Raw genomic sequence first — 69,675 nt, forward strand, 5'->3', positions numbered from 1 at the left:
CACCGGACCACGGCTCAGGCTGCAAGTTTGACTCTCACATCAGCCGGGCGAGAGCAGCGAAGAGGGACGAGGCGCGTGAGCAGCAAGGGGGGCTGCTGGAGCATCCCGAGGGAGGGAGGACGGGTGGCAGGGGGGAGCAGGATCCCGCCATCCGGATGCTCGGGCTGGGTACAGCTTGCGCGTGTGGCGCGGGAAGGGGGGCTCGCTGCAGAGCCCACCCACCCCATTGGCTTGTGAGCGGTGACAGGCAGGCTGCTCCCTCCCTGCCGAGCCGCTCGCCTGTGTGGATGCGAGCAATGTGCGCAAAGTGCCTTTGCATTAGCCGCTGAGCGCCGTAGCTCTGGGCGCTCGCTCGCAGAGGTGCTGGGACGACCGAGGTGGCCCCGTCCCACGCCTGGTGGCCCCGCCGGACCATGGCATGGGCACAGGGGGATCTGACATCCTCACTCTCCATCGTCATCGCTTTGGCTGCCTGCCTCTCCGCCACCACCAGCGAAGGTAGGAACCGGGGTGGCCCTGGAGCGACAGGGCAGTGTTGGGGGGACACGCAGGATCGCTGTGGCTGTTTGGATGTGTCCGCTTGGGCTTCCTTGCTCTGCTGGGCTTAGCTTCTCCCTGCTCCCGGCAGAGCGCAGCTCCAGGTTCCTGCCTGCCTGAGTTTGCTGATCCTGGAGCTTTTGCACCAGAGGCTAAACTTCGGAGCTGGGCAGGAGGACTCGATTTCTGCAGCAATGCCTGCCAGCTCTGCCCGGCCTCCCTGCAAGGGCTCTGCTGCAGCACGCAGGGTGGCTGCAGAGGGGACAGGGACACAGGCACCGGCTCAGCCGTGGTGATCCCCATCCCCGGGGCTGGCGGCAGTGCGGGGCTGTGCTCTCCGGCCGGGCGGTGTGGGCTGCGATGGAGCGAGTAGGTGGGCATGGGAAGGTGTGCAGAGGATGCGGGGAGCTGGAGGGGCACTCAGGTGGGAAACTTGTCATGAGGGAAAGGGCTGGAAACTTCTGAAGTGGAGAGAAGGGCTGCATCTCGGTGTCAGCCACCTCAGGCCTGCTCCCTCCAGCCGGCCACTCTACCCTGCTGCCGGCGGCACTCATCCCCAGCCCTTGTCGGCAGTGCAACCCTACTCCGGCGTCCCAGGCCCCCCTCGGCTTCGGCAGCGCTGCTCCCACTGCCTGCCATCCACCCGCTCGCCTGCCTCCGTCCCCGCTGGCAGCGGTGGCACGGCTGCTTCCCAGGTCTGCTGATCTTCATCACCCGGAGATCTGCCGTTCCCGCTCCCGAGCGTGTCCTTGGCACCGGCGGCAGCATCCTTCCTCCCTTCTGCTATGCCTGAGAGCCGCGGCCAGCACGGCACAGCCGTCTGCAGCGAGCCCCGGTGCCGATGTCCCTACCCGCTGGCGAGTGGCATCCCTCCCTTCTCCTGCCCCTGCATCCCTGCCATCCTTCCGGCATGCCAAGGCCCATGGGCTGGCACTGCAATGCCTCGTGCACTTTGCAGCACCCTGCTGGGCCAGGTCCTTGTGCCTACTGCCATCTTCCAACACCCACCCGCACCTCCCCTCCCACCCAGCCTGTCTTCCTCACCTGTATTACCTTTTCCAGCTATTTACTGGTCCTAGCCCTGGTTTCTGCCAGCTGCCCACTTCCCAGCACTCCCCCTGCTCTTCTCCCCACCAGCTTTCCTTCCCTTGCTGGGGGATGCATTGGGCTCTCGCTGCTGGGGGTGGGTTCAGTGGGTGCAGGGTGGGACCCCGGCACCCCAACACCCCCAGCCCTTGCTCGCCGTCCGCTCCACAGTGCACCAGCTGCTCCGTGTCCCGTGCCCCGGGCAGAGCGCAGTGCATGGCGCTGCCCGTGCTGCCCCGGGCTCTCGGCGTTGCAGCCCCGCAAAGCCCAGCCTGAACTCGGCTAACCCTGGGCACGGACAGGCGAGGCTGGGACCCCTCTGCTTTCCCCTGCAGAGGAGATTGCTGGCTGCTGGGGTGGGTTTTATGGACTCCGTATGGACAGCCAGGCCCTGGACTGCTGTCTGCCTGTCCCTGGCTGGGAAAGACCTGAGTTTCCCGCAAGATCTTTTGGAAAGGAAAGTTAGTTTCAATAAGAGCCTTTGCCAGGGGGTTGCGTGGGGCTGGAGATGAGCCGGACTCTGGGGAAGACCAAGCGGGCTAGGTCTGGGTTAGACTGGGCAGAAGGTGCTGGGTGGCATCAGACAAAGCGTGGGAACCCGTAGAAAGCTGGCGGTGCTCCGTCCGCCGCCCCCAGGGATGCTCGTACCTCGGTGGGTGCTGGGGGACTGCTGCGGCATGGGGCAGCTGGGTGCCAGCCGGGCCCCGCAGTGTGGGCGGTGGAGCTGGGGATGTGGTTGCAGGATCCTGCCGGCGCCCGGCATCCGGGGCTGCTGGGACGGGCTGGTGGCAGCATCCCTGCCGGGGCGGTTGCGGCGCCGGTCGTTGAGCGCCCTGGCATGGGGATGGGACTGGAGATGTGGAGAGATCCTGCAAAACACAGCCCGGCCCTGGAGTCTCCTGCGCTCCGGTTGTGCTGGGCTTTGCTACCCCCGTTTCCACAGCGCGTGGCACGTGCGGGCACGGTGTGAGGGTGTAGCCATGGTGCACAAAGGTGCCCCGCTGCCGCCGACCGTGACCTCTGCCGGCTGCTGCAGCCACGCTCTGCTTCTTGCCGTGCATCTCCGGCCACGCTCCCCAGCAAACCCAGTGCTCGTTTGAGAGCTGCGGGGTAGACAATTCCAGCTGCAAAGCAAATTTAAGGCCGGTGTGCGCCGCACTCTGTGTGTGCGTATCGGGAGGCAATCGGTATATAAAGACATGTATTAAACTGAATACAAGCTTCAGTCTGATTTTCTTCCCCTTCCAAGAGCTCCCAGTGCCTTTCTCTTTCCTGAAAAATTTGTTCCAGGAAGTTTTGAGCTTATAATTTTTATTCCTTTCAGTCTTGCGTGCAGTGGGTGCCCTGGAAATGGGAGGAAAAGGGAATCGCCGTTCTGTGGGAAATCCCCACATTTCAGTGCGGCAGCCATTGCAAAATGCATTGAAAGCCAAAACTCAAAATATTTTCTAGGTGGGTGAAAATTTGCAGGGTGGGAAAAATTTTCGTTTGGAGCACCGAAAAAATTTTGTCTGGAATTGTTAAATTGCTTTAGAGCAGGGAGACAGAAAAGTTATTTTCAATAATACGGAGATAGTGTGATAGACTAAAATATTAGTGATAGTGATAGACTAAAAAAATAGGAAAAAACCCCTCTGGCAGGGGGGTTGGACTAGATGATCTCTAGAGTTCCCTTCCAACCCTATGATTCTATGATTTACACTATTACACACCGAGTTGCATAGGCAAAAATATTAAAACAGATATTTTATATGACACCACAAATAGAAGTTAAATAATAAAACATGAATTATTTTTGTTGCATTGAAAGAAAATCAGATGAGCAGAAATTACCACACTTGGGGCCTGGGTGGGGGGTGACAAAGTCGTATTTTCTGCCAGAAAATGGCACTTCGGATGCTGCCGCTGTGGTCTGCGTCTTCCCAGGTGGTGCTCGGCTCTGCCCTCCATCCGCGAGGTGGGCGACCCTCCTGCCCGTCACAACACAGACCCCGTGGCCTGCGGGTGAGCTTGGGTGGTACCTTGGTGGGGAACATGGCGCGGCAGGGAATGGGGATGGGGGACATCTCCCCCAGCATTTCAGGGCACGTAGGGACGGCTGAGGGAAACAGCCGGTGACGGGGAGAGGGTGATGTACGGGAAGCACACCGGGGAGGACGCAGGGCCGACGACACAGGGATGCTCGCCTTTTCCCCGCACGACGGGCTTGGTGATGGAGACATTTTGTTCCTCCCCGCGAGAGGGATGGGGCGCGGGAGAGCAGCGGGGTCCTTGGGAAAAGCCAGCAGCTTGCTGCGCTGCCGAAACGGGGGCCAGAGGAAGGGTTTGTGGCAACCTCCCCCTGCTAATCTCTCGATTGTAATCTCATTAATTGCCCCTCTGCTCAAACAGAAAAAGAGGTAAAAACTCGTCTGCGCGTCTGTTCAGCACTACTTTTCTACCCCTTCCGCAGCGATGCCGAAGTCGGGGCTGTGGGAGAAGGAAAGCTCTGAAAGGGAGAGGAAATAGCTTTTTCGGTTGTAAAAAGGCTGTGAGGATGGTGTGCTGCTCCGTAAGAACAGGAAACAAGAGGCTTTAGGTACACGGAGTTTTGGTGAAGGGGGGATGGAGAAATATTAGTTTAAAACAAGGAACTGATTTGGGCTACCTTTGCAGAAAAAAAAAAAAAAATTTGGAGTGTGTAATTTTTTGATTGCTCCCAAAACGCTGATATAAAGCAAATACTTGCACGATTTTGGGTAGGCTCGTGAGAATATGTTTCTGGTCTCATATTAATTTCCATCCTTCTTGTATTAGTAGCTTATAAAACTTCTGAAAAATCAAACCCCCAAATTTTCAGAAAAATAACACAACTGCACACAAAATGTACCTACTCCGTGAGCTTTTTTTCCTTCTCCTTGAATCCTTGTTTCCTGAAATCATGATGGGTTTATTTACAGTGAAAATAAATGGGGACCCATTTTGGTGACGGTGGAAATAGATCTGATGAGTCCAAATTTAAGTACAACTGAAAACCCCATGAATTACTACAGGGGCGAAGGAATTCCCTATTTTTTCGATTGCCGAGGAATACTTAGAAAAATATTTTTCCCAAAAGAAAGAAAAAAACCAAAACAAAACAAGCCAAAACAACGAATCCCAGCCCCAAAAGACGCTCTGCCAGGGAGGGAGGGAGAGCGGCTCGTCCCACGCATCCCGCTGGGATCGGCGCACGCGGGTCCCGGTGGGCAAGACCCCGGGGAGCGCCAGTTTCATCAAGGCGTCCTGACACCTCTGCTCTTTGTTTCGGTCGGGTCCCGTGTTTCGTACGTCTCTGCTGGCCTAGCTGCCAGCCTTCGGTGCTGCCTTTATCTCCGGGGGCAAATCCATTCATATGATAACTCTATTCATCCCCTGACGGTTTTTGATAGTTCATTCTCCTAGCCCCAGCGTGCTTGCATGACCAACACTCAAAATTATTCCTCTGTCACAGAGAAGCGATTAACCCCTTCGGCCCTGGTAGTTCAAAAGTGAGCAGCGGGATCGTGCAGTCCCATTTTGCTTCCAAAAGGAGCAAAAAAACCCCCATGTCCTACCCGTGTAGATGTGCAGCGCTTAGGGTCATAAATAACCACACGAAGTATATAACTCCTTTATGAATCAGGTCCAGCCACGCCAATAAAGACTAATGAACCGTGTTTGGCCCAAGGATACCGTCCAGAAAGGTATTCAGCATTTATCTGAAGACGTCGGCAAAGGCAGACCCATCCCTGCCTTTAATGACTCGTTCCAATGGCTCATCAGCCTCAGCCTTAAAAAAATTGGACCCCTTTTTTCTCTAACACAAATTTGCCTGGCTTCACCTTTCAGCCATTTGTTCTTGTTAGGCTTTTCTTGCTAGATTAAAAAGCCCGTATTTTTCTGCCGTGAAAGTACGCCGAGTGCAATTGGGTGCCTTGCACCCCTCCTGGGCACAGGCAGATTGGGCTCTGCAGGTCCCCCTCGCTCCTATTTTTTTTTTCCTCCAGCCCTAGTGTCGTGGTTGTGCCTGTGGCGTCTTCTTCTCCATCTCCGGTTTCTCATATTTAAAATGCTTTAACCACATACATGAGTGACAACAGTGCTGGCTGCAGGTGGATGGAGCCAGCTCCATCCCAGCATCAAGGGCGCGCACAAGTCACTGGATCCTTCCTTCGGTGCGATACCTTCTGTGTTAGCAAATCCTCCCATGCAATTTTTAAGGACCCACCATATTTCATTACTGGTCGCTTGGGATACTCAGCCCATCCCTTCAAATGTTTTTAGTACTGGTATTTTTGTCCGTGAAAATGTTCTGTTTTAGGAGGCTATTTTTAACAAGGCAAAGAAATTGCCTTTAAAAAGAAATTAACTTGCTTTAAAAATGTCACTGGGGTGCAAACAGATAAGCATGGTGTAGGGTGGCCAACTGGTGTGAGAGTAAAAGACGTTCTCAGAGAAATTAGGGAAAAATCATCCGACAGCCTGAAAAACTGCCATCCAAAGCCCCGTCAGATAATCCAGGTGATTATAAGCAAGCACATTTATGAAAATCCACGTTTTCCTGGTGAATCCTCCAGAGAGGATAAAATTCAAACCTTTGCCAGGACTGCTGGGATGCGGAGTCAGTGGGAAGGGCAGGGTGTCTTTCTCAGAGTGCTGTGGGGTTTGTCCTGCTGATGGACTCATGGGTTCTGGTTTCCAGCCGAGTCCGTTGTGGCTGGCATTGGAAGAGGCTGGGAGCGATACCAGGGAGTCCCGATCTTGGGTAAGAAACCTGCAAAATCCCAGGCAGGCGGGAGATGGCCGAGCAGGCTTGTGGTGTTCAGATAGGATATGGAAGCCCTGAGATGTTCTGGGATTAAGGACCTGGGGTGGCATTAGGGGCTTGCCTAGGCTGAGCTTCAACTCCCAAAAAATGCAGCAGAAGTCTGAAACCTCAGCGGCTAATGCCGAAAACACATTCCTGTCTGTTTTGCTAAACCCAACGTGTCTGAGAAAAGAGAAGAGGGAGTCAGGACGGGTGTAAGGACCAGCACAGAGAACACCAAAGGAGCCACCGGCACAAGCTCCTCTGGAGACGGCTCCCATATCCCCGAGTCTGTACCACGCAGGTTTCTCTTACTGCAAGGAGAAGAGGCTTATTTTGTAGTTAGAAAACTCTCCGGTATAATTTTTAAAGAATACCACAATATTGCATGAGATATTCAGCCCGTGCCTGAGCCTGGGACTGCAGCTTGGTGGTCAGAGGGAAGTCCTGGTCCGGGTGCCGTTCTTCGAGCTTCTGGGTTTGGGGACACTGGTCAGGGATGCAAGAATCTGTCCTTTGACGGTGTGTGGGTTGAACGCAGGGCTTTAGATGCCAAGGGGTGGCTGTGCACGGTGCAAGCTCCTCTCTGCCAGTGGATGGGTCCGTGTCGTCTCGCTGTCCCTCAGGCTGGGGCCATTGCAAAGGAAAGGACTGGCGTGACTCCTAGATGGCCAAACCCAGGCCTGGGGACACCAGGTCAGCAGAGCCCTCCTCGGGGGCTGCAGGGACCCTCCAGCTGTCCTCGGTGCTCCCCAGCTCCTGCCCCCTCCCCTGCCTTGCCGCAGTCCTGCTCGCATCGGATGTTTCCATGGAATTTCTTGCCTCCCTGACTTTTCCCTCCCTCACACCATCCCCAGAGCCTTCCCACCTCCTCCTCTGGCTTCTGCCCTGAATTACAACGAGCCCAGACACCCCTTGAGCCCAAAACAGCTCCTTCCCCACCGACACAAGCTCCTGGACTGGGGACATGGAAACGTGTGCTCGACCTTTTCCTGAGCCTGGGGTCTGGCCCCGCACACCCTGCCCTCGAGCCCTGGGGCAGCCCGTGTGTTTTTAACATGTCCAGTTGGTTATTTATGTCCAGCTGGCCATGCACCATTGGCACGGAAGCCTGCGGGTGCCACGGTGTGGAGATGCACACCGGTGCTGCGGCACCCTGCCCGGCGGCGGGTAGTTTGTGCTTTAATTCGGGTCACCAAACCGGCGCGTCCAATTCGCCCTGGCTGTCCCACCGCACATGAGCATCAGGAGTCTCAAACAAAGTAGGAAACACGAGCACTTTTACATCTGTATTTTCTCATCTATATTTCTGAGAGGGAACATTTTTTTGTTGTTCAGCTTTTGATGTGTGGTGTTTTTTTTCTGCCCTGTAATTTCAAGGTTTTTAGCTTTGGAAATACCTTGTTCGGGCTGTTTTGTTTTGTTTTCTTCATTTTTTACATTATTTCACGACATCTCAGTCTTACCACAGGTTATGCTCTTGCGCTTGCACATTATCTTACATGATATCATGCAGGGCCTGGAAGGATCAGGTTGATAATTTTATTTCTAAAACCCGAACTACGGCTTTTTGTTAGCACTGATTGAACAAACAATCTTTCTTCCTACTTCAAAGTATTTCCTGCTCTTGGTATACTGAAAAGGGGTGACCCTCTGGGCCGGTCCTTACAGGTATTACCACTCCTGATGCATTACAAAGCGATATAAAATTAAATACAGAAAGTTCACGGCAACAATCCAGAGGTCTGAGAAAAAATCCTGAAACAGGAATTCGGGCATATCTGAAAAGCAGCGCTGCTTTTTCATGGCAGTTGTTTGAAAAATGTTGCTTTTTAATTCTTATATTTTTTCTTCAGCCTGATTTTGGCAGTTCCAGAAATGTGGAAATCCCGCATTCCTGCTGGATTTTGTGACATCTTTTGTATTTACCCGCAACACTTTCCGATATTTCCTTTATGGGCGGCTGAGGCCGGCGGGCGCCAACGCGAGCACCATCCCCGCTGTGCCCTTCGTACGCGCAGCCCCCAGGACCAGCAGCTGCTGGGCACAGCCTGCCTGGATACGGCGGCGGCGCGGCAGAGCGCTGGTGTGCGTCACCCCACTGCCGCGGCCCCAACCCGCATCCGTGGGGCGCATCCCCTGCGCACAGCTCCTGACAGGGGAGAGCTGACCCGCCCTCCAGGCTTGCTGCTTTTACCTCGAAGCCGCAACGGTTGGCCCTGTGTGTTGGTCAATAAATGACTATTTTTCTTTCTTTTTAAAGATAAATACTGCCCCAGAGAGGGGGGAAGCTGAAAGCAAAGCATCCCGTCCCATCCCCTCGTGATGCTCCGAGGCCAGTAGGATACAGCTTTCTTGCTCGGCTTTGCTTCCCGAGTTGGAAAGGTTGCGGCTGGCTATTCAGCACGCCCCTGGATTAAATGGTGGGACACAAATAGCTGACCCACCCCGGCCCCACCTGCCCCTTCAAAGTCCTGCCTGGGCTTATAGGAAATGAATGCCGCTGGCCCTTGTTCCCTCCTCTCAGGGAGCCTCTCCCTGCCCCTTTCCCGTACTCAACTCTCTTTTCCGGCTGCGGATAACCCTCTCCATGTCGTGCCCCCACCGAGTGGGGCTGGGGCTGTGGGGCCAGCACAGGGTGTGCAGACCCGTGTGGGGCTGCGGGGACTGAGCCTGCCGGTCTTTGGGTAGCAGGGAGCAGGAGCTCCTAAGCGTGCTGATAAGAGTTTAATTATCGATGCAAAAGGCGTTGTTGGACAGGGGGGAGCCTTGCTGTGAATCTTGGGAGGCCTTTGAAGTTGTGATGGAGAGGAGCTGGAGCCCAAGGGAACAGGGCTGCTCCCACTGACCCTTCCTCCCCACGCCTCAGCTACAAAGCCCCTGCCTGGGAGGGAGATGGCGGAGTAATTAGAGTGAGGACTGCAGTGGGTTAACAATTAGTGAGGGAGCTCAGACCCCTCTTTTGTCCCCCACTGCTCTTCTAGACGATGGGGCTCAGGGCATCCCCCACCTCACACCCCAGGGTGGGCTGGGGGAGTCCACAGCCTCCCCTGGGCTGGGCAGCCGTGGCTCCCACAGCACCATTCCTGAGCCCAGGATGCCTGGATGTGGGACCCCATGGTGCCGTCACCTCCGTTTGTAGGGATGTTATACACCTCTGCAGGAGACGCAGCCACCAGCTCAAGTTTTGGGAAGGGTTTCTGACCGCTCACTCTTTATAGATATAGATATCGATATAGATATCGATATCGATATCAATGTAGATATAGATATAGATATAGTAGATATAGTAAATATAGATATGGATATAGATATAGATATAGATATAGTAGATCTAGTAGATAGAGATAGAGATAGAGATAGAGATAGAGATAGAGATAGAGATATATGGCAAGAGACATATGGACCCAGGCAAAATGCACATCCTCTGGATTAGCATCCCTGCCTCGTCTTCCTCACTCATCCTGAGCGGTGCTTAGAATTTGGTAGATATGGGTACGGATACGGTTATGGATACGGATATAGATACAGATATATAGACATAAAAATAAAGACGTAGATATAAATAAATTAAACATATACACATACATACACTTAGTCTTTGACGCCTGCATAATCTGCATCTATGAGATTGCAATGTGCACTACTCACGCAAGATTACGTGATGCAACTTTATAAAGGAGCAAGCGGGTCCGCCTTGTGCGAGACTCCGTCTCAAGAGCCCAGCTGGCGCTGGGGAAGCGACCTGCTTGCTCCTAGGTGCTTCCATTTGAACGGGCAATCAGGCTTGACAGCTTTTCCACCAGTGCAAGTATTTCCCCTGACACCTCCTGGTGTTTTGGCTCAATACGCCGAGCCAAGGCCAAGGCACAGAATAGGGGAAATACAAAATGGTGCTCAGGAAAACAAAATGGAGCTCGCAGTTTGAGACTGATACGTGCAGACAGTCCATAACATCAAACAGAATTGCCCAGCTGTAGGAGAGAGGTCTCCCAAACCGGCACGTTTTATGAGAAACGTTTCAGCTGAAAGGGGTTCTTTGTTGCGGTCTTGCCCACCCTCTGGCATCAAGGGCAGGCTCTTTCTGAGCATCGCCCCGGGAGGAGTTACGCAGCCGTGAGATCACCTGCAAGGGGTTGGACGGGGAAGCTGTCGCATGCAATACGGCAATTTCCCTTCGGTGTTGGTCCGTAGCCTTTCCCTGACATGGACGGTTCGGTTTCAGGAGAGTATTGGTCTCCCCATATCTGAGCACAGCATGACATTGTGCTTCTAGGTGGATACTCATCTCCACAGACGTGTGCTGTACCATGAATTAACGCAAGAGGTCTTGGACACGCAATGCCTTTATATTTGTGCAATGCCCACTGCAGTGGGCTTAATGCGTCGGACTCCTATGTGCTTGGCTAAGGAATAAAAGAAATAACTTAGCCCTCTTCCTACAAAGACGCACAAGCAACCTGCTCCACGGGCATGTTGCAGGGAATGCAAACTTGTCTACTTATTTGTACACCAAAGCACCCGCAAGGAGACTGCTCCTTTGTCTACATGCGGTTGGGTGACAACCATATGGTCCATACGATGGGATGGGGCGTAGCAAGCTGGTTGCAGGTCCCACACACCGCTGTGCAGGCAAGCCTGGAGTGCGTCCCACCGTGCCTGCTCCTATCTCAGCGTGGTTCCCCACAGCGTGGTGCTCCAGCTGGACCCCAGTCTGTGCAGCTTCTCGTGCTGCCTGGGGAGCAGCGAGAGGCAGCCGCATCCATCACTGAGCATCTCGGCGTGGGAAAGAAGGTGCAGAGACCGCGGCGGGGGGGAGAGAGGGTCTGCGAAAGTGGTCCCCTCCCCGCAGCCTGCCCGCTGAGGGTCACTGGGACCGCGCTCCTGCACTGTGAGCAGGGAAACTCCCGAGCCCAGGCTCCTGCTGGGTGAATTACCCGGGGAAAATAGGCAGAAAATCTTCAGATTAACAATAACAAATAAAAATGGATTTGAGATCTCCAAGGTAATTACTCCGTGCTGAGGGCAAGGGGCCTCTTTAGCAGTGGGAGCAGCATCGTGCAGGGAGTGGAGGGGCTTGGCCTGCTGTTGGGCCAATGGAGTCACACAAGAAACCCTGGAAATTCTTTCAAATTGTTCTGCTAACATTAATAAATGCCTCAAAAGCTCCTAATCTGCTCTGTCAGGAGCATGACGTCGGGGCGTTTCACAGCCAGCTCACGTCTCTGCTCCTCTCTCCCCCCGCTCTCCTTCCCTGCCTGGTAACGGTAAATGAAAGTGGCACCCGCTCCTGTGGCTGTGGGGACCAGCATCACGCCGAGCCCAGCCTCTGCCAGGGCTGGAGCCGCTGTCCCCATGTGCCCCGTCCGTGCCGTGCCCACCATCCCTCCAGAGCCCGGGGGCCAGCCGAGACCTGGAGCCGCAGCAGGGACGTTGGCCCCAGGTTGCCTCGAGGTCCAGTTTAACGCGCTGCTCGGGAGTGAGGAAAAGCAGACAGCGCAGACGCAGCATCCCGTGTGGGCTTGAGCTTACAGGGTGTCTGCAGGACGGAGTGCTGGGGAGCGCTGGGGACACTGGAAGTCCCTGGGGGAGCCCGGTGCTGACGAGAGGTGACGAGGCATGGGCGCGCTGGTGTCGGAGCCCACTGCGCTCACTCCCAAGGGTCAGGGCACCTTGCTGGCACCCTCTCCTGAGCCTTCATCCCTGTGGATCTGCGCTCTGGAGCTGGGGCTTGAGCTTCTTCCCCAGGTGCTGAGCAAGTTGGGGGTTATCAGGCAGACGCAAGGCTTTCCTCCGCCTGATGCTGCGGGCGCTGGCGGTGGGGCTCCTGGGCAGCAGATGACACTCAGGGGCAGCTCACCCTGTGCATGCAGCAATGCCGTGGCATCCTGCTTTCTCCTCCCTGCTGACACTGCACAGGTTTCCACGGGAAGCTCCTGAGCACGTTCAAAGGCATCCTCCCCTCTCCCCCCACAGAAGCCGTTCCCCTCTCCTTGCAGATTTGCCCGCGTCTCCTCGTTAAGCTGGGCTTCCAGTGGTGGCAGGGCTTTTGAATGGTTGGCTTTGATGGGCCTCCTCATGTAGCCTGTCCCCCATGCTCTGGCCTCTCCAGTGGGGTGTCAGCCAGGACCATGGGGGTGTCACTTTGTGCTGGAGTCAGGCACCGTGGTGCGTAATTAGAGCGGCTGCTGGAGTGCAGGCTTCAAACCAATGATGCTGGGAGGGATGTGAGCGTAAAAGGCTCAGAAGAGCCTCCGGAAGAGAAGTGTCCAAGCAAGGAATGATGCTCTGGTTGCCTCAGTGTTGGCCCAGGGTGGGACTGGTGGACAAGGTGATGCTTGCAGTTTGTTTCCCCAGCTCCCCCTTGCTTTACGTCCCCTCTGATCTGCTCTGCATCCCCTCCAGCCTGCTGTTTGCAGCCCCCTTGCCTCCAAAAGGAGACGTTGTTCCTATTCCTATGGCTGGTACTGATACAGCCCCACCTCAACTCTACCCTGACCCCACAGCTCTGGGGAGCATCGTTTGCTGCCATCCCCTCACTCCATATCTGCCTCAGCCGCAGGCAGGCAGGTCCCTGGCAGCAGCCCCATGGATCGATGGGCACAGGGGACAGTCAAGTAAGTGGGGTGAGAGGAGGGATTGCTGTTGGCGGTTCGGTTCCCCACCCCTCGGGGAGGGGGAGCAAGCTTTCTAATGCAGCGTTTTGCTCCTGTGTTTTTCAGTGAACTTGCTAGACACATCGACAATCCTGGGGGACTGGGGCTGGATGACTTATCCCTCGCACGGGGTAAGTATGAACTGTTGGTACATGGGGGACCCCAGTGGCACGGGTCACCACAGGTCCCCATGGGCAGGGTGGGTGGACATCTCAGGCCCAGGCTTGTGCCTTGATCAGTGCTGATGGGGCAAAGAGACCCTCTCTGTTTGGAAAATGACAGCCTGAAAGACTAGCAGTGGGATGCGGCTGGTTTGGAAATGCCATTTAACTGCTCCTTTCCCCTGGTAGGGACCAGGTTGTCACCAGGTCCTGAGCTTTGAGGGAACTCAAGAACTGTGTCACCCGTGGGCTGAGAAGCATTTTGTTCCTTGTTCCACCAGGGGACCATCTGGAGGAACATCCCAAAATGGCTGGAAAGCTCTCAACCTCCTGTGATCAGAGGAGTTTCTGTGGGAACTGGGCAAGGGGGGCAAGGGGGAATCCCTGCGGATGGTCTCTTACGAGGGATGGGGTTGTAAACGCACAGCCCTGCGGTGCGTGTGGGAGGGATGTAGGGGTGGTGACCCCCATGCGAGTTTGACATCTCTGCTGGCTGGATCCTCTTGGCACGCTCCCTTCACTTGCATTTCCAAGGCCAGTTTTTCCTGCTGCAGCAGCTTTCTGGAAATTGTCAGTTTCCGATAGCGGCGGTGACCTGGCTGTGAAGATTTTGCTCATTCGTTCAGCGAACAGAAACAATCCCATAAATACACACAGGACCAACTGCGGGGCACAGTGGGACTTGCTACACGCAGGAGATGTGCAAAATCGGGGTGCCCACCTGGCTTTTGCTGCTGTGTTGATTTTTCATGTCCACTCTTTTTCATCCCCTCTCTGAACTAAACGGTCCTAATCTTTTCAATTCTGCCTCGTACAGAAGTCTTCCCAGGCCGCTAATCGTTTTCATTGATCTGTTGCTTGAGACTTTTGGTCCCCGCGCTGTTTGAGCGGGAGTGATCAGAACTGTGAATTTGTAATAATAACAATGATCAGATTTATATCAGACATTATCATATATGTAAATATATTAAATCATTAACTCAGCTCTAATTTTAGCAGTTAGCTGTTGCAATGATGACTATCCTGGAATGTAATAGATTCAGGGGTACAAGGTCAGAGGGGGCTGCAGAGCTAATGTGATGTGATGTCCTGCATAAATAGAGGCCTTCAGACCTGTCAATTCACCTGCATCTCAGAAAAGCCCAGCTTTTGGAAAAAAAACATTCTTGACAACAAAATTGCCAGCGGTGGTAGATCCTCCAGGTCCCGTAGCGATGTTGTTAACAGGCGGCTGGTAAAAGCCCGTTGCTGCGTGGTTTTGCCTGGCTTCCGTTTCCAGCCACCGGACCCTCTTCTGCCATTGCCTGGGTGAGGGAGATGTCCTCCTCTTTGTGGTCGTGCGCAGGCTGCCCTTAGTTATGTGGATCCCTGTCCTGTCACCCTGCTGCTGCCACCTCATCCCGGCCCTGCTGCCAAGTCCTGGCATCCTGGAGGGGCCCGATGCATGTTCAGGGGGTCAGGGACCAGGGCTTCCTCTGCTCCCCCGGAAGGGAGGATGTTTCTGGGATGTTTCTGGGAGTGACGGCTGTTTTCCTTTGTCCACTTCCACTGCTCTGCTCCTCACCGCATCCTAAGCAATTCCTCCCCATAGTCAGACCCTGCACTGCTCATACGCTGCCCTTCCTCTGGATAACCCTCCTTCTTCTGGATTCTCCACCATGAGTCCAGCTCTCCCGACACCTGTGTGATCACATCCCCAGGCCCATTGCCTGGCTGTCAGACACACAGATGGGATCCATCACATCACCTAGATGGCTTGGATGAAGGTGAATCCACCTGAGCTGGCTGTTCTGGGGACACATGGGCATGGCTGGGCAGGACCTTGCACTCCCACAGCAGACAAGGGACTGAGCCTACAGGTGCCTCTTTCTCACCACATCAGGGGGTTCCATGACCAGCTAAGGCGCTGTATAGTACATCTGCAAATCCAGGGGAAGAATCCTGGGCCCTGACCCATTAGGGCTGTCAGGTGTAGTGCCTTAGGTGGCCACAGAGTGCTGGAGCTGGCTTGCAGGGCAGTCCCTGCTCTGCTGCTCTCTTGCACTGCAGCAGATGCCCAGCAGCCCTTCACCAAGAACCCAGCAGCTCCTGAATCCAAATATATGTCTGAAGTCTCCACTTTATTGGTGGTGTTTATTAAGAATAGTTAATACTGGATGACAAAAAAATAAAAATACTTCTATAATGCCTAACGCCAAAGCCACCTCTTGGACATCTTATGATGCTGTGTCCTCCTACAAGTCTTAGGTAAGTCATGGGGTAACACCACTCTTTGCTTACCCTGTGCTTTTGCCCAACTCATGGCCTTGTTACCAAGAGGACAACCGTGCAGCTGGGTGCAAACTGGCTTGGACACCTTCAAGGAGGGTGCCTGGGTTCTAACATGACTTCGTCGCACAAAGAGCTTTGCATATCTTTTTCCAGCTGGATGTTTCGATGACGCCTCTGAACAGTTTTCTGGACCGTGGTTCTTCCTCCGTGGGCCATTGCATTGCTTCATCCTGAAAAAGCATCTCATCCCTTTACCCTCCCACTAGTTCTTCAGCTGCCTTTGGGTAGTGAACTGGAGGTGTGATGGGGTGCTGGTGTCTCAGAGGAGCTGCTGTGAGACACTTACTCCAAGTGCCAATGATTTGGCTGCAGGGTTCAGATCCAGGTAGGAGAGAGGCTGGGTGACTCACAGGCTTCGTAGCTCGGGTCCACATGGCTCCAAGCCTTGTGTGATCTCTGCTCTGGGAAAGGGACTGCGTTTGCTGGTCGCCCTCTCAGGAGTACTGCTGGTGTCCTTGGGACTGTCCCTGCCCACTGCGGCACACTGCAACTCCGGTAGCCCCGGGCTGGGTAGAGCCCAGTTGCTGGTGTACTGTTAAGCCAGATTTCATTTGGGGTCCCTTATTTTTGCTGCCATTTCCTTGATTCAGATAATCCTGCTGGAAAAAAGGTGGCAGCACACCCTCTGTGCTGTCCTCCCTTGCTGCCTGCTGGCTGTCCTGCCTGAGCCGGAGGATGCAGGATTTCCCTGCGGTGTCTCTGCTCCATCCACGGACAGACACATCTGTCACAGCATCCTCCTGCCCAGGAATGGCGTTGCTGACCCTGGCTCCCCAGCTGAAGTCACACTTTGAAGCCCTGTGTGAGCCCAGGGCCACCACAGGTGTGACAGTGGGGAGGTGAGTAGCTGTGGCTGGGTCTTTGCATGGCACAGAGCCCCAGTCCCCAGCCTGAGGAGCCTAAGAAAGGGACTTGTGCCCACTAGCTCAGTCCTTAGTGCCCTACAGCTTGCTTTTCCAGCACCTGCAGGTCCTGTCCCACCTCTCGGGGGCTCCTGGGGGTGCCAGAGGAAAGGCGGCAGCCTCAGAGGTCTCCTCTTATGGACTGGGAAACCTAAGAGCTGCCCGCGCAGCCAGGGAAACAGTCCAAACCATCAGCAGTGCAAATCTGGAAGGGTACCACTTGCAAAGTCCCGACGTTTTCATCACAGCTGTGGGCAAGGTGAACTTGCCTCACAGGACAGTTTTTTGACTCTCTGGGTTTGCTGTGGCCAGCAAGAGCAGAGGCGCAGGAGGCCAGGAGCAAGGGGCACAGAGGGGGTCAGCAGCGCCATTGTCCCTGGGGAGTGTCAATCCGTCAGAGAGGCATGCATGGCCTGTTTTGACATTTCCTCTTGCCAGACAATTAACTGAGGGGTAATTGCCTGTAATTGCCGCTCAGGGGTTTAATTGCGTCCCCCCCTCACCTCCACCCCGGAGACACGTGCAGGAAGCGGAAGGGTCACCAGGAGCATCCCTGTCCCGCAGGCTGCGGCTCCTCTCAATTATAACATCAAAGGGCTCCCAGGAGCTTTGCAGCTCACTCCATCTCCAGAACAATTCCCTTTGCATTGAAAATTAAACTCTTATCAGTGCCGTCAAAGAGGCTGCCCGTTCCCCTTCTGTGCCTCCGGTTTCCCAGCTCTCCCCAGCACAACGCCCCAGTGCCCCAGTGCCCTTCTCTCCCCTCTCCTTGCCTGGCACATGACCTATTGGATCAGAGGGGGCCTGATCGGCCCCTTTGCAAATTGCTTTTCTACTGACTAATTAAAACGCTGATGAGATAAGTCAACATATTATTAATAATTATTGTATCGTCTACTTTGATTTACAAAGTCAAACAGGAAATGATTTTGTTCAGACACAGGGTATCTGAGGAGCTTGAATGATGCCTCGCAAAAGCTAATTATAATGGGAGCACCTTGAGTGCCGGAGAAAGGCCCCCCCCATGCTGCCCATGCCCTCCCTCCCTGCCCCCCACCAGCGCCTCCGCCGTCCGGCCCCACGGCATCCCCCACCCGGGGCTGGGGTCAGCCCAGAGAGCTGGTGGGCGTCTGCCACCCAGGCAGCCGCCCCAATACCTGGCATGTTCCACGTTGCCTTTGCTGGTGGGAACACCAGGAAAGATCTTCAGAGGTGGTTTGCGCCTCCCCATCTCTGCCCTTCCACTCCTGGGGAAGGGACATACCCTGGGGGCCCTGGGCACGATTAGCCAAGAGTGCTCTCCCCTCATTCTGCAGCAGCTCAGAGAGAAAACTGGCAGAAAGGCACCAGATTTGCTTAAACCACCGGCTGAGAGCACAGACAACACATTTCTGCCCGTAGGGCGGTCTCCCAGCAGTGTTTGCCCGTCAGAGGTGGGGGTTTCATGCCGGTGTGCAGTCCTGCCATAAACATCTCGGGACTGAACTGTTTGCGGAGCAAAGCCCACGCAGGAGGGGACTTGTTTTGCCTGGCTCTGGTCCTGCGGCCAACAGCCAGCTCATGGCTTGGGTGAAGCCTGTCTGACACACCAGCGCTGTTACAGGGCTGGGTCTCTCTTTGCCCCAACCCTAGTCTGCAAAAAACCTCTCGCCGGTCCGAGCCGTGCTGCGGGTTTGCCGTTTCAACCCCCTTCAGGGTCACGTCTTTCTCCTCGGAGCACCAACAGGTATTGGGGCTCTCCCACCTGCCCAGGCCATGTCTTCTGCCCTCTGTCTCTTGTGCCATTCCTTGGGTTTCTCTTCCAATCCGATCCTCTGCCTGGATACAGAAATACCAGCAACTTACAGGGCAAGCTGCGTTGAAACTCATTTTCTTTGAAAAAAAAAAAAAAGATGAGTAGGAATGGAGCATTGGAAAATAAAGATTTAGACTAGTAATTGAGATAAAAGCTCATCTCCCAGTGCTTGTTCAGTAAATGCTGGGTTATTGCTAATTCCCCAGATGCTGGTCACTACCAGGAGTTAATCACCTGCAGTGAAGCTCATGGTAGTTAACTGCCTGACAAATCCCTCCTTAGCCACAGCAGTGACTGATTTCATGGGGATTATCTCCATTAACGCCTCCCATCTAATGATTTATAGCTGCAATAACGTCCTTCTCTTCCCCCCCCACCTCACCCAGTGACAGTGGTGTGAGGGACCTGGCAGCTCCTCGGGAGGTGCTTAGTGCTTGCTCTCGGGAGGAAGGAAAGTGCTGGATGTCCCAGTGGCAGCAAAAGCTTTGCTGTACCGGGCGGACCTGGCATCCCTCCTGGAAGCTGTTCCAGGGCTGGCGTGACCCCATCCCTTGGCTCCCTCCACGGCCATGGCAAGGGTGGTGGGAGGCTGAGCTGCTGCTGCAGGAGGACGTGGTCTCTCCTTGCGTGTTCACCCCCTCTGCTCCTCCTCCTCCTCCCCACTCTGCTGCGCCGCACAGGCCCTGGGAGACTTCTAAGACCTCGTTCAGCTGCCCAGATATCTGGCATTCGCATCTTTCGCCTCTCGTAATCTGGCAAATTTTTTTATAACTGGTGTTGACTTTAATTTAAACTATTAGGCAAGCCCCTGAATACAGATGTAATCATGTTCCCCCCCCCACAGTGTGTGCTCACCACGTTAATTATGATGTCCTCATTTCCGTCTCGCTGGGGGATCTTATCACAGTGACGGGGGCTGGGCTGAGCTTCGTTTAATAAAAGCCACTTCGAGCCGTCAGCCGAGAGCGGGCGATGCTGGGAGGCGGGGTGCGTGCGCCCTGCCTGCGCTCTTGAACTGATGGTACCCAGCGTCGGAGACTCCTCTCCCTGGCCGTAAAAGCCTGCAATTAAAGCGAAACAGAAAAACCCTTCGGGTCATGGGGATTCCTGAAGCAGGTCCCTCCATCCCAACTGCCCGGTAGGTCCTGGGATCTGGCAGAGCTCGTGGGACCCGTGTTGCCTTGTGACACGCTGGGAAGATGCACCTGTGGCATCTGAGCCATGTGGCCTGCCTTCCCTCCCTGCATTTCCAGTGATGGCGGAGCACTTGCCCTGTAGGCGAGTGGTGCGGGTGTGGTGTTTTGGGCTAGTCTCAGACTGGGATCCCAGGGCACTGCGTACGACCTGACAGTCCAGCCGCTGCGCAAAAAAAAGCACCGAGTCTGAAAGTGTGACGCTGCAAATGCAAGCCCTCCAAGTTCTCCCCTGTGGCTGACGGTGACCATTGCCAGTGTTCGGAGATGGGCATTTAGCTCTCTGCCAGCGGTGAGGACACTGCCAGCTCTGGCAGTGCCACAGGGGTGTGGGGACACCGTGAGCACTGTCTCCTCTGCCAGATTTGGGAGTGAAGGGAATGCCTGGAGACCCAAAGAAAGCATACTAGCTGGAGGCCGAGGCATTTTGGTGCACACAATAACCTCATGTTTCCCCTGCCAGACAGCCCTGCAGAGCCCCGAGCCCCACAGGCACAGGAGCATCCCTGCCCACCACCCGCAGCCCTGCCCCTGCCCCGCGTGTCTCCTCCTGCGCACGGCTCTGCCTCCCTCCCCCCCCAGGGAACTCAGCAGGGAAAAGACAGGGAACAGCTGTTGTGTTAATTTGTGCTCGATTAATTTCGACAACGGCTTCCACACCCTCCGCAGCACCGCGGCGCGTGCGCAGGTTGGCGCAGGAGTGGGGAGCTGGCTGGCTCCCACCCCGGTGCAGGGGTGTGCAGGGAGCTGTGCGCACACTTCGGGGCACCCCTGCACCCCTCGGCCGAGCGGCAGGAGTGTATCCTGGCTGTCACAGCGCTTCCTACGGGCTCCTCTCTGTGGTTGGGGAAGTTGAGGCAAAATAAGAGGGGTGCTGCCGCTCACCCCTCCATCAAAGCACACAGGTAACCTGGCACCTTTCCATGCCATCTACCAGAGTGCTGGGGTGAAGAGCAGGTCTTCAGGGATCCTAGGACAAACCTGGGCATTTCTGGAATTCAGAAGACTTTTTTATTTTTTTTTTAAAGGAACCAGAAATATTTTCTCTCCTGGCAGTGGCTTGACTTTCACACCCTTTGCTAATTCCCCTCTGAATGAGCTTTCGTTGAAGTTTGCACCCGGAGCTGATGCCTTCTCCAGGTTGCTTTAAGCTCTTTAGGAGTGAGAAGCAGAGTTTTCACCTAAATGCAAGATGCTGGGGGAGTTTTGAAGATGTACATCATTGAAATGACTGCTCTGATCACCCTAGCACTAGCAGAAGGCACAGCAAAACCTCCTCCCCAGGAGCTGCAGGTCAAGGAGGTTAAATGAGGAAGGACTTTCCCATCTGAGAGGGGAGAAGGGAGCCGGCTGTCCTGTCACTGATAATATCTTTCCAATATCTCTTACACTCTGGAGATGTGATGCCATCCCCTAGCCACGTCCTGTCCCTGCAGTGCTGGCAGCCACATAGTGAGGCTGTTGGGTGCCTGTCCCGGCAGATCTGCATCCTTGCCAGCTCCCACAGTCACGGGGGTGATGTCTTCAGGCTCATCCCCTCTGAGCTGAGCATCAGGCTCCTTCTCTCTGGGCTGCTGTTGGTTTTGGGTCCGCAATGAACCCTGGGTCACCACTTGCATAAGAAAACACCATTTTTGGCAACCCGAGGAAGGTGCAGGCGGGGGGTGCTTTGGTAGGCAGAGCAGCAAGTGGTGCAGGGGTGCCAGTACCTTCCCCAGCTTCTGCATGGCTGCATCTGGGGCTGCCCCTCACAGCTGGACAAGGGCATGGTGGTGGGACTCAGGCATCTTCAAAGCCTGTTGCTAAGTCCAGGGAGAAGTCAGAAGGTTTTAAGTCCTCCTCTGCTCCTCTTCCTCCTCCTCCTTCTCCCATACGAAGAATTCAGGGGTCCCAGACCCGTGCATGGGAGATGTGATCGGGGTGCCTGGTTTGGACAGGAATGTGAGATGAAGAGGTGGTGGGAAGCCCCCAGAGAAGGAAAGGTTCATGTGTCCTGGTGAGGTGGGTCTGGAGAGGGAGATGTGTGAGGCAAGAGTGAGCCCCCAAGAAGCGTCCTGTAGCCCCCACCAACTAAGGTCAACTTGTCCCTCAGCTATGGAGCTCACTTGTATCCGAAATCTCACTACTTCTCACTTCCAATCAGTCAAAACTACTTAACATCCATCCCTTGGATGATCCAAATGTCCCTGTTCCTCTGAACTCACCCAGACCACCCCTCCATTGCAATCCTGCTTGCTGCAACCTGCTTTTGCCCAATATCTCCTCCCCAGGCTCACCCTGCTGCCACTGAATTTTAACCCCAGACCTGTCAACCTGTAAGAGGGGCTTACCCAGGCGGGGTTCCCAGAGCCAGCCCCCAGCCCAGCCTCTCAGCTGGGCTGAGCACAGTGGGCTCACACCGAGGAATCACACTGACCTCACCTTGCCTGGGAAGAAGGGGGCTCTGAGCCCTCGCGGACCCCTGTTTCTTGCTGGAAGTTCTCTGTTCACTGCATGCTTCCCCTTCACCCCGTGGTATGCACTCTGAAGCTCATTGTCCAGCTGGAAAGCAGCCTCTTCGGCTTGTGCATGGAGATTGCATGAGCCAGAAGAGACCCAGGGGAGCACTGTGCAGGTGCCTTCCCGCTGCGGCCGCGAATGGCAGGTTGAGCACCAAGAGAAGGGACTTGCAGACACGGTCTGGAGCATTTGGAGCCCTCCCAAACACACACTGCCATCAGTTTCTGCTGTCAGATCCGACTTGTGCAAGCATTCCCGCCTGCGAACACGGGGGCACTTCACCCAGCTCTGCATCAGGGTGGGCTGTGACAGTTACTGCCCATATTAGTGCCGGGTTAAGTCTGTTCATCCTCATTTTCCTTTGGCCTGGGGCAGCAGTGATCTCTCATCCAGACGCAGCTGCAGGAGCAGAGGGAATTCATCCCAGGGTGGGTGATGGCACAGACTCCTGCCTGCCCTGTGCTCACCCGGTGTTTGGGGACATCTGGAATGACCTGTTCTCTCTCTGTCCCACAGTGGGATTCAATCAATGAAATGGATGAGTTTTTCAGCCCCATCCACACCTACCAGGTCTGTAATGTCATGACCCCCAACCAGAACAACTGGCTACGGACCAACTGGGTTCAAAGGGACGGCGCGCGGCGGGTCTATGCAGAGATTAAATTCACACTGCGGGACTGTAACAGCATGCCGGGCGTGCTGGGCACCTGCAAAGAGACTTTCAACCTCTACTACCTGGAGTCCGACCGGGACCTGGGCACGAGCACGCGGGAGAGCCAGTTTATGAAGATCGACACCATCGCAGCTGATGAGAGCTTCACCAACGTGGACCTGGGGGTGAGGCGCCTGAAGCTGAACACAGAGGTACGGGGCGTAGGGCCGCTGAGCAAGAGGGGTTTCTACTTGGCCTTCCAGGACATAGGCGCTTGCATCGCCATCGTTTCGGTGCGGGTGTACTACAAGAAGTGCCCGGCAATGGTGAGGAACTTGGCATCCTTCTCCGAGGCTGTGACTGGGGCGGACTCGTCCTCCCTGGTGGAAGTGCGGGGAGAGTGCGTGGGCCACTCGGAGGAGAGGGACACCCCCAAAATGTACTGCAGTGCCGAGGGAGAATGGTTGGTGCCCATCGGGAAGTGCGTGTGCAGTGCTGGCTATGAAGAGCAGCGGGATTCCTGCATGGGTGAGTCCCTGCTTCTTCCTGGTGGTGCCTGCAAGGGAGGGGTGGCTGCAAGGGTCTCCTGCCTCTTTGGGGAAGGGCTGAGGACAGAAGCCTGCTTGCAAAAACTTGGACAGCCTCTGTGGAGGCCAGGGGCTGCTCAAGCCTTTGCTGGGCTGGCTTCATGCTTCCAAAATGTGTCGCTGGTACCACCGGCAAGCTCCTTGGGAGCTCCTGTGAGCCTGGCTGTGACAGATCCTGGTGCACAGGGCATGGCTTTGGGATGGGGACTGGCTTTGCGACGGGGACTGGCATCAGGGCAGGGGCTGCCCTGGCTCCATCTTTCCTTACCATGGAGCGCATGTCCCAGACATCCCAGCCCAGTGCCCCCAGCAGCTCTGGTTGGTGGCTCTGGTTGAGATCTCTGCTGGTGTGCTCCAGCAAAGCACAACTTGGCCTCTCCAACATGCCCCACCGCTCGCTTCCCTTTGGCGGAGCGTTTGAAAGTGAGGAAAGCACAAAGTAAAACACCGAGCTTTTATGAAACAGGGTTATTGCGTCCATCCATCGCCCCTCCCCGGGGCTGCTGCAGAGCCCTGCCATCCCGGGGCGCAGAGAGACTTCCCCGGGGTCCTCTGTGCCGCTGGGCAGACTTCAAGCTGTCGACTGTACAAACTGTGATAAGGAAGCGGGGTGACCAGCAGCAGCCGCGCAGCAGGCACGGGGATGTGTGTGTACAGAGCACGGCGCTCGGGGCTCCCCGTGAGAGCCCTCTGCACAGGTTTGTTTGCTCTCGGTTTCTTTATGGGACGTGTTCAGGGGAGCAGCACAAATAAGAGTGCGGGGCCTTTGTTTGACTTTCGTGGAAACGTCAAGTGGAGCATTTATCTTAGGGAGACTTGACACAAGGTTAGGGCGTCCGACGCCGGACTGGAATGGATACAGGTGCTGCTGGGACCTGTGCCGGCCCCAGTGGGTTCCCAGCTACGCAGAGTGGGAAGGATAGGCAGGATAAATGCTTCTATCAGAAACTCCTCCTGTCTGCGACCATTGATTTGAAAGTCATCCTGAGATAGATCTGGTAATTCAGAAAGTGTCTTCTCCTTCCATGCTAAAAAGTGGGTGCAAAGTGTGCTTGGGGCAAGGCACGTGCTACCGTGGGAGGGGGCACTGGCATGGGCCACCTGGACGGCTGGGTCCCAGCCCCATCACTGCAGGGAGCGGCGAGTGGGAGGTTTGGTTCAGAAGGGCCAAACATCTCTTCCCTGTATTTGCCTCCTGCAGTCCTGTACAGCAGACTCTGCCCCAGGATATCACCACCCCAAAGCCTGGAGGCAGAGGGACGCCCCGGGGTCCACGTTGTGCTAAACCTGCTTCATTTAGGAAAATGTCTTTGCTTGGACACGTTTCTCTCTCCTGGGAGCGAAGCTGTAGGAGAGATCCTTCTCTGCCCTCCTGCCCTTTCCTGGTGGCATTGCCCCAGCCGTAGGTGCTGTGCAGGAGGCAGCGTGGTCCAACCTGCCTCCCTGGATGGGGTGGACACGGGCAGAAGCTGGCCCTTCTGCATGCACGCAGACTCAAGCCCCCGCTGCCCAACCAGCAATGCTCTCGGGTGAAGCTTTCCAGGGCTTGTGGCGTCAGAACAGAAATGTCACTGGATTTTCTCTGACCTCAGTGTCATTTCGCCCCCCTGCCTTCCCTGTCCCATTTATCCCTAGCAGCTCCTAGCACAGGGAGTTCAATAGCCCAGCATCAAGCAAGCAGGGGCAGCACCTCCTTCCTGGCGTCTCCTTTGGTGGGTGGACGTGGAGCCAGAGTACATATATTTACACAGGAAAGCAAACAGATGCAAATCTCTGATCTAAGCCTCTCGTGCTTGATTGGGGCAGAGTTCATTTTTCACAGTGAAAAGTGCCTTTCCGGAATGATTTATAACCCCAGCGGATCCGTCGGAGTTGGAAATTAGCCGTTTTAATTGTCAGGCGGACAAAAGCAGGATTCCAGTGGCTGTCGCCCCAGCAATTTTTCATTCTCCGTCAGAGGGATGAGATGATATAAATCACTCCTTGTGGCCCTAATAATCTTTCTATAAATATCAGGGAAATTCATTTTTTGCTTGGGGGGAAAAAAATTAAAGAGAAGATACTTTGCCTCTATGGCAGTGTTTAAAATGTGATTCCAAATTAATTTCCTTTCGCCTTTCACAGCCGGACGCCTTATTTGTCAAAGCTAAAGATGTTTGAACAGTGGAGGTTTCTCTCCCTCCTCTTTAACGTTCATTTTTCTAAGGACCTGCCAGAGTGATGGAAGACAGCTCAGGAAACCAGATCATGGCCAGAGCTGTTCTCAGCCCTTCGGAGGAGAAGGCAGGCTGTGCCACAGAGCTGGGAAGGACGGGGAGAGGTGGGACGTGCTGGAGGATGTGTAGGGATCCAGGGAACTTTGCTGCCTCTCATCCCCCGTACTCTCCGCTATCACCTTGGATGTCCCTTTGTTTGGGAAGAGGGGTGTTGGCTGGGATCTCTGGCCCCTTGTGCTTACCTGGGCGGGATCCACACGTTTCATCTTGTTGGGATGTACTGGTGATTGCCATAAGGATGTGAGGGGCACTTCCCATGGAAACGAGGGGGCCAGACATCAGCCCACGGGCGTTGGGGGTCAGGACCACGCTAAGCCTGGCATCAGATGTGTCACAGCCCTGCATCGCACAAGACATTTGTCCCTTGCATCTGTGCCTCATCCTCAGAGGCACAGGACCCCCTTTTCCAGCTGCCCCCTTGCTGGGCAGAAACTGGGATCGAGCATGAATTGCCACAGCTACTGGTGGGGTCCTGAGGTCTGCTGGCTCCGAACATTCCCAGCTTCTGGTCCCATGGCATGTTCTGCCACAGCCACCCCAAGGATGAAACCCCTCGGGGTCCCCCTCCCCGGGCAGCGCAGTCCTGCTGCCCCACTCGCTTTTCCCCTCTGGTTTCAAGGCTCTGAAGGACTTTGATTCCCTCATCCCCTGTCACCCGCATCCAGCCTTGGATGTGCTGCGCTTTCCTCCTTGAAACCTATCAGCCCGCAGCAAGACACGTTAGTATCTCTCATGCACAGCAAATAGCGACTGCTCTGCCTGAATAGCAGAATAAGCAATAGCGTGGGTGAAAAGGATCTGTCCCAGCAATTTATCAGATAAGAAGACAATCAGTATAATTCACCTTGTTTACATGCAGCTGCTGTACAGGACAAACAAGAGACCCATTTCAATAAGGTCAGTGCAATTAGAGAGATGGGAAAGGGGAGCACTTTGACCCTGAGGCTGCTTCTGTGGGAAGGGAAGAAACCCACAAGCCACCCCCTCACACAGGGCTGGGACACGTGCACCACGTCCCCTGGGTGGATGCAGAGGTGTACCGTCCCCTGGGTGGATGCAGAGATGTACCGGGAGGATCAGGTGGCGACAGCGGCTCTTCGCCCACCCCACTCCTGCCTCTCTGGGGAGGGCTGCTGGGGTCCTGAGCCACCGAGGCTTTGGGGCTGTGGCCCTGGCGTCGGCGTGAGCCTTTTGGGATGGATCTGAATTCCTTTTTGGGCAGATCTGAATTCTTCCTTGGGCTGCGCCTGTCACCAGCTACCAGTGAGCAAAACTGGAAAGCTGGGCTAAAATCTGTTTAGCTGATTGCGAGTTGCACACGCGCAGAGAGTTGGTTTGGGCCGTCGGTAGCGGAGTCACGGCTATGGATCATGGTGCTGCTCTCTGGGAGCTGACACAATCCAGCCAGCCAGCCACCAGCCATGGAGACCTCCAGGAGTGCAGAATCTCCCAGGAAGATTTTTCTTTAATGAACAAGTGAAAAAGAGTAAAACAGAAGGGACAGGCCCCCTTCCCAGCCGTCAGAGCAGGTGGATGAGCCTTTGGCAGCAATGCAGTTCCCAAAGAGCACCTTTGCAGTATATCCATGGGTTTCAGGAGCGGGACTCGCTGTTCAAAAGTTTGGGACCAGGCATCTTAGCCTCTGGGTGTCCTGAATGCTCTGGCCGCTTTCCCACTGCGGTGCTCAGAGGCTGCAGCTTGGCTGGTGCCTTTGGCTGGAAAACAGGGATGAGGGAGCAACAATTAAGCAACTGCTGCTCCGTCAGCCCGCCATTTGCACATGAGGATGGGTGTTTGTAGCCTGCCAGGCCCGAGCGAGAACAGCTACCAAACAGGCATCTGATGCATGTGGAGCAGACTTTACCCAGCTCTGCTTAAGCTGAAAAAAGGCCCGTGTCCTCTGGAGAAGGAGAAGAGAGGGAGGCTGTCGCTGCCGGGACCCTTTCCCCTCTAGCTCCCAAATGGGGAGAAGGGCTGCTGGCCCTTTGTGGACAATCCCCTCTGCTGCTGGGCTCTCTCCTGCCTCCTGTGGCACACGGCTGGTGGAAGTCGATCTGGAGAGTCTGGATAGCAATCTGGAAGCCAGTTAATTTTTTCCAGTTGGTGGGATTCATGCTGATGAACCAATCAGCAAATTTAATGTACCTTAAACCTTCCTTGTGGGCAACTTTAATCGAGCAATTAAAGCACCACAGCATTGCTAATTAAGAGGAGAAAATACCCAGCTTGGCAATTATGTGCTTGTGAATACAGTTTTGCATCCATGGACATTTATGAAGAAAGTCAGTGGAGACTGACTTTCCAGCTGGTGGGGAAGTGGGGAGCAGAGCTACGTGGCATGAGAGGAGGGGAAACCCCACCTAGCTTCACCCCATCACCCATGTACTGTGCTGGTGAGCACAGCCCTGGCCAGACAGGGTCAGGGCAAGCCCTAGAAGCACCAGGGGACACAACGACACAGGGGAAGCCATTGGCAGGGGAAGCCAGGTCAGAGACTCGGACTCCAGCTGTGCTGGGCTGGGCAATCACCTGCAGCCACGGCAGCAAACCTTTGCAGCCGTGTGAGCAGATGTGGTCCAGATGCCGGCGTTGGAAGGGGAGGAAAGCACGTGAGCTGCGCTCCTTGGGCTTGGGTGCGACCGTGAGCTTGTGTTGTGTTTTCATGGGAAACTGCCAATACAGGCTGCTCAGCTGGGAACAGGACACTGGTCTGGCTGGGCTGACTGCAAGAACACTCCATCTTCTTGTCTCTGGGCTACACCGGGCCCCCAAAAATGTGTGTGTGTGGGTGTTACACATGCCTCTGTCAACCAGCAAATCTGGGATTTCGGGCACCCATTGCCAGGCTGGGCTCCACCTGCCTTAGGTCCTGTCTGGAAGCACGCGTACCACGTACCAAGCTGACAGATAAATGTGTGTCAAAAGAACCTGTCACTGTGTCTCCAAGCAAGCACGTTGGAGTGTTTCACGCTCCTTTACAAATTGGTGTGGGTCTCAAGGAGACTCCCCACGCGAGTCCCGGCGTGCACGAGCCAGCTCCAAGCCGCAGGTTTGGTGGCTGTGCTGCACCTCGGGGACGCCTGCTCGGAGCACCCCCGTGCCTGCCGGCAGGGGTCCAGGCTGTCACACCCCGCGCTAGGCTGCACCAATGCCCCGGGAGCCCACCGCCGACGGCTTCTGCCGTGGGTCAACCGAAATCAACCGTTCAAGGGCAGGAGCAGGGATAGTTTTCAATAATGCGCTATGGGAGTTACGCAAACGTCCTTTCAGCGTTGCCAGGCAAGAAAATCAAAGACACTTAGCGACTCACAAGATTTTCGCTGCTGGTTTGCCAGCCAGTCAGCTGCTTTTTAAAATACAGGCAATACGGACTGGTAAGATTATATCGCCTTCTGTTTATCCCATGCAAAGCCCCGCGTCATACACACAAAAACCAAAACCAGTTTGTTTTCCAAACCACATAAGCTCAGACTGTTCGGGATCCAGGTGTCAGACTTCAGATGGGAACAGACTGCAAAGAAGATGTGTCAGAGCCACAAATTGCTTGCAATTAGGAAATTGTCCAAATTACTTGGACATTAGGAAAAACCTCTTCCCCGGGAAGATTATCCAGCCCTGGGATGGGATCCCGGGATTCACACTTGCCTCATACCAGGGCTTCCAGCTTACAGTCCCAGACCCGGCTGCTAATCGGTCCGTTTGGATCCCCGGTCTGCTGCGCTGTGTGTACGTGGATAATTCAGCACAGTGAGCATGCTGGAGAAGGCAGGGCGCAGGACATGGTGTTTTCAGTATCTCCAGCACCTTCAATCCCTCCTCTAAAATTCAAGCAAATGACCAATTGCATTTACTAGGAAAACAAAACCAAGCAGTGTCCCCCACCCCCACCAACACCTAAACCCATTTATTTTTATTTCTGGTTTGGAAGAAACAAAAAGAACAAAGATGACTGCAGAGCCGCCCTTTCCCCACCAACAGAACAAGATGGGGTTTATCCCTGGCTGAATATTTTATTGTTTGCCACTTTTCCCTGAGTTTGCTGCGTTCAGTCACTGACACAGATGAAGGGTGAGAATGATGCTAGACTGGAGTGCAGGGTATTGATGGGGATGAAACAAATTTCGTTTGTGCTTGGTAGGTCTCTGTAGCCCCTACAAGGAGCGCCGAAGAGCAGCTGGACTGTGATAGATGGATCTGGCAGCATTCAAAGACCTTCAGCAGTTTTGGAATGTGGGTTGTTTGGTTTTTTTGTTTGAACTCTTCCACAGAATTTGGCCAGGTTCAGGTCATGAGCACAGGTTGTTGCTCTGGATTCAGAGTGTGCAGGTGCCTGGGAAACTGCTGTTGGGGAGTTTAGAAATAAAGTCTGCGGGAAAGACCCGGCGTTTTGCACCAGTACTTACACGGGGGATGGTGCAGTGCAATGGGAGGCTGGGGACCTTCAATTCTCTGCCAACACGTTCAGAGGTTTGGTGTCGCCGCCTTGCATGGGGAAGATGCTCCTCATTCCCACAGAGCATCAAGACTATGCCAAAAATTTGTTCTGTGCTTGGCATGAGAACCAGATCCCAGCTGTGTCCCTGCTCCTTGGGTGCCGACTTCTCCCCCCTTCCCGAAAACAACATGCTGCTGCTGACACTTCCCTATGAAGGAGAAAGGGATCCAAAAGCTGGTGGCGCTCAGCTGTGCAGGGCGAGGGCTGCGCTGGCCCCTGCGATGCTCTTCACTTGCTTCTGCCCCAGAGCTGGGCACCCTTGTTACAAAGCTCAGCCCCTGTATATATCCACAGCGATAAGCATGCGGTGAGAGGGCTCACAAACCCTCCAGAGCTGCATACTGGTTCCTGCAGGGGCTGGGATCAAGTTCTTGGTGTTTAGTATGTCCTTTCTACATGTATGCGTCTTTGCTCCCAGAAGCCTTGCAGCAGGGATGCAGGGTTACCTCCAGCACCGTCATCTGCAGGGGGGGCTCCCATTCAGCCCCGCTCCTTCCCGAACACAGCGTTTTCTGGGTTTGTTTTTGGTCTGCTGAAAACTGTTTTTTTTTTTTTTGTTTTTTTTTTTTCCAGAAGCCTTGGATAGTTCTGTCTAAAATCCTTCAACAAGTCTGAGATTTGGAAACAGCTTTTTTTCTAATTCTAGCGTTAGGCCGTCTGTTTCCATCCGACTCCTGCAAGCTGTAGCATTTCCCCAGATAAGCTTTATAAAAAAGCCTTTGCTCCGAGAGCATGCCAGGCTGTCTCACCTACATAAGCCTGCACAGTGTCACCTCGACTTTGCTCCTGCAGAAGGATGTCTGCACCGGGCAGCCAAGCAGCACTCGCAGCAAACTGGGATTTGGATGTTTCCTGCTTTTTTTTTCTTTTTTTTCTTTTTTTTTTTTTTTAAAGATGTAGGGAAGAAGAATCACAGAATCACAGAATGGCAGGGGTTGGAAGGGACCTCTGGAGATCACCTAGTCCAGCCCCCAAGAGCAGGGCAGAGTCAACAGTGCTGATTTCAAGGCAAGAAGTGAGACTGGCTGATTTTTCTTGTGCACCATGCTCAAGTCCAGTTTGGGATGCAGCTGGTCTGGACCACCATGCTACCAGTTTGCCCAGAACCACAAATGGAATTACTCCACTGGGAAGTGCAGGGCCCTCCTTATACAACTTGTCCTGGCAGGCCTGAAAGCTGGGCGTTGAGCAAGAAGCTGTGCAGAGTGCCCTTTGCTGCATGTGCCATCTGCTTGCAGCCTGATGTGTAGGATTTTGCGAGCTTTGCAAAACCTTGGTGGGTGAAAATTCCCCCTGTTTCCCACTCTGCAACATTTAGGGGTGTGAAGGAGGGTGAGATGGGTTGAATTGTGGGAAAGAAGGGCCAGGGACAGCCCTGAGGAGAAGGACTTGGGGATGCTGGTGGACGAGAAGCTCAACATGAGCCATCAATGTGCACTTGCAGCCCAGAAAGCCAACTGCATCCTGGCCTGCATCAAAAGAAACATGGCCAGCAGATCCAGAGAGGTGGTTCTGCCCCTCTGCTCTGGTGAGACCCCACCTGGAGTACTGTGTCCAGCTCTGGAGCCCTCAGCACAAGAAGGACATGGACCTGTTGGAGCGGGGCCAGAGGAGGCCACAAAGATGATCCAAGGGCTGGAGCCCCTCTGCTGGGAGGACAGGCTGAGGGAGTTGGGGGTGTTCAGCCTGGAGAAGAGAAAGCTCCGGGGAGACCTTAGAGCCCCTTCCAGTCCCTGAAGGGGGCCTACAAGAAAGCTGGGGAGGGACCCTTGATCAGGGAGTGTAGTGATAGGATGAGTGGTTATGGTTTCAAACTGAAAGAGGGGAGATTTAGATGAGATCTGAGGAAGAAATTGTTTGCTGTGAGTGTGGTGAGCCCCTGGCCCAGGTTGCCCAGAGAAGCTGTGGCTGCCCCATCCCTGGAGGGGTTCAAGGCCAGGTTGGATGGGGCTTGGAGCAGCCTGGGCTGGTGTGAGGTGTCCCTGCCCAGGGCAGGGGGTGGCACTGGGTGGGCTTTGAGGTCCCTTCCAACCGAAACCATTCTGTGATTCTATGATTTTATGAGGTGGAGCCTGGGGTGATATGAGACGACTTCAGGTGTGCGGAGTGGTGTGACGGGCTGTACGTCAGTAAGTGTTGGAGGTGGGAAGGGTTGTGAGCTATACAATGGGGCTGCAAGGTAGGAAGTGGGCTGTGTGACGGGCTGTAAGGCGGTGCTCAGGCATGGGAGGTAGGACAGTGGTCGGGGGTGTGAGACAGTGTAGGGGCAAGCAGCACCCAAAGGATGTACAGAGCATCAGCCATGGGAAACAAGACTTTGCCCGAGAGAACCAGCCCAGCCAGCCCCCAGAACCCCCTCCAGACCGGCCAACCTGGGGACAAAGCCTGGGCTGACCTGGGATTGCAGGGAAAGGGGAACACGGCATTGCAAAAACATGAGGTTTGGGGCAATCGGGTGGATACCTCTTTTTCAGACATAACTGTGAATAACGTGCTTCTGTTTCAGTGCCTGTGTCATGTGGGAGCTGAGAGTGGAGGCATCACGCTGAAACTGGATCGAAAGGAGCTGGGATTTTGTGTGTTAGCTTCTCTCGCAGCCTGGAGGGCTCTGGGACCGGTGCCTGTCTCTGGCTGTCACAGTGGCTATGACGCCCTTATTTCCATCTCTATCTCATCCCAGCACTGCCAAAGGGAGGTACATGGCTGCTCTTCTGGTGCTTGCTGATGCCCAGCTTTATTTCAGGGTCAGGGAAGGGGGCAATTGGTGGCACCACTGCCACAGAACTGCCCCACGGCACCCTCCCAACTGTGCACTTGCCCTGCCCAAACCTCCTGGGCTGAGGATGGAGCCCAGAGGGAGTGACACGGCGTCAATGCTTGCATTTGCAGCCCCACTGAAGTAGCCCTTGGTGGTCCCGCCAGGGCCACCTGCAGAGCACTTGTCCCAGACGGTGACTTCAGCCTGAGGAGAGTGGCTTGTTCCCGGCTAGTGTATCCTCGACAGGTTCATCTATCATCTCCCGAGCTCTGCCAGCTTATTAGCAGATGTTGTCCTGTCCCCAGAGGACGGAGAGGGAGGGAAACAAATGGACCGAACTACAGATGGCTGGCAGAGCTCGCTGTTTCTGAGACAAGCCTGCTGCTCCAGGGTCCCTTGGGCAGGCGACGCATGAGAGAGTGGGGCTGGTGGGCTGGGAAAAACAGGTAAGGTGTGCTGTGCAGGGTGGGGGGATCAGTGGAAGCCCCCTGGTATTGACCCCAACAGGCTGGGGTGACAATTGGGAACCCACCTATGCGACAGAGGGCTGGAGATGTGCTGTGCCAAGCACAAGGTTTAGTGTTGGTTTTTGTAGGCTCTGCTTGTGATACCGGGACCAGCCAGGTGTCTGGGCAGCAAGCCCAGTGTAGATGTGCAAGTCTTGAGCTGGGGCTGTGGGTGAAGGTCTGCTGCCATCCCTTGTGCGCTGCAGAACCACACCGTGAGAGGAGACTACAAGGACAGGCAGCCTCGGCTGGGTTTTGCAGGGGGAACGGCACTGGGGACAGAAGGAGAACACCAGGAGCAGGACTGCTGGTGGTCCACAAGGAGGCAGGACCCGAGATCCTCAGACAGAGAGCAAGGGGATCAATTGCATAAAATAATTTAAAAAAAGAAATCACCACCTTCCGCAGGGCTCCTGGGAGGGCACTTCTGGCGGGTGGCAGTAGCTGGTTGCAGTGAAGACAGCAGGACAACTGTTCTGCGCCTCCCTGATGGGTGGCTTCAGATATTGGCAGCTTCAGTGTGTGCTACAACCATAGTTGTGGAGCCCTGTAGATTTTAGACCTGGTGCGTTTCATTGAATTTTTCTCGCTGGCCACTTCTCTGACAATTTGCTCCTACCAGAGCTAACGAGGGAGGTCCTTGTCTTCTACATGCCATTGGCCTGGCACGACAGAGCTCAATCCAGAGTGGGACATGCCTGTCATCCTGTACTGTAGGGTTTTCCTATCTTGCGCAGGCTCCTAGCTGGTGCCCTCTCCCATGCCTGTGAAAGGCTTTGCACATGTGTCCTGCGTCTAAAGCAAGCACCGAGATGCACAGAGGTGCGTGACCCCATCCAGGGCAGCGTCTGCCCCGGCCCCAGCGGCTCTCCAGGCCTCCTCGCGTGCTTCTGCTGTCCAGGTGCCGGGACGTGGCTCCCGACGGCTCTGCCCCGGTGCACAAATTCACCTGCAATTTGTCGTTTAGGGTAATTTTCCCCCTGAGTGCATCTAAAATAATTGTGAATCATTGCTACAGGTAATTAACAGGGATTTTTTTACAGCATTAAATGCTAAGTGATTACAGTTGCTTGGTGCAAATCTGCTGAGCTTTGTGTTCCTGTCCTTCCTGCTGGCCTGTCTCGCCATACCTGATGTGGTACTGATTTCTCTGCCCTTAATTAAATACTGGTGGGGGGAACCACTCCAGTGCCTCTTGAATCAAGAGCTGCTGGTTGCTGCACGGGTAGAGGTGGCGGTGGCGCGCAGGTCCAAGGGGGATTCACGTGAGTTGAAGGCAGCAAAGCCTGCCATGCACGCTGCCCAGCGCAGGCAGCGGGGCTGTCTCACTGCTCGGTTCCCACCTGGGGGGCTGTGCTCGTGCCGTGTCTTCATCCTTTCCCACACAGTAAAACTGGGAACTTTTCTCTCTGAGATATTTTTTGGTGGTTTTTTTTTTTTGTTGTTTTTCCCCTCCCCCTGCAGCTGGCTACCTCCCAAATTTGTCCCCACCTGAGAAGAGGGTGTAACAGGACTCGTCTCAGTCTTACACCCAAAAAGAAGGCGTTGCAGACTAACGAGTGTTGCGGCATCAGGCAGAGGGCATTCGGTAAAGGCAGAGAGTCCCTGGCTCCTCTTCTGATGCCATCGATGGGGTGAAAGGTGTTGAGAGAGCTGCGCAGCAAAGCAAACCCCGAGCTGCTGTAATTTCCCTGTGCATCACAGCCTCCTTCCCTTCCACCCCCAAGTTTGGGCATTTCTGCTCCTTGCTCTGATGCCCTTTGGGGAGTGGAGAATGACGAATTTAGGAATGAACTCCAGAGCTGCTGGCCTTGGCTTTTTCCAGCCTGCTGTACCAAGATGTGATGATACCAACCTGCGATACCAACATCTCTGGCGTGTGCGGCACGTGTACGTCCTGCTGGGGGTATTGCTGCCCTGTCTTTAAGGTAGCGTTAGGTGCAAAACTGCCACAGAAGCTGGTGACAGAGTCTGCAGAGGGACCAGCAAGCCACCAGGGACGTGTGTGGCTGCAGCACTGCCTTCAGCTGCCATTGCTGGAAGTAGCTTGGCCATAAAGAGGCCGTTGTATTACTGTGCAGTGTGTGATATGTGAAATATCTCGGTAGCAATCACGCCAAGGAGATCTGTGGCGAGGCAAGGAAAGGAGTGTTATTATATAAGAAAACAAATCGGCACCTAGAAGCAGAACAAACAGACAGCACAGAGGGACCCAGACCACCGGGGATGCTGGATCGCAAACAAAACCCTTCTACATGCTTGGAAGCAAAAATTGAGGCTGTATGCAGAGCTGGCCACTGGGGGTAAAGACGGGAAAATGAAGGTATTACTACCTCAGTAGGGGAAAACAGAAATGACTCAGAGTCAGGATTAATGCTTGAATCACTGGAACTGGTCCTAGAAGTGCTTGATAAATACGGGAACACAGACAGAGCCTGTTTTTCCTTACTTGGAATCAAAATCTGCAAGAGAGGACAGATCCTTCCACCCCCAGACAGATACCTGACATGCCACATGTCACTCTTGAGCTAATCAATTTTCCTAATGAGATACGAGTTGCTTGTTTGTGTGACAAATGGTTCACCCGAGGGGCTGCCGGGAGAGGTGGGGGTAGGATGGAGCAGACCGATGCCAGCCCCGGCGTGGGATGAGCGTGTGCTCCTGCCGCAGAGCCCCCAGCACCGGGAGGTGTCAGAGCAACCGAAGGCGGGTCGTGCTGTCAGAAAAAGCTCAGGCTGCCTCACTTGGCCTTGCTGTCCTCCGCAGAGAGCAGGCAGCGTGCGTGCACTGCCGGTTTGCCGAAACGTGAAACAAGAGAGGGTGTTCTCCCTTTGTTTTGTGCAAGGAAACTTGTTGCTTTGTACAGCACCGCGTCAGGGGCTTGCAGAGGGATGCGCACCACGTCCCAGACGTGGAGCTTTTAATTCTTGAAACCACCCACGCGGGTGCTCTGGGGCACCTGGGCGCAGCCAGCATGAATGGCGCAGCGAGCACTGTGAAGTGAGGACTGTGCCGTAAATTTGACCCATAAATGACGGTTCTTAGAATAATTAACGAGGTGATTTCCAGTACTGCCTGGTTGGATCTTTGCAGTGCCCCGGGGCCAGGCAGTGGCCCATCGGGGTGGCTGCAGTGGGGAGAGCTCTGGGCAGCCGGCACAGTGCAAGGAGGGCACCTCGAGCTCTGCAGCTCACGAAAACTGGAGGCACCCAAGTCCGCTTCTGAAACAGTGGGGAATGGGTACCAGGATGGCAGCAAGTACATCCTGGGGGAGACTAAAGCAGTTTTCACAGAGCCGCTTTTTCAGCCGGACCAGGCACTGGGGAGAAGGGCTGGTTTCTCATGCGCTGGGAAAGGGATGAGAGTGGGGTCCAGCTCTGTGCTGGTGGGATCCACTGAGTCGTGGGATGCTCCTCGTCCAGGCGCATCCCACTGATCTCTGCCCCTTCCCTCCCCTGCAGCCTGCCAGCTGGGATTTTACAAGTCGGCCCCCGGGGACCAGCTGTGTGCAAAGTGTCCCCTGCACAGCCATTCGGAGAGCCGGGCGGCCCGCGTGTGCCGCTGCGACAGCAGCTTCTACAGGGCGGTGCAGGACCCCCCCTCGGCTGCCTGCACGCGTGAGTACCCCGGCTGCCCAGGCACCCGTCTGCGCTGCAGCGGGGCAGGCGCCGCGTCCTCAGACACTCAGATGCTCCCTGGCTGAGGCCAGCGTGCCCCCTTCCCTCTCCGCATGCCCACCAAGGCGATGTGGCAGCATTTCAACCCCGTGTCTCCCTTTGGTGCAAGAGCTGAGACGCCCTTAGCTGCGCTCCCTCGCTGCCCTCCGTCTCGTCCTCATCCTGCTGCTCTCCAAGCAACCCTGGCCAGAGTCTGCTTCCCTCCTGGGGCTCTCTCCTGTGCTGGAGCAGAAGAGGGTGAGACCATGGCTCTGACGGCAAGCTTGCCTGCTCACGCACCAGCCAGTGTGCCGACCGCTTGCTGGCTGCTGTCCTTTGCAGAAATGCTACGGGTGGTCGGACCCCTGGGGGCCCACGGGGCAGTGCAAGTGTTGCTGTGCTCCCCTTCGCTGTGGGTGGACGGTGGCACTAGGGCTGGTCATGTGGCTCCAGTTCAGCTCTCTGCAAGAGGCTGCTTCGAGGGGCCTGGTGCTATTAAAAAGGGACAAGAACATCCCAGGAGGAGTCATCCTCTCTGTAGTTGTTCCAGGAGGGCAGAAAGGTGTGGGGCTGCTAGCTGAAGCCAGGGTGAAAGACAGGTCAGCAACATCTGACTTGTGCTTCCCTCGGGGATATCCACCCAAGATTGTTAATCTCCCCAGAGAATGTGAGTTTGCCGTCCCTTTAGGTGAGCAAGGTCCTGTTCTCTACCGTCCAGCCCATCAACGCCCTGTCTCTTCCCCCAAAAGCTTCATGCAGCCCCATGGCTTCCTGCTTCCCCCCCAGAACAAACATCAGCTCTTGCCTGCTTGGCATTTGGCATCCTGATGCAGAGCATCTTACCTCCCCGGCATTTCATCCTGAGACCTGTCTGGGTCTTTGCTGCCTTCTGTTTGGAGCACTCTCCCCTCCGGGCAGCTCTGTATTCCCTGTAGCACTGTTGTACGTGCAGGTACGTGCTGCCCAAGGTGCATCTGCCCGTTGGTCCCATGCCCCGCCAGTCCCAACACACTTCGGCAGCCGCGGCTCTGCCTGAACCTCTGCTTCTTTTCCAGGCCCCCCCTCTGCTCCTGTGAACCTGATCTCCAGTGTCAATGGCACCTCGGTGACACTGGAGTGGGGCCCGCCCCTGGACAAAGGCGGCCGCGCTGATGTCGTGTACAACGTGGTCTGCAGGCGCTGCGCGGGGGACGCCGGCCAGTGCGAGGCGTGTGGCAGCGGGATCCGCTTCGTGCCCCAGCAGATGAGCCTGGTGCAGGGAGCGCTGACGGTGACCAACCTCCTGGCCCACACCAACTACTCCTTTTGGGTGGAGGCGGTCAACGGCGTCTCTGACCTCAGCCTGGAGTCCAGGAGGGCTGCAGTCGCCAACATCACGACAAACCAGGCAGGTAGGAGGAGCAGACACCCCCCAGGCTTTGCCCGTGTGGGTGATGTTGATGTTGCTCCGACGTTGCCCCAGCCAGTATGTGCAGGAGGCAGAACCTCCATTAGCAGCCAAGGGCTGGTTTGGTGATGGGCATGGGACCCCCAGGAGATGGGACCCCTATCCTCTCTGCTGATGGAGGTGGAGACAAGCTGCTGCCCAAGGCAACTCTTACCCTTCTCTGGTTCATGGTATCCTTTTTCATTCTCCTTTCCCTCCACTCCAGCCTGCAGCCGCTGGTGGAGGCTCCTTTTCTGCAGGAGACAGGGGGCACGGAGAACACTTGTTTGTTGACAGGAACACTAAGTGGAGCATGAATCTTTCAGGCTGTTCCTCCAGCCTTCTGTCCCTTCCCAAAGGGCCAAGCAGCAGTTCATGGTCTGCTCTTAGCTCACACCAATGCCAGGACCTGGCAGGTGACAGCAACGTTTGCTGGGAAAAGCCTCTCTCATGCATGTCTCATCTTTGCAAATCCCTTGCTGTGAAATGCTCTTTCCCCGGGAAATACTTCTGAGCAATGCTCTACTCCCAGGTGGGCCAGGACCTTGCTCCAGGGTCACCTGGGCATCTCCCCGGAGCAGAGCCCAGCTAAGCCCCGTTCCATGGAGAATGCTGCAGGCAGAGGGGACAGGGCAGGGACTGACCCTTCTTGTTAATCCTCCCAGTTGGAAACGAGCCCACGGGAACTTGCTGTGATGCCGAGCCCCTTCTGCTCTCACGGCAGCAGTGCCAGCAGGAGAAACCCGGGGAGTCTCGCTGGGTTAGCTCATGGCTGGCACGAGAAGAAGGCCCTTTTGTTACCAATGCCTGCCTGTGGCACTTCTTCACCCCTCCACCGAGCCCATGTGGAAACGGTTCGGTCCTGCCGGCTCACTCCTGCGTGATCCCTCCAAGTGCTGACGAGCGGCATCAGCGTGATGCCTCGGAGTGGGATGCTCTTGGGAAGTGATGAATATTCCCATTTGAACCTCTCTTCTGGAAAGTGGATACTGAGCAGGTGCTATGAAACCAGGAGGGTTGGGAATTTGGTAGTGATTGAAGTTTAGCTGCCGTGCCTACGTGGTGCTCCAGCTGCTGCACATCACAGAGCATCCCTGCCCGCCAGGAGGGGCTGAGGGACCCCTGCTGCACTGCACTGTCACTTGCCCATGTTGGGTGCTGGTCACTCTTGTCCCCCCAGCCACAGGTGGCCGAGCAGGGCAGGCGCAGGTGCAGCAGAGGTGCCCTGGGGCTGTTTGGAGAGATGGTTTGCAGGTTCCTGCAGGGTTTAGCTGATTCCCTCCATCCCACCCAGTCCCAGCTCCCCCGGGGTTCTGTGTGCCAACAGTGATTTCTGCTTCTTAAAGGAGGCAGCCCAAAGATGAACTGAGCTAAAACTGCCACCTTTCAGTCCCTGGGTGCCCCACTGCTGCCGCAAACCCTGCGGCCCCTTTTGGTCTCCGTGCTGCTGCAGCCATGGCAGAGAGCAGCTCTGTCTTCCCCAGAGCTGCCACATCCCACTTTTCATCTGGCAGTTACGGTCGTAAAGGGTGCCTGACCCCTTCCCGTAAGTTGGACCCAATAGCTGGCACTCTTTGGGGTCCTTCCAGAGTGGATTTTCCCAGCGGGAAAAGAGGTTGGTGAGTTGGCTCTTCCAGCCCTGGCAGCTCCAATTCGGACATGGTAGGTACAAGGACTGATTCACGGGCTACCAACCCAGGCCCAAGCAAATGACAAGTATCTCAGGGCAGGAGAGCACCCCCAGGGCACCTTTAGACCTTTAGGCACCCTGACCACCCCACTGGGCCTTTGTCATCTCCCCTCTCCCTCTTCCCCTTTCCCTCTCCCCCTTCCCCAGCTCGGGCAGGAGGGGTGAGGGTCCTGCCAGGGAACTCCATGGCCTCCAGACCCATGGCCCCTTCTCCTTTCTGGCTTCAGATCACCACGAAGCACCGGTGTCCCCCTCCTGTGTGTGCTGGGACAGTGCTCTCCTCTTTCATGTCCTTGGAGACTGCTCACTCCATGGGAAAGAGATCCAGGCAATTGAAGTGAACAAGAGCCCGCTTGCAAGCCTCTTCTCCCGTCCTTCAAAGCACTCATGTCCACGCGGCTTTAATTAAAACAGAAACATGGTTTACACCAGGGGTCCTGCATGGGGCTCCGGTTCCACCCTTTCCTGCTGCTGTGTCCTGCTGCCTTCACCCCTGTAGGACCCCACCAGCAGGCACCTAACACCCTGCTGTCTGCACCCTCAGCCCCGTCCCAGGTGGTGGTGGTCCGTCAGGAGAGCACGGGACAGAACAGTGTCACCTTGCTGTGGCAAGAGCCAGACCAGCCCAACGGCATCATCCTGGAGTACGAGATCAAGTACTACGAGAAGGTAATGCTGAGCTTGCTGCCGCAAACCGGTCCCAGCGTGGTGAATTTATACAGTTTAAATCCTGCTGGTGCAATTGCTGCTATCAGCCAGCCTTGCACAAAGGACGATTTTGGAAGACTTTGTGTTGCTGTGCTGATGCAGCAAGGCTTTTGGTGTTGCTTTTCCCCAGGACAAGGAAATGCAGAGCTATTCCACTCTGAAATCCAAGGGCACCACTGCCACCATCTCCGGGCTCAAGCCTGCAACCCGCTACATTTTCCAGGTTCGGGCTCGCACCTCTGCCGGCTGTGGGAGGTTCAGCCAGACTGTGGAGGTGGAAACGGGGAAGCCAGGTGAGTGTGTGCAGTTGTGGGATGTGGGAAATATGGGACAGGGAGCACGGGGGATGGCGATTTCCTTGTCTGTGGCCATTGTTCCTCTGCCAGGAGGGAGGGTGGAGGCACACCTCCTGGGTTTTCAGGCTGCAGGGCTTGCTTGAGGTAGCCCTCCAGAGATGTGCTTATACATTAGAAAGAATAGGGGAGGAAGGACATAGCAGTTAGGGTGGGGAAGACCTGGTGGGGTCCTGAGGCTCCAGACTCCTCTCTGCGCTGGTTTGCTGTATCACCACGGCTTTCCCAGATCTGTGCCTGGTTTCCCCATGTGTAAATGGTTCCTGTACAAAAAAGCTGGGGCTGGATGGGGAATGGTGCTTTATCTTTGAAGAACATGACCCCAGTAGGGCAGGTGAGTTTCTGAGCACAGCAGAGCGCTCCTCACTCCAGCTCACCTCCTTCTTACCCTGCTTCTTCCAGTGTCTCTCCGGTACGACACGATGACGATTGTCTGGATCTGCCTGACGCTCATCACTGGCCTCGTTGCGCTGCTGGTGGTCCTAATCTGCAAGAAGAGGTAAGTGTTTTCTGGTGGTCAGTGCAGCTTGTCACCAAGCAGGGCAGGAGGGATGGGAGAACTTGGGTGCAAATTGGCTCCTCTCAGTTTGTCCAGAGCATCCATAGGTCAGTGGTTAATAAGCAACCAGGAGACTTCATTTAGAAGTCACTGTGCCTCCACCTTCCCTGGGGCAGAACCGTCTCCAGACCTTCTCCTCATGCCAGAAGGCTGAACAGCAATAGCAATAGCGATAGCCATGGCAATACCTATACCAGTATGAGGGCTGAAGGGATGGGCTAGGAGGAAGGTCAGGAGTGGAAAGAGCTCTACTCCACCAGAAAAGTCTAAGGAGGACTGTGTGCTGTTCCATCTCAGCATGGCTGAGCCAGGCATCTGGAACACACTTTTCACTGCCTAGAGGAGACAAAAGGGCAGCAGCTTTTAGTGCTGCCAAGCCTTGGAGAGCACCTGGAAGGTACCTTGCTCCAGGCCAAAGTGTCTGTCCATCAAGGTGCAGGGATGCTGCTGGTAGAGGGCCAAGTGTTAGCTGCAGCTCTTCCTGGGCTGCCGACAGCCCTGGCACACAGTCTTCCACCCTGCCTTAGGGCTGCTTGTGGGAGCAAGGGACAGGAGCACCTCTTCTGACCCTTGTCTCCCTGTGGCAGGCACTGCGGGTACAGCAAGGCTTTCCAGGACTCCGATGAGGAGAAGATGCATTATCAGAACGGGCAAGGTAGGACCCTCCCTGCTGCTGCCCCTGGGGTGTGAAGGACCTCAGCCCTGTGGATGGGCAGGGACCTGGACCATTACCCCCTGGCACTGCTGTGCTTTCCAGGGGAAAGGGGTTTGGCCACTGACTGCTTCTGGGGATGTGTCTAGGAGAGCTGAGCAGGGACTCTGATCCCAGGGGCATCCAGGTAATGGGGCTGAAGGGCTGCACAGTGTGAGATGGGACTGCAGCACTTTCATCCTGGGTAGCAGCAGGCTAGAAGAGTGGAAAATTCATCACAGGCGAGGGATGGGGGGTTGGTGGATGGGGACAATCACACGGAGGATACCTGGGTAGCCACATCCTGGACTGCTTTGAGCACACCGCTGTGCCAAAGAGTGCCTTGGGTTTCCTTCGGGCTGCAGCCTCTGTGGCCCCTCAGCATGTCAACCCAAGAAGTCCTACAACTGCCCATCCTCTGCCCAGCTGCTGGGTGCCCCTACTTCTTGGAAGGGCTGCCTGAAAGAGCTTATCTCCTCTCTCCACTTTGAAACCTGGCAGTGAAGTTCCCTGAGTCCAAGTTCTATGTGGACCCCCACACATATGAGGACCCCTGCCAAGCCGTGCATGAGTTCACCCGTGAAATTGAGGCATCACGGATCAAGATTGAAAAGGTCATTGGGTCTGGTGAGTCCCCAGGGCATGAAATAAACTCTTTGGAGGTATCCTGGAGCAGAGGGCTGCTGCTCAGCCACTGTGGCACCGATGGCTCAGGCTGACACAGCAGACGGCTCAGCCTGTCCTTCATGGGTGCTCCAAGGTGGCCACCCTGCTTTCAAACCTTGAACCAAGCATCTGGAGTGACAAAATACAAGAGAAATTGCAATCAAACTGTTAAGTTTTCAGAACAAAAGGGATTTTTGCATAGGAATAGGGGCTTGCAGGGAAGCATAGGGCAAATGCAGAGCTGGAACTTCACCAGCAGCACCTCAAGGGCTTACCCCAGAGCAGTGTTAGGAAGCCTGGCTGAATGACATACCTGCTGCTCTAAGAGACCCCCAGATTTGTTCATTAAAACTGGTAAAGCAAGTGCCAGTGTAATCACTGCTCTTGGCCCATTGCCTTCAGTAAAAGGTATCAGAGAGAGGTGGCTTCTGATATTTCTGACCAGTTCCCACTGGAAGCTGGAGATGGGCAATCCTTTCTGGACTCAGAGGCAGCGATGCACAAGGAGCCCAGGAGTCCTGAGGGGCTGGAGTATGCTGCAAGCACGCTGGCAGATTGGGTGATCTGTGGTGCTGGTGGGTCAGCGCGAGAAGCTGAGGAGCTCCCCATGCCCTCACCTTTCCTTGCCTTGCAGGAGAGTCCGGAGAGGTGTGCTACGGCCGTCTGAAGCTGCCAGGGAAGAGGGAGATTCCCGTGGCCATCAAGGCACTGAAAGCAGGCTACACAGAGAAGCAGAGACGGGACTTCCTTAGCGAAGCCAGCATCATGGCGCAGTTCGACCACCCCAACGTCATCCATCTGGAGGGAGTGGTGACCAGGAGTATGTGCCTGGCGCGAACGGGACCCTATGGTGGGGCAGAGTTGGGACATTTCTCCCTGTGGGCACCCTGGGAGATGGGGGTCAGGGACCACTTTGGGTGCCCTCCATCCTTTGGCAGCCCCAGTTGCTCACTAGTGAGATGTCCGTTTACCTGGGCCCCCTCCACCCCACCCCCTTGCCTTCTCTTGCAGGACAAACTTTCCATGCGGCAGTTCCTCTCCTTGCTCCGCAGTGCGCCCCAAGTCAGGGCTATTGGTTTAGGAGATGTCCTACCCATTAGCATTTATTTTAAAGGCTGCCTGTATTGAATCATAATTTGAAGCCTTCCTTCAAAAAGGCACATTCTGATGCAAAGTGTTATGCTAATGGCATGCAAATTTCAGCGGGACAACAAAGCTGAGCTAGCCACATCAATAGCACCTGGAGGGAGGGGTAAGTGTCAGGGTTATTGCCACATCCCCACCCTTGTGCCGGTCCTGCGTGGTGCAGAGGTGAGACCGCTCTGCGGGGCTGCAGGATATCCATGGGCCTGGATTCATGTCTCTCCCAGTAAAAGCCTGGCACTGGGCTTCCCGGAGGAAGGTGACTTCTCTGCTAACTTGACCTCCCTTGTCTTCTGCAGGCAAATTGGTAATGATTGTTACTGAATACATGGAGAATGGCTCGCTAGACACCTTCCTCAGGGTAAAGAGCTCTTTGTATTTTTATTCATCGCACATCCCCCTGGGCTGAGTGACTGGAGGAGAGGCTGGTTTCTGCTCCTCAGCCTCACGGCCGCTGTGACCCCTGCATGACAGTGGTGTGCTCTGGGCTCTCACCTCTCCAGCAGACACCAGCTCCAGGGCATCCTGGCTGGCTCCCCGAAGCAACACTGCAAAGGCAGGGCCACCTGCCGGAGCGGCGTGTCAGAGGCGCTGGGAGGGCAGGAGGTTGGTTGGGGGGACAAGAGAGATGCACTGGGTTAGAGGAGGTGCTAAGCCAAAGATGAGAGGTACTACGGGGTCAGTTTAATGACAGCAGCATCAATAGGATGCTGGTGAAAATCATTATGAACTCTGGGTTATTTCCTCTCCAGAAACACGATGGGCAGTTCACCATCATCCAACTGGTGGGCATGTTGCGTGGCATCGGAGCGGGTATGAGGTATCTGTCTGACCTGGGCTACGTGCACCGGGACCTGGCCGCCCGCAACATCCTGGTGAACAGCAACCTGGTCTGCAAAGTGTCTGACTTTGGCCTCTCCCGCATCCTGGAGGATGACCCCGATGCTGCGTACACCACCACGGTGCGTGGCTCCTAGCGCTGCAGTCTCGCTGATCCTTACTGACAGTGATTGCCCCGGTCCACTGACAGATGGAAAAGTTAGACACTCTCAAGTCAAGGTAGGCAGGGAACAAGTGGAAATAGTCACCTCACCGCTGATATCTGGACCAAGAGCACGAACCCAAAGAGCTTCTGAGCCTTAATGCATTGTCCTTAGTACAGGGACATTCCAGAACTGAAGTGTGCGGTGAACAAAGAGAAGCAGGGTGGGAGAGCAGGGAGGTGATCAGACCTCCCCAGCCAACAGCTCCTGTCCTCACCCGTGGTCCATTGCACAGGGACACTCTCATGTCCCTGCTGGAGTCCTTCCCTAGACTGTTGTCATGGCTTATCCCAAGTGGGAACCAGGACCATGAGCTGTTGACGCACCACCACCTGCTGTGTGATAGGGGAGGAGAACTGCAAAAAAAGGAAACCTCGTGGATTGAGCTAAAGACAGTTTAATAGAATATATGGAAGAGAAGATAATAATAACAATAATGATAAAAGAATATACGAAATGAGTGATGCAATATAATTGCTTACCATCTGATGATCAATGGTCCAGCCCATCCCGAGCAGTGATTGCGGATTCCTGCCCCCCGGCCAACCGTCATTTATATACTGAACGTGACGTCTATGGTATTCCTTTGGCCAGCTTGTCCTGGCTATGCTCCCTCTCAGCTTCTATGGGGAGCTGAAAAATCCTTGACTTAATATAAGCATTACCTAGCAACAGCTATGTGTTATCAATATTATTCTCATACTAAATCCTAAACACAGAGGCTAGTAGGAATATCAGCTCTAACCCAGCTGAAACCAGGACAGCTGTGTAGCTCCATCCAGTGCTTCAATTGTCCTAGGGGCATTGGTCAGTGTTCTCGTACACTTCTCAGGAGTGTGGCCACACACTAGCTTTTCCATGTGACTCTGCCTCATTCAGGGAATGGAAAGGGTAGGAACTGGCTTTGCAACCTACATAATTTTTGTTTACAATAGGACACTATTGTCTGTGAAATAATTTTAAGATTTTCTGGCCAACATGACAGCTCTGGAGCCTGATGCACGCTTCCACTGGAGGTCATTGGAGGGCAAATGAAATACGTTGAGGGAATGTGCTCTTTTTGCACTTCTCTGGCCATGAAAGGACTTAAGTGTGCCCACCAGGCACACCTCTGGTGGGGCAAATGTTGTGGATATTCATTTCTCAATGGAGGTCAGTTTGGAGCTGCAGCTGAGGAGTCTGAGCATCAGTTTTCTGAAGGACTGGGACTAGGGAAGCAGAAAGAGCTTGGGGCTAGTTTGGGATAGTTCACAGCACTGCAGAGCAGGACCCAAAGCGGTTGCAGTTCTGAGGGATGAGTGCACAGTAGCCCAGCCTGGAGAACATGGTCTTCATGCTCCTGTCTTGACTTCAGCCAGGTGGTGAAGGGAGACAGAATGTGTCCCATCTGTGTCTTTGTGTTCAGCTGCTCCTTTTGGTTTCCCAAGGAATAACTTGATATTTCAGATCCTTTAATTTTGGGGAAGGTTCCTGCTGCTTGGTTCAAGTACATAATCTTCTGCATCTTGGCTTTGGGACTCTCGGAGGACGGGTAAGAAGGGGCCCAACATCAGCCAGGCAGCCCATCTCCTTGTCTGTGGCCTACAGAGACACATACCGCCTGCCCTTCCTCCCACCAAACCAGCCTCTGAGCTTTCCCCCGGTGATTTTAATCCTTGCAAACAAATTTCCAGAAACAGTACGTCAATGACCACACTGGGTCAGGAAGGTGACCTGAGTGACCAGAGCCCATGAACTGACCTACCTGCTGACCCTTTCCAGTCCTGCCCAGTTTCTAGAGACATTGCCTCATGTTCCCAGTGTGAACGCAAGCAAGGAGGTCACTGGAGGGTGGAGCATCCACTGGGCATGTTGCAAGCAGAAGCTTTGAGGTATGTTGGCACAGTGCAACTCAGTAGACCCCGTTGCTCTGTAGGAAGACTGGGTGCATAGTCTGGATAAAGCTGTACCACAAGGATGCAGTGATAGGATCAGGAGCACAAGATATCTGGCAAGGTCTCAGTCAGGGTATACCGAAAATAAAGATGGTTTCTTGTTCAGAAACTTGTGATAAGATGGCGTCCTACGTTCCTCCTCTGTTGTTCTTAACCGGCTCAGGAGATATCTTCCCAATAGAGACTCTCCTAAAGGTCACATCATTCATCTTCAGTCCCCATCAAGAGTGTGCCAGAGTAGGCAGGACTCAGTTGGGTGGAAGCAACTCTCCCGAGACAGGGATACCTGAAAGGTGTTCCCAGGCACGTCACGCCTGCCGCAGCTGTTCTGGGAAACCCACCCCATGTTCCCTGTGCCACGACTTTCCTCTTCAAGTGGCTGGTAACCACATTTGCAGCTTAAATGTATTCTTAGCCCATTTATTGCTGATTTTTGTCAGCATGATCCTTTAATTCGACAAGTCCTCCTCTTCAGTGCTTGCCTGACAAGGCAGTAATGGACAGGGAGCACATGCCATCGCTCTCCTTGTCTGCTCAAGTCAGGCTCTCTGCCTGCTCCCCCGTCAACTCCATGCCTTTGTGCTCCAGTAGCTCTTGACTCTGCCTCATCACTTCAAATTCCTCTCTCTTGAACACTGCCAGAATTGCGCATGAAGAAGACCTTGTAAAACAGCACAGATTTCACCTTACTTTTCTGGAAATACCTTGAAGTCACCCTTCAGGTACACCACTAGGCTTATCTTGTGCAGACTGCCTCCTCAGTCCTTTCCAGAAGATGCCATCCCAGCCTATTGCTTGTCTAACCCGCTGTCCCAGCTGCAGAGAGGTAGGGGTGCCTGAGCCCTGCATGCTCTGAACCTCCACTGTCGCTTACTTTTTCAGGGGGGGAAGATCCCCATTCGCTGGACGGCTCCGGAGGCCATCGCGTACCGCAAGTTCTCCTCGGCCAGCGACGTGTGGAGCTACGGCATCGTCATGTGGGAGGTGTTGGCCTACGGCGAGCGCCCGTACTGGAACATGACCAACCGGGACGTGAGTGGATTCAGAGCAGTGTGGTGGCAAGCCTGCCTCTCCTCCTGCCCTCACCCAAGCCAGCCTAGCAGGGGGTGCTGGGGAAAAGGGACCCAAAGAGCAGCCCTTGCCTCTCCTCACATCCCCGCAGGGCCGTGCACAGTGTGCTTGCCCCTCAGTGGGGACATCAGTGTGTCACCCATCATCGCACCATACAGCCTTTCCCCCTGCAGCAACATGACTCCTGGCTGTGCCTCGTTGTGTGCACTGCAGGTCTCCCCATCCCCGTTTGCTGCTCTGTAAAAGCCTTTCTGCTGGCTGGAGAGCTTCAGCACATGTTGTGCCGCTTCTCCCACTCCCTGGGAGTAGTCAGGGCTTCCCTAGGATCACTGCAGCCCCGCTGCATTAGCCTGCTAGTCCCGGTGCTGGGGGTCCATCCCCTCCCCTGTCCACATGAGGCTGCTGAGAACCCCGGGCTTGCAACACCTGGCAGCAGGCTATCGGCTTGTCAGAGTCAGAGGGAGCCACTCTTACATCAAGAGTAGCATAAAACCCATAGGAAAATGTAGGTTATGTTCCTGAGCACAACCTGGGAGGAAAATTTCCAAAAGGAGGCAATAAAATGAATATTTTGACTCTGCAGAACCACAGGATTCCATTTTATTTTTTTTTTTTTACCTATGGGGACTATAAACCTATCTGCCTTCTCCATGCTCTGGGAGTCCTGAGAGTCCCCTCTCTACTTATTATTTTAGAAAGTGGCTTTGGTGACAACAGGACATGGAGGCAGTGGTTTACACTACCTCCTCTGCAGAGTTCCTTCGAGCAGGGTTTCCTCCAGCCTTGCTGAGTACTGGCAAGTCCAGGTTGTAGAGCAACTAAATGTGAGTGCAGCTCTCGTGGCTTGTCTGCTGGAGGGAAGCTGCAATATTTCAGGCCTGTTGGGCCACTTAATAAATACGCTGTCATAGCAGTGATTTCGTGTATGTGTGCGGTATCCAGCCTGCTTCAAGCTCTCCACAGAGACTGCACAGAACTTGTCATTTAGCTTGAACCTTGTGTACACCCCCTGCTTCCCCATCCGATGGCCCCAGCAGCTCACACACCAGGGATCTTCCCAGTGGGATGCCGTCCGGGGTGCTCCGAGCTGGGTGGGAGTGCAGCTCCACTTCCGCATGTGGCTTCCTTCCAGGTCATTAACTCGGTGGAGGAAGGCTACCGCCTGCCTGCCCCCATGGGCTGCCCCACGGCCCTGCACCAGCTCATGCTGGATTGCTGGCAGAAGGATCGCAGCGAGAGGCCACGCTTCTCCCAGATTGTGGGCATCCTGGACAAGCTCATCCGCAATCCTGACAACTTGAAGTGCACAGCCACCGTGAACCGGTAAGGGCTTCCTGAGCTGCCGTGATGAGCAGGGTTAGACAGCTGGTGCTGGGCAGAGCACGTGGGTTGCAGACAATAAGGGGTATTTCTGTCCCACCCTAGCACCAGTGGCTTCCCTGCAATCATGGACATGCATAGTGCCCATGGACACAGGTTGTGGTAGGCAGTGGGAAGCATTCTGCACTTCAGTGCCTTGCTACCACCATGGCATCCCCATGCCAAGGTCTGGACAAGCATGTGCAGTAGTGCCTGTGCAGTGGCGTGCCTGCCTTTACCAGCCTGCAAGCGCACTCTCTGTCTTGCCCTCCCTGCAGGGCAACAGGCTCTTTGAGGTGGACCTCACAGCCTGGCCACCTAGGGCCATCACCTCTTGAGCTAACCCCTTCTGTCCTGCTCCCAGGTTCACCCAAACACCCTTCAACAGGGGTCTCCTTGACCTGGCCAGCTGTCTGACAGTGGAGGACTGGCTGGACTCCATCCGGCTGGGGCACTACCGGGACAACTTTGCCATGGCAGGGTACTCCTCCCTGGGCATGGTGATGAGCATGAACATTGAGTGAGTACCAGAGAATGAACAGCACCAGTTGGGTTGCCCTGCACTATCCCACTAGCCCCTGAACAGTGACCATCCTGCCTTGGCTTGCTTGATCTAATTAATCCCTGATGCCAGAGACACACTCCTAAGGAAATGGTGTTGAGACGTGGGACAATGTCCAAGGCTGTGCTGACCTTTGAGAAAAGGTGTGGGAGCTGTACTGAGAGGGTGTGAGTACCAAGTCACCTCTGGTGCTCTGTGGTGGCTTTCCAATGTCATCATAGGTTCATTTGTAATTTGGGTTGTAAGGTGTTTCAGAAGGTCCTATAGTCCAGCCTCCTGCTCAAAGCAGGGTCAGCTATGAGGTTGCTGTCTCCTTGCACTTCTCACCTTTGTTTCCCCTGCAAAAAGCATGTCTGGACCAGAGTGTGGCTGTGCCATACTGCGCAGCTTCTCTGGGATCACTGGGAAACAAATGGAGATTCTTCAGACCCCAGTGCCTTGGACTGACTCCCTGCAGCTAGGCGGGAAGGCAAAATCCAGGGCCTTGGTGCGAGTGGAAGGTCATAGCCAAGCAACCAAGGCTGGGTTAAGTAAGGAGAGCTGGGAAAGATGTGTCCCACCACCCATGCTCCTCCTCCTGCTGTAAGGAGCTTGCGCTGCCACCTGTCTAGGGGGTCTCCAAGGTAGCTGATGCTCCAAGCGGCACCAGAAAAGGTGGCAACTATACCTGCTCCTGCCCTGGGCTTACATTCCCCACCTTTTGCTGTTAGCATTAGCGCCAGAGCTGGTAACAACCTCTCTGCTTCTGAGGAGATTTGTTCCCTGTCAAAAGGCATGGGGCTGCCAGACGTTTGTTCCCATGACTCCGAAAGATGTGACAGTGCGTGCCTTGGTTGAGGTGGGGCAGGTAGAGGTAAAGCCAGTGAAAAGGAAGATGGAGAGATGCAGACAGAGGGCTGTCATGTGCATTGATTGGGGGCTGTACGTGGGGCCTTTGCTGCGGGATTGAGCTGATACTGATCCTTGTTTCTCATGCACATCGGGGAAGCTTTTGAGTGGGGAAGGCTCATCACCCATCCGTCTTTCTGACTGGGTTATCTGAGGGCGTCTTGCTAAAACTGAATCCAATTTCAGAGCATCGATCTTGTCACCTACTAGCCTGTCAGGAGCGATCCCCATCCCGCTGCTGCTCCCCCCGGGGCTGTCACAGCAGCCCTGCCAGGAGGATGTGCCAAGTCAACGGCAGCCTCTCTGTCCCTGGGAGGATGCCCATGGACCCTCAGCCGCAGCAGCCTTGTGCTGACGAGCAAGCGGAGAGGAGCCCGCTGTGAGGTCCAGGGCTGGTCCATGGGGTATGCACACGGGGAGGAGCAGTGTCTCTCTGGGACCCAGCACAGGTCCAGCCCAGGGGGTGTCTGACAGTGTCCTTGTTCCCCAGGGATGTTCGGAGTCTGGGCATCACCATGATGGGCCACCAGAAGAAGATCTTGAGCAGCATCCAGGCCATGCGATCCCAGCTGCTGAACACAAATGGCCCCAGAAGGCATCTCTGATCACCAAATTTGCAGACCCGCATTGGGCATTCCTTAACACTTACCCTGGCAAAGGGGCAGCAGGGTGGTGAGCAGGAAAAGGGGCACCAGACCAGGACCTGGAGCGCCGCCAGTATGTCTTTGATTCCAGTGTCGGTAGAAACATAGCTTTCCAGATACCTTGATGGTCCTGCTGCTTCCTTCCCCCATCTGAATGGGAGAGCAGCCTTCCAAGGACATGTCATGCCTCTCTCCATCCTCTCCTGGGGGTCCACACACAACTATGCAGGACACGTGGTAACCCCTCATGCAGCGGGATGGCCCCCACTGTGCCTGCAGCTGAAGGGGCAGCAGATGCAACTGCAATACCAGGAGCAGCGGGACTGGGCATGCCACGGTACACAGCTCCTTTAGATCTGACAGCTGGGGAGTCTGTTGGATCTCTGAACTGAGGAGGGCCCCACGGGCTGCCACACAGCAGAGACAACCCTGCCCCTAGCACTTCCCAGTTCCAGCGTACTCCAGCCTGGACCTCCTGAACTGCACCAGCCTGCAGGTGACTTCACGGTCTACCTCTACCAAGCCCAGGAGGGCAGGGGACAGAGTAGAAGCTGAGAGTGCCAGGAATGCCCAGCTCTGCGTGCAGAGGAGACCTCCCCGGCATGGAGGAGAGGTGGCCAGAGTCTGCTATCTGGAGCCTCAAGAAGCCCCACGGTGCTGCAGGAGACTCTCCACCTCTTGAACCCACCAGAACTGCTCTTGTCTGGATCCAGCACAGGCAGCCCGGAGCAGCCCAGGCACATTTTCTAGGGCCACAAACTCAAGTTTCTCCCCCAGGAGAAAAGGCATCTCCTGTCCTCTGTCCTCCCCAAAGCTGCACAAGAACAGAGGGGAGTGGGAGAGATTACTCCCATCTCACGTGATGGAGGGACAGAGAGACTTCTGCCAAGCTCTTCTTTGTTCTTATATTGCCCTAGAGAAACCTCATAGCTGTCTCATTGCCACGCTACCCACCTGTGCCCAGGGCTGCCATGTCATCTGCAGAGGAGGTGGCCTGAGCAACATTTCCAGCTGCAATCACACAGCCCTATGGCTGGGGACGGGGGCTCTGGGCAAAGAGGGTCTTCAGCAGTAGCCAGCTGGGGAGCCCGGAGGCTGGGCAGTTGGCCTTTCCTCCACAACTCCTCCTCTCCCCCACCGGAGCATCTCTTCTCTCCAGCTTGCCTGGTGTAGAGCAGTGGCCTCCAAAGACTTGCAGAACTGGTCTGAGAGGCTGAGGTGGCTGCAGAGATGCAGATGTGCGGGGGGTGGGGGGACAGGCTGTGGCCCGGGAAGGTTTCTCTTGGATGTAAATAGAATTTTCTATGGGTTTGGGAACTATTTTACTGAAATACGATATTACATACACAAAAATGGTCTCAAAGCACAGAAGCCTCAGTTGTGGGGCTGAACGCACTGCAAAAAAAATCTTCTGGGAGCGTGGCTGGGGAGGGGGGCTGCTGGAGAAGTGCTGGAGGGGAGCCAGGCTGACTGCCAGGGACCAGCCTGGCCCACAGCATCCTGTCCTTAGCACGGGCACCGTAAATCCAGCATCACTCAAATGCAAGTACTGGTAGGATCTGGCCTGAGGTTTGTTCTTCCCAGTGCGGTTTGGGCACGAGGGAGGGTGGGGGGAGGGTTAAAGCCATTTCTCAGCTGCAATAATCCTGTCTAAACTGGCCTTTCTGGGGCTGGCTTAGCTTTCCATCCAGGGTGCTTACGTCCTGATGGATTCTCTGACTGTGGCGGGCACTTTACTTCTTCCTATGGAAGCTCTTTGCAATGGGGGACAGATGCAATGTGTTGTTTAATTTGTATTGCACCCTGCGTCCTGCACTCAGACCTGTCACACACCCGCCCTGTGGTCAGCAGCATGACGGAGGTCACCCCAAGCCCTGCAGCACAGGACGATGGGCGCTGGCTGCGTCCTCTCTTCCCAACATTTGGGACTCCCCAGAGGGTGAGTCTACCACGGACAAACCGGAGAGAGCAGAGGTCAGGCCAGTGCCACAGACCTGTGTCCTTGGGGTTTGCTGGGCAACCCTGGTAACGTGGGCTGCAGGATCTGAGGTTGGGAGCTGCCAGATGGCCCCTCTCCAGGTGGTTCGTGGGTCAGATCCTGCAGCGTGGGGTCATTGGGCAGCTGCCGGCTGCAGGGATGGTGGGGCAGGGTTTGCCTTTTCTGTTCAGAGTGTTCACCTCCTCCTGGACAATAAAACTCCTTCTTCCCATGGGCCGTCTTCTTGCCTGGTGTTGTTGCTGTGATGCACAGAGCGGCTTCACCACTTGCAGAGAGCATGGAGGCCTCCACGGCTGCCTTAGAGGCATAGGGGAGGCAGCACTGAGATGGCCACCTAGCCACCACCTTCCTCTGCTCCAGGAAACCTCCCACGCATGACGGTTGCTGCCCTGGGGAGCAGGAATGTCTGTGGGGTGGCCCACAGGTGCTGGTCAGTGGTAGGGTCCCTGTAGGGGTGGGGGTGTGCTGCAGGCTGGGAGAAGCCTCCCCAAAGCCAAGTCGCTGCTACACTGGAGCATCTCATGCAGGAGATCATGCAAGCACAGGACATCCTGGTGCCGAGGTTTCTCTGAACCTCGAGGGTCTCTTGCAGGTTTTCCCAGACTCAGGCTTATCCTCCCTTGGAAATTCAGGATTTATTTTTTTTAAAGCAAAAAAAACTAAACCAAACCAAACCAAACCACTAAAACCTCAACCGTCATCCCCTGAAGTCTGAGCTGAAGTAGCTTGTAAGTGAGCTTGCAAAACCCTTCTTGTAGGCATCTAGCTGTGGTTCCAGCTGCCCTCCAGTGAAGGATTTACCAGCATATGAGTTGCAGGAACAAAGAGAAGACTAGCATTTGCAGGAAAGAAGCATATTTTTCTTGCCATATAAAACCAAAAGGGCACTACAACACAGGGTGGGATCCACGTCACTGCCTGCTTGCATGCCCCCAGCCTTAGCAGCCCTTCAGGGATGGAGGTGACCGTCCCCAGTCCCTGCAGTGAAGCCCAGCTCCACATGCCCGCTGTGGGGAAAGGCCAGCCTGGCTCCCCCACGGTGCTGTGCATCCCAGCCTTCCCAGGCACCCCAGCCCCCCTTGCACCAGTTGTCTGTGTGCTACCAAGTTATCCTGCCAGCCCCGACCAGAGCGCCCTTCAGCCCAGTCTCCGCTTTCACCGTTCTCTCTGGAGCCCCCTTTCCCGAAGCACCGGCCCCTGGGCCCAGTGAGCTGCTCCTGGGCCATCTGCCCCGTGCTGAGGGTTGAGCTCACAAGCCCCGCGCTCTGCGTCCCCCCTTACACGTCCCATTTTGGTATTTGCATTTCTCGTCACTACCACCCACATGACTGCAGGATGCATGTTGCTCCTCCTGTTGCTATCCTGTCCTGGACCCACCTCCTTTCCCCACCACCTCCCAAACACATCCTTAGGCATTCGTCTTCCACCTCTCTGGCTTGCTGGAGCCTCTATCTGCCAGACGACTCAAGAAATACGGTCTGAAGGTCACCTCATCCTGCTCCTTCATGTGCATATCCAGTGCACACAGCTGTGCAGGTTCTGCACAGACCCTCACCTCATCACGCAGACAAGGACAGCAACCACGTCACACCTTGCTCATGGTACACTGCTGGCACTGGCCACAGTGGGACAGCCTGGGAACGCTGGGACACGACAGTGCTCAGCGAGGACCCACATTTCACTAATTGAATTTGGTTATGAATAAAGCCAGCGTCCGCATTCTGCAAAACATACAAAGTTTTCTTACATTCCTCAGTCCCAAAGCAAACACTTGATCCATGGAAGGCTGGATGATGCTGGTGCCTGGCTCCTTCCCCCGGGTACAGGCAGGGGCAGACACACTCAGTTAGGCTGGCCCAGATTCAGAGCTGCTCCACAGCTACTTACACCATCATCTTGTGAAAGACTGTGAGGACCATGCCCAGGGCATCACCCCACTCACAACCCCCAGGAAGATGAGACAGGGTTGTGTCCTTTTAAATAGGTGATTTCTTCCCCTTCTGGAAGAAATTGCCAGGAAAGTGCAGTCCTGGCAAGGGCCAGGCATCGGGGGCTCCTCTCCAGGACACAGAGCCACATTTACAGACCTCATGCGTTGCTCCATGTTCCCAAGGCTGAGCCCCACCACAGGCAGTGGCTGGCCAGGCTGGGGACAGGGCTGGGAACCAGGGATGCTGGCAACCATCTCAGGATTGAAAACCTTGTGGAGAGGGCTTGAGGAACCTTTTCAGGGAGAGGAGCTGGTCAAGAGGCAAACTGTTCCATTTGAGGAGAAGGGATGGAAACTGGCTTATGTATGACAGCAAATAAACCCCTTCATCAAAATAGCCATCAGGATTTTCACACTTTCTTAAATGTCTCCCAAGATACTTTTGTTCCACCTTGCACCGTTGGGAACTGGTCTTTCCTCAGTAAAACAGCTTTCCTTTTCTAGTCACACCCAGTATTACCCCAAGGTACCAATAAGTCATCTCCGAAGCATTTCATTTACAGCTGTACAGGCCAGATTTGGCTGTGTCATTAGCAAGTGAGGCTCTGCGAGCTTTGTGTGCCTGGAGGTGGCAGTCTGGACTTGCAGAGCACCTGCAGAGCCCTGCATGAAGCCACCCGTCTTAGCTCCGCACCCACGCTCAGTTTGTGCCAACTTTATGCAGGTTTGCAGGGGTCAGATGCACTCCGTGGATGGTGTTAACAGATGGTGAACTCTGCTTCGTATTTACTGATATGATTCCTGTCTGATCACATACCAGCTTAGTCTGCCAAGGAAAGCTGTATTCCCAAACCACCTTCTCTCTCTGCTTTTAGCACGGTCGTTTAGCATCATGTCCAAGCAAATTACTCAGGATAAACTGATGTAAGATAGAAACATCATCCACAGCTGCTGTTTTAACCCTTGGAAGGGCTATGGGTTAAGTTCTGCACGGGTTTTGAAGTATCCCATAGGTCACGTCTTGGAAACCATCCCAAGCAGCGAGATAGCGGCACAGCTCATCCCAGGATGAACAGAGACTGACAGAAGTAGCTGCTTTGCAATCAGGGCAGGGTTTCCCCACCTTGAGCAGGCTGGGCTTGGGGAGGGATGAGTCGGGACCACAGCAACCCTGACTTTGCCACGGGGGCCGGGAATGGGCCTGGCTTCAGAGCAGAAACACAGGTCTCTCGGGTTGGGAGGTCTCCCTCTGAGCAGTCACCTGCTGCGCTCAGTGGGAGAAGACAGAAACGGATGGCACTTCACCTGCCCTGTGAAGGTGCCTTCCTCTCTCCGTTGGGGTGTAAAAGGGAACCTGGACTTACTGCGACGTACCACGAGTTACATGACATGCATCCCACCTCTGATTCCAGGGCGGTCCTACTGGTCCATGGGATGCAACCCAAAGCATCTCACTCAGAGGGGAGCACCAGGAGATCCCCAGACACACACAGCCCAGCCCCTCAGGGACCCCTGACCCACCCCGCCGCCGCCCGCACAGCCTGGGATTCGTGGTTGTGCTGTGCAGCCTGTGAGCAGGATCCCCGGCTCTCTGCACTCCCAGCGGTTTGTGGGTCCCTCATCCAGCAACCCAGGCACAATCACACCTGCTCTTCTGAGCGGGCTGCCAAATACACACAATATCCAGGCAAACAACAGAGCCTTCCAAATGTCCTGGATGAAAACTCCTGGAAGTTGTGTCTTGGGAAATGCCAGTGCACCATTGCTGCATCTCCTGCTTATGCTGGTCCTTCCAGCAAGGAATTGCAGAGCACCTGCAGGTGCCAGGAAGATTTCTGCATGCAAAGCCGTGAAAACTTCCCTTGCACACCGTGCTGTTTATTCTTGGAAGTAAAAAAGAGAAAAAACCCAAAACCTAAAACAAAACAAAAACAAAACAAAAACAAAAAACAAAACAAACCAAGAATTTTTTTACTGATTTAGAAAAGATGGAGGTGTTGCACACCACATAGGAAACTTGTGAAAGCGGTAAAGACATTGAAAACATGTTGATCCAGATGCCCATCCACAGCACTTCATTATGCTGCTGCTGAAAGTAGGCGAAATTGTTCCCAGGCACTCACTGACCTCTTCCTGACCCGAGTCTTTCACTCATACGGATTTCTCATTACTCATCGTATGTTTAATTTCCTCCCCGCTTCCCATCTCCCCCTCAAGAAGTCATCATGAAAAGTGGCCCTTGTAGGGAGCGGACGGTGGGATGGAGAGTGTGAGTGGGGTAGCGTTCAGCAGACAGCAGCAGATAAGATATCCTTCCCAAACACAGAGAAGGGTGCAAACTAATGGGGGGGTGTCAAAGAGGAGAGGCGAGGGCATGCGGTGCAGGCGATGGTGAGCGGTGATCTTGTGCCAGGACAGGAGCTGAGAGAGCGTGGGGTGAGGGAGGCAGTTTGGGTGCACTGATGGGGCACGAGCTCGGGGACTGATGTGTGCTGCAACACCGGCAGGGCGTGCTCCGAAGGCACCGTGTGAGCTTACGCCTCCCAGCGCAGAGGAGAGCAGATGGAGATGCAGGAGGTGATGGAGGGGCAGGAGCAGCAGGGTTACACCTGCCCAGCGGCACTGACCCCATCCCGCGTGGACACACCGCAGGGAGGGATAAAACCCCTTTTAGTTCTGGGCTCCTCTAAACCTGTTATCAAAAGATGAGGTTCCTCATTACAATTCCTTTATTTCTCTCACATTCAGAGCTGCCAGCGAAGGGTCAGCAGCACTTATGAAATTTTCAATTCTCACAGGTTTTGAATTTACATGTTTTTTTCTGTGTCTGAGCTGGAAGAAGATTATGAATAAAAGATTAAAATTGGAGGTCTCCAATCATTTAAGAGCAATGCAACGAGCATTTATTCTGTGAACGAGCATAAGCCAAACACCGCTGCATGCATACCAAAAATCAGCAGCAAACTTCAAACAGGGACTAAACAAAAGGCTGTGCTCTTTGATGTGGCTCTCTACTGGGGTGTGGGGAGCAGTGAACCTGGGGAGCTGGAAATCTCTGGGATCTGTAGGGTCTCAGGAGCAGAGCAACAGCCTCCTTGACTCCAGATGCTCCAGAGGAGAGACAAGTCCCACCAGCTCCATCGATGCTTTTCCATTGCTGAGCCCTGCTAAGAGCTGTTAGCGTCATACAGGAGCATCTTGTGCGAGCGATGCGACTCTTCAAGAGAGAATGGAGGGATGAGTGGTGGGAAAAGGAGGCCGACTAGGACAGATTTGGGTCAACTAGGATGTGGCTGAGAGACTTGGGAAGAGCTGAGGCAGGAGGAGGAACTGGGATGAGCTGAAGAGCACAGGGTAGGTCTGAGTGGGGCGGGAGCTAAAGTAAGAGGCCAGGGCAAGCCATGCCTGGTGTGGAAAAAGGCTTTTCATGACGAGAGGCAATGGCTTATTGAGTATAAACATTGCAAAGGGAAAAAAAAATAAACTCTAGCAAAATGTTTGGCTTCTCTGCTCAGAGAGATGAAAACAGGATGGGACTTGCTGCTGCATGGACCCTTCTCTGGACACGGGCACATCTCTGTGCGTGTTCTCACCATGTGAAAAAATCCCATGCCTTCCTCCTGTCAGTGCCTGACGGTCCTCCCTGCATCCCCACTCTTACAGGCACTTTGATTTCAGTTCACTCCTTTATCAACAGCATGGTGCTTAAGGGAATAGGCACAGACGCGGCCTGTGGTTCCCAGCACAGGCTCTCTCAGGCTTTGCTGGGGTACGAGACATCCAGCCTGGGGTGAAGTGTTAGTCTCAGTGCTGTTCCCTGCCTTGGTTTCCCTTGCCCTTTGAGAGTCCTGCTCCCATGCCTGAGCCAGGAGCTCAGATCTCACCCCTCCAGCCTACGGGTCCTTTGCCCACACCGTGGGCAGGTGCCACCAGATATCTGTGTTTGCAGTGCCCTGGCATTGCCTGTCCAGAGAGCCCCAGTGGCTGGTGCTGGTGAGAGGGGAGGCAGCAGAAGGGCCTGTGGTCAGGAGATGCTGGCAGAACCCCAGCCACGCGCAATAAGGACATGCCACATCCCTGGAGGGGTCTGAGGGGAACATGGTGCTGTGGGGGCAACCTGATCTGTGACAGGCTACGGCCCCACCATGAAAGTGATGCCGGACAGGACAACTCGGAGGTCCCTTTCGCCAGCCCTGATGGATCCTGTGAAATTTCCAGGCAGTGGAATATCTCTAAGCACCAGATCTCACCTTTAAATGCTGTACATGAAGCACTAAGAAGTTATGATACAGCTTTCAGAGACATTTCCAGGCCTTTCACCTTTTTTATCAGCAAGGGCTTGGCGATGCAGTCGTAGGCAGCATCGCCCCACAGCCTGTCCTGCATCTCTCTCCCCATCCCAGATCAGCGGTGGGTTTCAGACAAATGTGACAGAGGACAGCAAGCACGGAGGAGCTCGTCTTCCTGCAGGCTTTATGGAAATAGATGACAGCCAGAGAAAGAACGTGCGATGTGGCAGTGCCCCCGCAGACAAGACGGTGGCAGCCTCAGCTTGCGTCTACACATGTCCAGGAGAAGGCATGAAAAAGGGACCTGTGACAGGTCCCTGCAGGTAAAGCTTTGCTTCAAGTTTGAATGAGCCCTGAGACACCATCCTGAAGGAAAGTGCCTCTGAGACTACCTGTACCTCATGTGCTCTGGTTTTCCATACTTTATCCTTGTCCCCTGCTCTCCTGACACTGTGCCTTCAGCTGCTCCCTGAAAGCGTCCCACCACCTCCCCTTCACCTTCCTCTCAGGTCCCCCGGGCTGGCCCCACAGCTGCTGGGGGCAATGGGCAGGGTGGTGAAACATCTTTGGTGGTGAGGGGATCTCACGGTGCTCATAACCACGGGTTATGCCGGGTTTCACCCCCCTGCCTGCGTCCTTTGAACAAGGCAGTGCCCAGGGAGGACAGCTGTGATGGGGACGATGTGTTGTCTGCGAGAAGGTGGCAATGCAGAGCTCCTTCCTGGGAAAAACAGAGTCGCAGCCTCTTTGAAATTCCCTGCACACGCATCCCGGGGAGCCAGGAGGGGCACTGAGCTGGGGGGAGCCTGGGTTTTTGTTTTCTCTGTGCAGAGTGCCTGTCAGAGACGCCCACCCCCGGGAGGACAGGATGGACAGATGGACGTGGATGGGCTGAGCAATGCTTGTGGTGGGCTGCGGGGAGCTCCCTGCGCTTTAATAAGCCCTCTGGCTTCAGCGCTGACAGCCACGGCCGCCGACTCTCTGCCCTTGCAAAGCGGTGCCTTCAGATTGATCCTCTCCCAGGACTGCTCCCACTGATGACAAAATCTCTTCCTCAGCTTTTACACATCCTCATTTTTGGCAGCCAAGCCCTCAACACCGCTCCTTTGCCACGGGGACTCAGTCCTTCCCTCCGGGCACAGTCCTCCTTGCCCGCCCTGCTCTTGTTGAGCATCCTCAGGGTTCCCGTGCAGCCTGGCAAAAACTTCGTTCTCTCAGCCTATAATGGCAGGAGAAAGGCTGGGGGTGACAAACAAGCTGTTACTGGGGAAATGAAGATGCTCAAGGATGAGACGTGCCAGGTCCACCCCCAGTTGTCCACCAGCCTGGTGAAACTCTCCTGGGAAGATGAGTAGGTCTGTGCCAGGTACATCTCTCCAGTGTCCTGCATGCTCTTGCTCTTGCTTGTTTTTCCAAGCCTACTACCATTTCTATGTTCACGTTTACTTTTCAAGCCCCTCTCAAATCCCAGTGCATTGCAAAGAGGGGAATGTAAGAGTAGTTGATGAAAGGGACACAACAGCAAAGGCCGCTTTGTGGTACACAGGGTTGGCACCTGGGACCGTTTTTCAAGGGCCAGCATTACAGCTGGGGTGAGATTCCCCATTTTTCTAAGGCTGTTCAGTGTCCGTGGGAGGCATTTGTGATGGCAGCCCACAGCTCTCACTTCTGCCAAGTGGCTGTCTCTCGCTGAGCCTGTGTGTTTGTGTAGGTGCTGGGAGCTGAAGCGTGGGATGAGAGAAGATACAGACAGACGTGTCGTGAGTTTACAGACTTGATGGTGAGAGGAGGTAGGCATGGCTCCATCTGGAGGTGCTGTGCAGGAAATTGCAAGCTTTTTTACTTGTTTGCCCCAAACCTTTCTTTTCCCTGGTGTGGTTTCAGCATCTTCCCTTGTGGCAGCAGGGGAAAGCAAACGGGCAGCTTGTGGGGGCCAAAATGTGTGTGTCTTGCCCTGGGTCACCTCCAGGAGGTTGCCTTTGCCCTCAGGTGAGTCTCTTGCTGCCACAGGCTACGAGTGGGGATGCTGGTCCCTGGGTCCAGACCGTTCCTTGTGCACAGGTCCCACCACAGGACCTGCTGCGTGCACACTGCTGTGCAGGCTGAGCAGTGCAGGATGCCACCCTACCTCCCAACCCTGCGGGACGCCCGGAGCCTGTCGAGTTCAATCAGCGTCTCACCCTTTCGGTCATTAGCCGAGAACACTTTAGCATCCTCTGTGGCCCTGGGAGGAGGGGAAGAGGTGCCACAGCCTCATGACAATCCCTGACCAGCCCGAGCCTCAGCAACTGCTGCTGCCAGTCCCTCCTTTGCCTCCTCCTCCATGGTGACATTGCTCTGCTTCTGCGTTGTTCCGCTGCCCTTGAGCCTGGATTAGCCTGCCTCCACATCTTCCCGGAGCAGGACAGATCTACTTTGGGGAGAAGGTGTCTTCCCTGCCAGTGACCCTCCTGGCACGGCAGGGCTGGGGGGAGCTGCCTGGGAATGCCTCCAGACCTCTTTATTTGACGCTGAAGTGTCTCATCAGGTGTAGGTGAAAAGTTTTGTGAGTTCAGGAGATGGCTTCTGGCTGAAAGCAGGGCGCAGTGCAGGCAGTCCCAGGGAGCCAGCAGTGTCTGCTGCCTGCAAGCAGGGGGTGCAGGGGCGCCCAGGTTTTTCACCGGCTCTGCCTGCACTCTGCCCCTGGAGCCTGCACCGCTGGCCTGGCAGCAGCAGGCAGCCCCTGCCCTCCTGGAGTGCAGCCAGGGGGGTTCAAGACAACTGGACTGTGGCCAAGTAATGCTTCGTGGAGGGCAAGACCCACCAGCTGCTACTGAACCGCCTGTGAATCTCTAAACTGCTGGTATTTTATGTGCTCTTGACAAAACTGATGGGCTCAGAGAAGGGGTGGAAGTGAGGTAGGGAGGGAAGGTTGGTGGGATGGATGGATGGAGTGTCCTGCAGACACCCATAAGTCGCTTTCAGCCAGCACCAGTATCTCCACCAAACCCAGTTACTTGTCCATGCTGGGTCCCTGAGACGTGTGAAAGGCAAAAGCAGAAAGTGGTTTTGGGAGACGGAAGCCCAACACGGAAGGGAAAGGCAGCAGGGTCTCCCCAGTGACAGGGTCCCCAGCTGCTACCTGCTGGTGTACTGGGATGGGGGCGCTGGGGATGGGCACCAGTAAAGGGCCAAGCCTCTGGAGCTAAAACGGGAATTTTCTGTCTAGGTCCTCTGCCCTTTTTGTCAGAGCTCCAAGAGGAGTGGAGATGGCTGCTTGCCCATTTGTCTAAGTCCCAGCTTGCCTGTCCTTTAATCCTGTTTTTATCTCTTCCTGCTTATCAGCATTGATCACGGGCTCCGTCAGCCTCCCCTTCCCTGCACGCCTCCCTCCACTGTCCCTGCTGAGAGCTTTGCGGCAAAGCACCCCACGCAGCGGCTCACGTCCCCTCGCTCTTGCGGCAGAGACCTTGGTTCCGCTCCTGCTGCAGGCTGAGGTCTGCAATCTGCTTCCCCTGGACCGGCAGCAGCTCTGTGCAGCCTGCTGATGGGATCTGCATCCCACAATCCCATCCCACAGCAACAGGGATTTTGGAGTCTCTTGCTGACAAGGCAAAGCCCCTAAAGAGACACTTTTCAGGGGCAACTGAAGCCTAGTTGGTGTCTGCCGTGGGTCCTGTCTTATCATAGGATCATAGAATGTGTTGGGTTGGAAGGGACCTCTAAAGGCCATCTCGTCCCACCCCCCTGCAGTCAGCAGGGACATCTTCAACTAGATCAGCTTGCTCAGAGCCTCATCCAGCCTGGCCTTGAATGTCTCCAGGGATGGGGCCTCCCCCACCTCTCTGGGCAACCTGGGCCAGTGTCTCACCACCCTCAGTGTAAAGAACGTCTTCCTAATGTCTCACCTAAACCTGCCCTGCTCTAGTTTAAACCATTGCCCCTCGTCCTATTGCTCCATGGCCTTGCAAACAGCCCCTCCCCAGCTTTCCTGGAGCCCCTTCAGGGACTGGAAGGGGCTCGAAGGTCTCCCTGGAGCCTTCTCTTCTCCGGGCTGAACCCCCCCAACTCTCTCAGCCTGTCCTCACAGCAGAGGGGCTCCAGCCCTTGGATCATCTCCGTGGCCTCCTCTGGCCCCGCTCCAAGAGGTCCATGTCCTTCTTGTGCTGAGGGCTCCAGAGCTGGACACTCATCTTGCCAGCCATGACCAGCTTGGGCTTCCCTGGGCTCCCACCCACCACTAGCAGCATCAAGGAGCAACTGCCCCACAACCGGGGGCCAAGAAAAGCCTCCAGAAGCAGAAGAGATGGAGCAACAGAAGAGATGGAGCAAAGCCCTGTACAACCCACTGCTTTGCTGATCTTCAGAGGCCAGAACCTGAGAGCGGGTGAGCACCGACTTGAGCTTACCTGGGACATCACTGACTCGCTGGCAAGTCTCAGCCGCCCTCCTGCAGCTGTGCCCCAGCCCATGCACAGCTCAGCCCGTGGCTCCCCTCTCCCCCGGCCCCCTGCCATGGTCCTGGGCTCCCTCCCACGCCGGACAGGGCTCCCCCACCTTTTGCACTGGGCTTTATCTGCTCAAGTGGAGCAAAGCATGAAATATGAATGAGCCGCCGCAGCCTGTCGCGTGCTGCTGGGCTGGACCCTGATTCGATTAGCACTGATGTTTCTTTCATGAGCGAGAGGCTTTCTCCTCTCCACAGCCCTTTGCTGCAAACGCCGAGCTCAGTCACGGAAGCAGACGGCTGATTAACCACCCGCTGCCTGCCGCTGCTCCTGCCTGCCGTCCGTCCGTCCGCTCCCTCCCTCCTGCCCCTGCCTCTGCCCCTGCCCGCCGCTGTACCCCGCCACCTCCTGCCGCTCTGGAGCCAGCCCCGCTGCCTGCAGCCTGCTTTCCCTGCTGCCGCCGCCGGCATCTGGCCTTCCCCCTCTCCCGAGGCTGGCATTCACTGCGGGCGCTTCCTACGCCGAAGGCAGGGCTGTTCTCACAATGTGATGGGGCTGGATACGGCCGGACACGGAGCAGCTCTGCTAAGGGAAGAGCTGGTCAGACCCTGCCCAGTGTGGAGACCGTGGGTCAAGGTGTGACACCGGGTTCCTCCTGCACGAAGGACGCAGCTTCTGCTTCTGCTCCGGAGACACAGGGTCGGCTCCCAAACAGGCTGATAAATGCTCTCTCTTCAGCAAGATCTTGATGATTTTCCTAATGACCAGGCCTGCAGAATAAGCCTGGCTCCTGAGAATTCAGCTGGGTTATTTCAGGCAGCTAATTGTACCTAGCAAGGACGTTCCTACTGTTCATATTTTTCAGTTATCTGGGACAATGTGAGCGCTAACGGACTTCCCCAGAGCTGCTCTGTGGGGCAGGGAGAAGGGGACGCAGCAAAGATCATAGTGCATCTGTCTCTCTCTGTTCCCCTGTGTTTTCGTAAGGTGACCTTGAAGCCTGTGTGTATCATCAGCTTTAAAACTTCGTGCATCCCAACTTGCCTCAGCTTTCTTTGTGCAAGAGCAGCCATTCCTCCCTGGCTCCATCCACACACACAAGCATGTGGCTTGCGCTCGGCAGGAACTCGGTTGTCTCTTTCCCACGTGAGCAGCCGCAGGAGGCATCAATGGCACAGGAACTTTGCACAGAATTAAATGCTTGAGTGTCTACAAAGGGCTGGGTAATTCTGCAGCTAAAAACCTTCCCTCTGCCTTTTGCACCCCTGAATTGCATCCACGCTGTTCATCACGTGCACACATAAAATTTCCCAGGCAGTACTGACAGGGGACAAAAAATCTCCGTCTGTGAAGATTTTCAGCTCCCAGTTGCCCCAGGGCAACCTGATCTGACTTTGAAGTCAGCCATGCTTGGAGCTGGGGGCCGGACTGTGGACATCCACAGAGGTCCTTGCAACCCAAATCTTTGGCTCAGCCTCATTTCATGACAGCCCTGGCAACTCAGACCCTCCGGGCTGTGTGGTTTTGCTCTTTCCCTGCTGGAACAATCCAGTCCTTCCTCTCTGATGTTGCTTTGCCCTGGGAAAAGCTCTGTTCTTTCTCACACATGGATTTCAGTCGCAGCCGTGCCCCACCAGCTCTGTTCCCACCCAGAGACTCATTGACCTTCAATGGGTGCAATTCAGAAGGTGGAGCAGTTAGCTCCACAGCTAATTTTTCTCTCTGCCCACACGTGGTGTGACTTCTTGGGTGCAGTTTGAGAAATGCTAGTGGCACCGTTAATGTGGGTGGACCGCCTACGCCAGCTCTCCGTGCCTCCCCTGCACTGCCCCGTAGCCAAGGGCGCAGGGGTTTCCACGCTTTTCTGCCCACGCTCCAAGGAAAGGTAACGTGACGGAGCAGGAACGACCTCCAACACGACAGGTATAAGCCAGTCTGCTGAAATAAATGGAGTAGTGACGGGCCAAGAGCTGAGATGCTGTAAAGCAGCCTAAATGCACTGACTTCAGCACTTCAGCCTCCAAAGGGCTGACCTAGTTCTTACTGCCCAGTCCCACTGCCCCTCCTGGGGCATCTGTTTTTGGGAGTACATCACCCAGGGATGCAGCCCTTCCCTGGCAGCAGCCTTTGCTACCTCCCTGCCCAGCGGGTGGGCTGCCTGCTGGGATGCTGCTTCCAGACGCTTTCCGCCGCTCTGCCTTTGCCTCCTGCGCAGGGAGGGCAGGGATGGAGGCAGGCAGCGGCGAGCAGCGATCCCGCGGCCCTGGGGAGCACTTGACACGCGATTCCTCTCGCACAGACAGCGCTTTACACGCTATTGCTGGCACAACACAGTGAGCGGCCAGGGGTTTCTCTGACACACACGCTTTCCCCTGCAGCTCCCTGGGCTCATCCTTCTCCCAGCCATCATACCAAAGCCAGCGGGTGCTGCTCTGGCGGTCTGTGCTCATCAGAGGCCGGGGCAATGGCAGCAGAGCCAGCTCATTGCTCTGCCTCCCCTCCCTTTGCTCTGCCTTCCTCTGCCCCTCCAGTCCTCACTGTCCGGCTGCCCCAGGCCACCAGTGAAGCCTTGATGGGGATGGGGATGGGGATGGCTTTCCCCCCACAACATCGCTTGTGGGAGATGACCATCCCAGCCATAGCAAGCAATTAGCCACCCCACCAGCCCACTATGGTTAATGGATCATTTTTCAAATTGAATTTATCATTCTTTGTCTGTCTTCTCCCAGCTCCAGCAGACAGTGGACTGACAGCACTACCGTGGGCCAGACTTGGTGGTACAAATCCAGGCCCTTCCTGTGCTGGTTACAATGGTCCTGCCCTGGAAGGTCTCCGCTTACCCTGCAGCTCTTCGTGGTCCCTCACCCATTCCGCTGTACCCAGCCTAAAGCATGACCAGACCCTATGTCTACCATGGGGTGATAACACCTCCAGGTGTTCCTGAATCCTGGGGCATTTCTCCAGCTCTTGCATTTCAGTTTGGGGTCATTTACGTGCACAGAGGGTTCAATATGTTTTTTCCTCTACGTATTTGTCTGTGGTGCAGTTCGTCTGGGATGAAGTGACCGTGGTCAGCCAGATCAAGCCTAATCTGGGGCTCAGAGCTCCAGTAAAGAGGGACAGGGACCCCTGAGGGCAGACTGAGTGCCTCTGCCAAGCGGACCATCACTAGATGCTACAAGTGCTGGAAGGGAAGGACAGCAGACGTGCTGTGGAGGCAATGCCAGCTGTGGTCACCCAAGCACAGGAGATGCCGCAGAGGACCCAGTCCAGGCAGGAAATTCAGGGTTTTTGGAACTGGGAATGTCCTAACCAAAGGGGAAGCACTAGTCCATGCTGCTGAAATTTGCTTACCAAAGGTTAAATAGCTGATGTGTGCAAGAGGATGGTTAGGGGGGACCTCTGGTTGCCCATGTCAAAGCTATCAGAGCAGAGACGTTGACCCTGGGGGGATGCAGAAGGATGGTCCCCTGCCCAGAGATGCTCTGCACCCTGGCACGGTCCGGTGGGGTGGCTGGCGAGCCCTGCACAGCCTGTGGCTGCAGAGGATGGTGGGTGCACTCCTCTTCTCCCGGACATCAGGCTTCGGACTCCATCTGCTGTAATAAAAGTGAAATTTCCCTGGCTTATGTTGAGCTGCCTGTGCTGGGGAAATGCGTGGCACTGCCGGTGCTCAGCAGTGATCAGGATGAAACTAGGGCAGGCAGGGATGAACTGGGCTGTGGATACAGCCTTGGGAGGCATAGGTATTTCCCAGGAAGGCTGAAACCTCCACTCAGCTTGATTAACAACGATGCCAGGAGCGGTGTAGCTCAGCAGAAAGAGGACAGAGGCCACTCCAGCTGGTCCTTCCAGCATCACTCACGTCAGTCAGGGCTTTTTGCTGCATCCCTGTGTTACGTGAAAGTTTTCTGTGTGGATGTGCTGCCCGGGTGCCCAGCACCAGGGACCAGAGGAGCTGCCACCCCGATTTCCTAACGGAGTGTCCCATCAGGGACGCAGGTCTACATGGTCACGCATGCACCAAGCATGCACAGGGCAGGTCCGCAGTGCTTTAGCAGCAGAAAGCTGTTTTGCCTCTTGCCAGCACTCTCCCCGAGTAGTCTGGGGCTGTGTGTCCAGATGGGATGCCCCTGCTCCTTTGTCCACATCCCAGGGCTGTGTCTCTCCCGGTCCATGCCCCTCATACCCTGCACGGCAGGACTCTGTAGCCAGCTGTGTTTGCTGCAGGGAGAGGAGGAAACCAAGCCCTGGCTTCAGGGCAGGACTGGATGCAGCTCTGATGCCGGGTGCAGGGTTGGCCCTGCCTGCACCCCTTCTCCTGGCTGCCTGGGGCTGCCTGCTCCCGGCTCTGCTGGCAGGGACGTGTGGGCAGCTCCTGCCCATTTATGTGTGAGAAAAGAGAAAATACAGACTGGTGATTTTCTCTGGGGGGCTGAGCACAGATCAATCTCACTGTGCGCTGTGAAGCCTAAAGGACACCTTGAAAACTTCTTTTGTCAGGGAAGAAGCTCATTTCTCTCTCCCTGGGGCTCCCTGGGGACTTCCCAACAGATTTCCAGCATCTCAGAGAGCATCTTCCCTATGCCTGCTTCCCCCGACTCCTGTCAGCAGAGCATGCCCATGGGCTGCCACCGAGCCCTGGGCAGGGGATCCCTGGGCTGGGGTGCAAGGGGCACCATTTTCACGGATGTGTGTTTTTCCCCAAGGTCATTGCAGTCTCTACTCTCTGTGGCCTCTTCCCAAGAGGCCGCATATCCCTGGACAGTGGGGAGAGAATTTCATCCCAGTCCTACCAGTCCTGGCATAGGGGCACAGTTGGGTCTCCCGTGCTCTCTCCCTCTTTGGCTCAGCCACACAGGATCAGGCATGCAGATGTCTGCAAGGGGTGGGACATCTTTGCAGGGCCAGCTCAGCCCTCACCTGTCCCAGGTGACAGCCGAGGAGGTCATCCTCCCCCTCTGCTCTGCCCTGGGGAGGCCACAGCTGGAGCGCTGGGTCCAGTTCTGGGCTCCCCGGTTCCAGAAGGACGGGGAACTGCTGGAGAGGGGACAGCAAAGGGCACCAAGGTGCTGAGGGGACTGGAACCCCTCTCTGATGAAGAAAGGCCGAGGGATTTGGGTCTCTCCAGTCTGGAAAAAAGACGGCTGAGGGGGGACCTTATCAACGCTGATAAATACTGAAAGGGGGGGTGTCAGGAGGATGGGGCCAGGCTCTTCTCAGTGGTGCCCAGCGACAGGACAAGGGGTAACGGGCACAAACGTGACCATGGGAAGTTCCATCTCAACACGAGGAGGAACTTCTTTGCTGTGAGGGTGGCAGAGCCCTGGCACAGGCTGCCCAGAGAGGTGGGGGAGTCTCCGTCTCTGGAGATATCCCAACCCCGCCTGGAGGCG

At 55.2% G+C, this 69,675-nt stretch overlaps 1 protein-coding gene across 3 annotated transcripts; it reads left to right on the forward strand.

Moving 5' to 3' along the window:
• Nucleotides 1-209: 209 nt before the first annotated feature.
• On the forward strand, nucleotides 210-53,192 carry EPHA8 (EPH receptor A8). Of its 3 annotated transcripts, XM_063353846.1 has the most exons (17): nucleotides 210-498; nucleotides 13,153-13,217; nucleotides 22,484-23,147; nucleotides 36,703-36,858; nucleotides 37,953-38,288; nucleotides 40,558-40,682; nucleotides 40,852-41,014; nucleotides 41,477-41,573; nucleotides 42,221-42,288; nucleotides 42,826-42,951; nucleotides 43,625-43,810; nucleotides 44,433-44,494; nucleotides 44,886-45,095; nucleotides 47,993-48,142; nucleotides 49,314-49,504; nucleotides 49,905-50,060; nucleotides 51,481-53,192. In XM_063353846.1, exons 1-17 carry the CDS (start codon nucleotides 414-416, stop codon nucleotides 51,593-51,595), a joined length of 2,955 nt encoding a protein of 984 aa, XP_063209916.1. In that variant the 5' UTR covers nucleotides 210-413; the 3' UTR covers nucleotides 51,596-53,192. The 3 variants fall into 3 exon arrangements, with proteins under 3 accessions (XP_063209916.1, XP_063209917.1, XP_063209918.1); XM_063353847.1 differs by lacking the exon at nucleotides 49,905-50,060; XM_063353848.1 differs by lacking the exon at nucleotides 22,484-23,147.
• Nucleotides 53,193-69,675: the final 16,483 nt, after the last annotated feature.

The sequence above is a fragment of the Chroicocephalus ridibundus genome, chromosome 16 (genome assembly GCF_963924245.1).
Source record: "Chroicocephalus ridibundus chromosome 16, bChrRid1.1, whole genome shotgun sequence".
Lineage (NCBI taxonomy): Eukaryota > Metazoa > Chordata > Aves > Charadriiformes > Laridae > Chroicocephalus > Chroicocephalus ridibundus.

What these genes read in the sequence shown, in the direction of transcription:
- EPHA8 (XM_063353846.1), top strand. Translation starts at nt 414, where the DNA reads ATGGCATGGGCACAGGGGGATCTGACATCCTCACTCTCCATCGTCATC. An exon ending in CCCCTCGGCTGCCTGCACGC is followed by an intron (nt 36,859 to 37,952) that starts GTGAGTACCCCG and finishes CTTCTTTTCCAG; the next exon opens with GCCCCCCCTCTGCTCCTGTG. An exon ending in ATGCTGCGTACACCACCACG is followed by an intron (nt 45,096 to 47,992) that starts GTGCGTGGCTCC and finishes TTACTTTTTCAG; the next exon opens with GGGGGGAAGATCCCCATTCG.